The sequence below is a fragment of the Xiphophorus hellerii genome, chromosome 1 (genome assembly GCF_003331165.1).
Source record: "Xiphophorus hellerii strain 12219 chromosome 1, Xiphophorus_hellerii-4.1, whole genome shotgun sequence".
NCBI classification, from domain to species: domain Eukaryota; kingdom Metazoa; phylum Chordata; class Actinopteri; order Cyprinodontiformes; family Poeciliidae; genus Xiphophorus; species Xiphophorus hellerii.
The window spans coordinates 30,810,176-30,871,123 of record NC_045672.1 but is presented as its reverse complement, the minus strand read 5'-3'; the positions used below and the strand labels follow the sequence as shown (position 1 = coordinate 30,871,123).

General features: G+C 37.0%; 3 protein-coding genes across 6 annotated transcripts; 1 reads left to right on the top strand and 2 right to left on the bottom strand.

The window, feature by feature from the left end:
- Positions 1 to 1,405: 1,405 nt before the first annotated feature.
- LOC116718343 (cryptochrome-1-like) lies at positions 1,406 to 38,159 on the bottom strand. Of its 3 annotated transcripts, none has more exons than XM_032560189.1 (15): positions 38,005 to 38,159; positions 34,864 to 35,027; positions 26,932 to 27,040; positions 26,279 to 26,421; positions 25,238 to 25,422; positions 23,618 to 23,706; positions 22,740 to 22,880; positions 21,417 to 21,729; positions 20,401 to 20,551; positions 16,104 to 16,306; positions 14,806 to 14,910; positions 14,560 to 14,718; positions 13,167 to 13,250; positions 12,689 to 12,816; positions 1,406 to 6,572 (listed from the first exon to the last, which is right to left on the bottom strand). In XM_032560189.1, the coding sequence occupies exons 2-15, from the start codon at positions 35,019 to 35,021 to the stop codon at positions 6,564 to 6,566; spliced, it is 1,977 nt and encodes a 658-aa protein (XP_032416080.1). In that variant the 5' UTR covers positions 35,022 to 35,027; positions 38,005 to 38,159; the 3' UTR covers positions 1,406 to 6,563. The 3 variants fall into 3 exon arrangements, with proteins under 3 accessions (XP_032416080.1, XP_032416090.1, XP_032416101.1); XM_032560199.1 differs by having other exon boundaries at positions 13,167 to 13,247; XM_032560210.1 differs by lacking the exons at positions 1,406 to 6,572; positions 12,689 to 12,816; positions 13,167 to 13,250 and having other exon boundaries at positions 14,618 to 14,718; positions 20,401 to 20,553; positions 21,418 to 21,729.
- A 3,323-nt stretch (positions 38,160 to 41,482) lies between these two features.
- On the bottom strand, positions 41,483 to 48,457 carry LOC116719453 (ras-related protein Rab-7L1). Of its 2 annotated transcripts, XM_032561970.1 has the most exons (6): positions 47,244 to 48,457; positions 46,194 to 46,265; positions 45,921 to 46,102; positions 44,288 to 44,409; positions 43,440 to 43,576; positions 41,483 to 42,971 (listed from the first exon to the last, which is right to left on the bottom strand). In XM_032561970.1, exons 1-5 carry the CDS (start codon positions 47,359 to 47,361, stop codon positions 43,450 to 43,452), a joined length of 621 nt encoding a protein of 206 aa, XP_032417861.1. In that variant the 5' UTR covers positions 47,362 to 48,457; the 3' UTR covers positions 41,483 to 42,971; positions 43,440 to 43,449. The 2 variants fall into 2 exon arrangements, with proteins under 2 accessions (XP_032417861.1, XP_032417868.1); XM_032561977.1 differs by lacking the exon at positions 41,483 to 42,971 and having other exon boundaries at positions 43,070 to 43,576.
- A 2,375-nt stretch (positions 48,458 to 50,832) lies between these two features.
- On the top strand, positions 50,833 to 56,982 carry tmem81 (transmembrane protein 81). The gene is made up of 5 exons (XM_032562127.1): positions 50,833 to 51,262; positions 52,124 to 52,287; positions 52,521 to 52,636; positions 53,411 to 53,604; positions 56,826 to 56,982. The coding sequence occupies exons 1-5, from the start codon at positions 51,056 to 51,058 to the stop codon at positions 56,955 to 56,957; spliced, it is 813 nt and encodes a 270-aa protein (XP_032418018.1). The 5' UTR covers positions 50,833 to 51,055; the 3' UTR covers positions 56,958 to 56,982.
- The last annotated feature ends 3,966 nt before the right edge of the window (positions 56,983 to 60,948 follow it).

The following is a 60,948-nucleotide window of genomic DNA, read 5'->3' as shown; positions in this document are numbered from 1 at the left end:
TCTTTACAGCCCCGGTTGCTGCGGTGGGTTGGTTGTGTGTCCTGGTAGGTGCTAGGTGGTTCTGCTGGTTGGTTGCTTGGCCTGTACAGTGGGAGATGGTGCGACTGAGTTTGGTGTCCTTCGTTTCACCATGTACCTCTTTGGCTCCTGTTTCTGTGCTCAAACAACAACGTATCTCATTGCGAGGGGAGAAAATGTCAGGCTGGGCTTCTGTGGCGCATTTAAAGGAACATTATAATGTAAAATCAACTTTTTGAACTTTCCATTATGCTCACGTTATTCCCTTCAAAAACGTACCTGGAGTGTTGCCTTGAGAAATCCTTTAATCTCCATGGTAACCATTCAGCTCTACTTAATGGTTGGGTGGACCTAGCCCCGCCTTCGAGGATGCAGCTCCTCCTCACAGCTTCCACCTCACATAGCAGCCTTCCACAGCAACTTCCCCACTCAGCTCCTTCAGACTAGCCAGCAGCAAATAGCAAACACCTGGCGGAACTGCTCACCTGGGCTCATTATTGGAGCTACGTCTCAGTGAAACGCCGGTACAAATTTTGTTAAAGTGTTAATAAATAGAGAAGCCATGTGATGACTTTCTGAAGGTGGAGTTTCTTAAAGAGACAGAGGCCCCATTTCAAAGCATTCAATTACAAAGTCAATTTTATTTTAAGTTGTATAACAGTTACTTGATTCTGTTATAAAATGGCACTATGTGGCTGGAAAACAGATAATACGAGAAGTTTAGTTAATTCCTTATTTTTATGTAAATAGAGCCACAACAGTCTTGTTTTTAAGCAACTTGAGAAGAATAGAAAGGTACAAATTGAATATTTTTGTCTTAAAAGATTCTTTTGTTTTTAGACAGTTATTCAAACATATGTGACGTTTCGATTTTGTACTTCTGTCTTCATCGGAAGTGTCACAGCTGTGGTATTTATTTTTTTATTATTAAGATAGTATGAGAAATATCTTCCCTTTATTTTAATTTTCATTATTACTGCTGTTTAATCTAAACTGTAGAGAAAAGATTTAAGATTTCAGCTCATCAATATGTTATGATTTAATTGTTTTGTCTTTGGGTTTGTAATGAAAATGGAAAATCTTTTTAATAATGACATACATCTTTCCTGCTTGCTGCTACTTTTTAGATTTGTGCCTCATATTGTAAACACCAAAATAGTTAACTTTTATTTTTTTTGCAATATTAAATTTTTTGAGTTGTAATTGTATTTAAAAACGCAGCAGGTTCCACCGAAACCTGGAACTCAGTTTGAGGCACGTTCAAGTTAAGTTTGGTTGGTTTATCTATGATGAACTCTGTAGGAAAGTAACAAGGTTCCAGTTTCAGTAAAATCAGATGAGATTTCCTGCATCGATGCAAATAAAACACAAAACATGGAGGACAGAGTCAAGTTGTAGCAGTTTTAATTCCCCATTTGAACTCGATCAAGCACAAGAAAAGCCTTTCACTATACAAGGAGAAACAGAGAAAACATAGTACGTACAGAAATGACAGATGGTGTATTTTTCACCTTCCTGTCACAGAAGGGAACAAAAAGACAATAATAATAATAATAATAATAATAATAATAATAATGGGAAATAAAATCAGGAATAAAAACTTGGTTCAACTTGCTTTCACTATTGTGATAAAAACTACAAAAACCTAATAATGTTTCAATCTTTTTGAGGACATACAGAATTCTAATACAGAAACTCTACATCTTAATATCACCCCCACCCATCCACCCACCCATCCACCCGCCCGCCCCCTCTACGTTACTCCTGAAGCCGTGGGCAGCCTGACCACAGATGAACAAATATCAAGAACTGTACATGAGTCACCAGAGCTTTCTTAGGACAGCAGAAACGCCAAAGTCATCATGAAGACTGACTACAGTAAAACGCTTCACTTCACCCATCAATGAAGCGTTTAAGTTATTTTGCAGTGATCTGGTTTTTTTAGGATTCTTGGAATGCGCAAACGTTGGCCAGGAGAGCACGGATTATTTGAATAGAGCCAATCCAAAGTAACTTGACTCTTGCTTTTATTTGTCCCACATTTTATGTAAAACAAAACCGGTACTGGTCTCAGGTTGGGACTTGATCTGTTTTCTCCTGCCTAAACATGACAAAAATGTAACTTTCTGCATTTATTTTTATACTTTGGATTTGTGTGCGGGAAGCATCCTATGGGGGATGTCATCATCACTGTAATCTAAGATGCTCATGGAAATGTGTACGGGTTGAAAAATGTCGTAGGGAGCATTGCCTATTTATCAGAATAATGGGGGTTGATGTAGTAGAGTTGTCATCAGAGTTAGTAACTTAATATGCATTTCGAATATTGCTGCACGCAAACCGAACACGTTCTCCAGACGCTTGTGTTCTCTACTCAGCTTCATCTTCCCACTGAGATTTAATTCTTAAATCCTTTGTGTTTTGTTTATAAATTACAGTGAATAGATATGGATTTCTATAATTCGGAGAGGTATCTTTTACAGAGAGTGGGTTTGGTACATTTTCTGGTTTAACTGGTTCAACTCAACAGACGTAAATAAATGCAAAAGCCGGCGGACGAATACAAAACCTGAATAAGACCAGCTGCATCTTTCTAATGTTTAACAACAATTTTCTGCCTTTATCTACGTTTTAAATGAACAGTTTTGTACAATTCTGGACAATTCTTGGTTCCACAATGTGACAAGAAGCCATGTGTTCATATGTGGTTTAACTTCTTCTCTGGTGGTAGAAATCCTTCAGACAGGATTTGATTTATTCTAAGGAATGTCGGTTTCTGCTTTTCTGACAGAATTAAGCTCATTTAAACACAATCACTTATTTTATTTTAGCTCAACTTACTGCTTTAATCGTTTTGTTCATTGACTTTTTAGTTTTATATGAAATCTTTAAAAAAAAGTAGCAATTTTTGCAAAGACACTGCTCGTCTTCTAAGCCCTCAGATTAACTGATTAATTTCAAAAGTCTAATCTTCTGAAGTTGTTATTTTTAAACAAATTGAGACTTTGGAGGGAGAAACAGAAAGGTGAAAATGCTACTGACTCAATGAAAATTATTATTATTTTTTACATATTTGGTCGTGTAAGTTTAAATAAAAATCTTTGAAACACTAAATCACCGATACTGTAACAATATTACATTAAGGTGGAAAAACCACAGAGACGTTGGGTTTGTGAATAATAATTTAGGAACATTTAAGTTAAATATGTATATGGTCAAACAGCACTCCCCCCGGCAGATTAACTGATTAACTGGGACAGCAAAGATTAAAGCTAATTAATATTTACAGCTGAGTCCGAACACTTTTCTTCAAAACAAACAAAAAATCAAAAGGGGGAGATGTTGTGAGTCATTTTTATGCCATTAGTGGGCGTCCACACCACAAACAGTAAGAATAAAAGAAAAAAAATCTGCAATGTGGTACAATCAAGGTACAGGGCGATAACATTCAAGTGGTTCCTACTGAACCACACGAACCAGAGAAAGGGTTTTATTTAAACAGCTATACAGTCTAAAGTACAATAAACCCTAATCTAACCCTACAATGGGCCTAAAATAGTTTCACATCAAAAAGAAAAGTGATGTAAATACAGAAAAGGTCTATTTTGATTGAAATTTGACTTTAATCTGCAGTTTTAAGCGGTTTTTTTGACTCATAGAAACTCCAGAGTTGCAGGTCGTCTGACCTCAGTTTTATGTCTGTTTGTCGACTTCAGATGATGCAAACATTTTCACTGTGTCACCGGTAAAATCCCACGAATCAGTGCAAGGAAACAGAGAATTCACAAGGTACCTGACTGCGACTTTATGTATTCCTAATATTATGATTATCACATTTGCAGATGATACTGTTATTTTTTTTGCAAGAGTCCAGAAAGCAGGTGGAAAAATAATAAATCAGTGAATTCAAAACAGAATTAATGTGTTTGAATAGGAGGAGAGACAGAAAATGGAAGAGTTTAAGAACTTTGTTAAAGAATTTCAGACATGATGGATGGCAGAGATATCTGCATAAATAAGTTTGACAGCCATTATGTATTTTGCTCACTAGAGTGATTTCAGGTGGTAAAAGTGTTCTACTACGTTATTGGTAAGCTCATGTAAATCACTGTAAATATACAAAAAAATAGATGAGGCATCCAATTGCGTTTCTATATCTTTTTATAAATAAGATGATTATGAAGTTTGCAGATAATATTGTAATTTTTAGGGCAGAGTCCAGAAAAGGAATGAAAGTCTTTCATTGATGTGACTAAGCAGATGGGGTGAACCATTCAAGGTAAAGGGAAGAATGAGAGACGAGGCGGCCCGAGTTTCAGAAGTGATTCAGGACAGAGATATCTGCAGGAATGTAAATTGAAAGTTTGCAGAAGGTTCTGATGTATTTTGTTGAGTGTTGGGCGAGATTTCAGATAAAATGGTTTTGAACACCACTGGTAACCTCACGTAAGCAAGTGTAAACAAACTAAAACAGACAAGGACTTGGATTTTTATATATTCATAGTATGACAATTGTGATGTTTGCCGATGATATTGTGATTTTTTTGGGAGAGTTCAGAAAATAGGAGGAAGAAGAATGAAAGTCAGTGGCACTAGGACAAAATTCATGAGCTTGAGTGGGAGGAAGGAGAGGGACAAAAAACGGATGAGTTTAAGGAGATTGGGTCAGGGAGAGTGGAGTGGATGGAGAAAAGTTTCAGAGGTGATCTAAGAGATATCTGCAGGAAAAAAGTAAAGTTTCCAGCTGCTATGATGTGTTTTGTTCACTGTGACGTCACATGATAAAAATTATCTTTTCTATGTCACGAATAAGCTTACGTAAACCAGCGTACGTAAACCAAAAATAGATAAGGTAAAGGGCTGGGAGATGTCTACTGCAAAATATGTTACATTTTTCAGATTTTTCTAATAACGATTATGACGTTAGCTGAAAATATTGACATTTTTTTTCTGGAAGAGTCCAGCAAGCAGGTGGAAGAAGACTGGAAGTCAGCAATAACAGGACAAATGTTGATGAGTTTAAACAGACTGCTGAGGCATTCAAAGCTGGTGAATGGTGAGTGTGGGTGGGGGAGGTGGAGGGAAAAGAGTTTCAGAGGTGATGTAGGAGACAGCTGCAGGAGAAAAAGAAAAAGTTTACATCTGCTTTGATGAGAGATTTGGAGAAAGTGGCAAAGGGAGACATGAAGAGAGATGGTGTGAGGATAATAGTGGCATTGTGAAAGGAAAAGTAAAAGATTGATTACAGGTATAATTAAATTGGCTGCTAGGTATTTCATTTGAATAGCTTTTTAAACTGCTTTGAAATAATCTGTTATCACTGTTTTTCACTGAACTAAACCCATATTTACAAATCTTTTTATAGTTATTGTTTGTGATGTGGGTGACTCACAATGACATCTATGAGAATAAATAAAAAAGCAAAAGTAAAGGAACCCTAAAAGATTTTTCATGGAAAATTTCACATCTTTAAAACGTTTTTCTTTTCTTTTTCTTTTTACAGCATAAACAACCAAGTTAAAAGCAGTCTTCAAAGTAATCTGTAGTAACACACTGTAAAAACAATCCAAGATGAAGAATGGAGCTGGTCTGAGGTGCTTCGTTACACATTGTGTAATTAGATTCCTGTGCTTTGTGCCTTAAAACCTCCAAACAAAAATAAACCTTCAGTCACCAGCTGCCATCAAATAATCTCTTACACCAAGCAGGCAGCGGCAGACTAAAGAAAAAACAAAACAAAACAAAAAAACGACCAGCTGGACCTCAAATGAATGCAAACTAACAACAGGTGAACTGAGAAAGTACTTGGATTATTTCTATAAAGTCCCTGAAAGTACCTGCCTGGTTGTCGCTGTCAAAACTTATACTTTTATTGATTTAAGAAAAAACCCCTCAGAATTCTGTATATTTCAATGAAAACTGTCCTTCATTTTTAGATGTCCACATTTTTATTAAATAAAATAAAACAAATTTTGCTCCGGTGCATAAAACAAATATTAAAACTGCATTATTTTGCTGTGAAGATGTAAAACTGATGGGTGGGATTTAGTGTCTTAGGTAGTTTTACTGTAAGAGGGAGAAAAAATAAATCCATTATCACAATTATAGCTGCAATTCAGTACCTGTACAGTTTATATTGGCTGGTGGCAGCAGTTTTAAGACAATTAAGTGCTTTTTTGTTATTTTTCTTGTTAATTAAACTTATTTTTTTGCAAACATTTTAACCAAGATGTAGGTTTGAGGCATTTTGCACATTCTTCTCATGCTATCCCACCTGAAAGAACCAATTTCTTAAAAAAAAAAGAAAAAAAAAAAAAAGAAATTGTCATTGGATTAAAAAAATCATCCCATTTTCACCTTTGTGTTTATACCTCTGGGAGCTTTGAAAAACAAAAAAAAAAAGACACACAGTTGTGGTGCGTTGAGATCGACAGGCAGGTCGTCGTGTCCGGATGGAGCTCAGGAGGCGACGTTGAGCTTTTCCTCAAACATCCGACAGGATGGTGATGCTAACGTGTTTTCAAGTCGTCTCGTCTCCACCAGGCCTAAGATGTCTGCAGGAAAGACCAGAGACGACATGGAAATATTAAAATCTGCTTTAAAGACAGAAAAAAAATAAAAAAAATTTAGTTCTTGGGTTATATTCAAGAAGGAAAACTATAAATAACGCTGTTTACTTAATAAATAAAAACTCACATGAAGAGGAATTCCAGTTCAGCCTTTTAATAAAGCTTTGATTAACTGAAGTTTGCTGATGTTTACTTGTATGCAAACTCCTGACGCAGCTTTTCAGAAATGATAATGTTTGGACTTTTGGTCCAGTTTGGCTTCAGATGTACCAAACTTTCAGAAAACAATCACTCAAATATTTTGTTACTGAGGCAACCATCTCTCTCATTCAGAGAAAGACGCTGATTCATTACTTCCACACCAAATTAATAATCAGCTTGAAAGCCCATCAGTTTTTCAAAAATTAACTTGTAACCTGATCCAAATGTAGTATCCTGAAAAAATGGGGTGGTGCCCAGTGGACAAGCCAACACTGGTTACCATGGTGAGTGCTGAAAGGAGAACCCGGGACAAATTGGACTGCAGTAAAATAGATGACATCCGGTTTACGAAGAAAGTTGTGGAGGCGTTCCTGCAGATAATGCCACTGTAATCTAAGCTAGGAAGGTTGTGCTTTGAGTGAAAGGTGGTTTGTAATGATAGAGATGTGAGCGCCTTTGGATTTAAAAGAAAGTGAAGCTTGGAGAAGGCAGCAGTTTAAGTTGGACTAGATGTGAACAAAATGGTGTCATCAGCATATATATAGATAATAGAACTGCTAGCATAGCAATAGGATTGGATCTAATTAAGACCGGAAAAGATTGAACATGGCCAAAGACGTACGTTTTTTTAAAAGTCCTTCCACTGGCTCCCTGGAGCTCTGAGAGTAGACTTTAAAATACTTCTGTAAGTTTATAAATCACTGCCTAGCACCAAAACACATTAAAGATCTGTTGCATCAACCTTCCAGACCTCTCTGGTACTGGTTCTGGTTCAGAACCAAACAAGGAGAAAAAGCACTCAGCTTTTATGCACCACAAATCTGGAACAAACTTCCAGAAAACTGCATAACAGCTGGAACACTGAGTTCCTTTGGAACAGAAAGGTATAAATGTTCATGTATCCCCGTTAGTGTTGGTCTCAAAGCCTAAACAATCTGTGGTGGTAAATAACGGTTCTGTTTGCTATATGGATGCTGTGGTATATTTTCATTATTGTTTTTTTCTTTATGTTATTCATTTATCTGCAAACTGTCCAGTTGTCTGGAAAGCAAATTGCCCCTCTGGGGGACAAAGCTATCAAGGCTAAAACTCCACCAGTTTAGAGTTGCTTTTGATTAATCATTACTGAAACATTAATCAATATATTTGGATATATTTTGCGTTTGACAAAATGTAATGTTTATTGATTGCTTTATAATTGGTGACCGACTTGTTGCTGAAATGTTCTATACAAATAAACTTGATTTCACTTAAACCATGTGAGGCGTTTCTCCAAAAAGATCATTGGTAAGTCTACTGATTAGGATGCTAATCAATCACAAATCCACACTATTTCTCTTTGTTTCAGTGTCAAATATGATTCATTTAACACTGAAAATGCTGCTGCAATACAAGCAAGACAGACTCTACAGTCAGACTGCAAAAGAGGAAGAGTGTTGTTGGTCTTTAGATAGCAGGTTAGCTGCTTATTAACCAGAGGCATGACTGGAGAAACTTAGCCTGGCATATCTCAGCTCTGAATCTGTATCTATAGTAAAATATTTACTATACTGTGGTAATTTACAGGTTTCTAGAGCTAGATTAAACAGATATGGAATACATTTGGACCCAAATTATTCAGCTTTACACTCCAAAAACACAAAACCTTACCAATTAATTTTGGTCTAGCTCCTAGTTCAACATCTTAGTACATTTAGAAATAAGATAAAGCTAACTCAAAAGTAACTTTTCAACAAGAAATATGAGCTTGTTTTATGCCAATAATGTTTAAATATTGATGAAAAAGTATCAGTTCCAATGGCACATTATTTCACTTACAACAAGAGATTTTTTCCCATATTATAATAAAATAATCTGCCAATAGAACTAGAACTTTTTCATCAATATTAACGTAAAAGAAGCACCTATATTTTGCTGAAAAGTAAATTTTAAGTTAGTTTTGTCTTATTTCAATTGTATTAAGATATTTGACTAGAAACCAGAACAAAAATACTTGGTGATATTTTGTGCTTTTGCAGTTTGATTGAAAGTAATCCTTTAATTTAATGTTTCTGACTGGGTGTAATATCAATGCTTTAAATGCGGCTAAAACTGTCATTTAAATCTGATAGAGAATCTGTGGGTGCTTAAAGATTAGGGTGATGGCAAGGAGGCATTCCTTTTTCAAACGTTTGGTGTTCAACTCAAGAGATAAAAACATAAAAGAAACTTTTTATATCTACAATGCCAAAAAAAGCTTCTAGCACTGATTATAGAGAAGACTATAAGTATTTTTGGACATCCGTTTTAGCTCAAATGTAAATACAAACTGATACTTTTTCCAAACCAGACATTACGTAATCTTCATGGTTTTACCATCTTTCATTTCCGAAATGTCTGGTGACTTTTTTCCTGCACTCCCACTCCCATGGCTTTTGCCCATTATGCGAACCATTGTTTTCCATATTTAAGCTCCTGTATACAAACATCTGCTTTGTATTTTTTATTGTGAGCAGCTTCATGACAGGTCTGACATTTGCATAGATGACTACCCTGCGCTGTCAACAGACTGCAAATAATGGAATATATTTGCTTTGAAGTGGGAGAGGAAAGTTCACATCATACAAACAGTCACTATTTATTGTGTCTTTGCCTCACTGATGGTTATCCAAAGGATAAAATAAACATTAATAGCCACAGGGCCTTTTCCAAAGGTTGTGTTTAACGCTGACATATAGAGCAAATTGATAACATTTATAATTTATTAAATATATTCAGATATTTAGTAAACAGATCTAAGGTGAAGAAGTGTCATCAATTTCTTATTTTTGTTGGAGAAAAATGTTCAGAAATGAGTAAATGTGTTTAGGACTAAATTATAATTCAGACAAACAATATTTATGGAAAATTTACTGAAAATATTATTAAAAAAGGCTGTAAATGATCATGTCAGTTTAAAAAAAGAAAACATAACATAGGTTTCATTGTGTTTTTCTAAAATGTGCCCTAAAATATTTAGAAGTTTTGATTTTTTTTTTAGGTAAAATTGTGATTAAACTCTTTGCATTCAGTTTTACCATAGAAATAGTTAAAACTCGGTTCATAGAAATTGCTATTTTCCTGCAAATAAGGCAAGGATTTCAAAACTTACCAGGAAGTTGTTCAAATTTTTGAATATTTTTCCAAATTTATTGTGTAAAAAAAATCCAAAAGAAACATAAAAAATGACTTCAAACCATCAAATATACTTTACTGGTTGCATTGAAAGTTAAAAAAAGATTTAAAAAATTTATTGGAGAGCATTTCCAAACCCTTCAGTTAGCATTTAGATGTGCAGCTATTTTTCACTGTCTTGAATTATAATTCAAAAGCAAACTAAAGTTGACAGTTTGTAACTCTGTTATAAACCAGATTTGTGTTTTTCTAATATATATACACACACAGGACAACTACAATGTATATTCTATGTAACCATAGAAGCTAAATGAAATTGCCACATGGGCTGCATGTGCCTCAGCAAATCAGCCATAAATGTAAATAAAACTTGAAGAAAAGTAGTTTTGATTTTTATGAGTCAGGAAATGTCTTCAGGCAAAGAGTTTCCTTCTGAACCTGATCAAAAATGTACAGTCAGAGCAAGAACTAAAAACATTAAAATGATGCAAAAAAACAAGGCTGGGTCAGGACAAAAGTTCATCTTTCTGCTCCACACAGAAAGGCAGGATAAAATCTTTAACTGCAGCAAAGAGCGACATTTGGCATCATTGTATTCCCATAAGAACTTATTTTAAAGCTTTTGCACAATTACTCAGTTTCTGAACAACTTAAAAGTTGATCTCGTATTTCCTATTGGAATTCAGGCTCTCAACAAGGGCTGAAATGATTAATCAATTCATTTGTATTAATTGATTATTAAAAAATAATCATCAGCTAATTTAGTGATTGATTTATTGTTAACAGACTCAAAAATGCAATTTACTGAAAGAACAACACACTCGAAGCAGTAATTAATATATAAATACACACCGAAGTTTTACCTTCACTTAGTTCAAATTCTGTAAAATAATCTCCTATGATTCTGATTCAATCATTTATATAATGATTTATATAATTCTTATTATAATATTAGCTGTACACTATTTATGTTAAAGGCCTGAGCTTTTCAGATGTTGGTGTTATAATTATTTTTTAACTGCAGATGCATTCTTTGCTACAAATGATTAATTGTTCACTAAATGCTGTTGTGGCATTCAAGGGATTAAAATGCTTATTTTCTTACTTAAACAAATTGGATTATTAGTGCGCTTGCATCTTTTAATGTATTACTAACATTGTATAAAAAGGCACAAGAGGTTAAATAAAAATCCTGGAGAAATTTTTAAATGTGACTAATCGATTACTCATCAAAATGATCAATTACTAAAATAACTTAGTTGCAGCCGTACTCGCAACCTTTGAGAGGAAAATCTGATTACATAAAAAGGAGACCTGAACCTGAAGCAGTTTAGCAGTAAATTACAAAACCAACCACAAGCACATAAATTATAAACGACTGTCAAGTTAATTACATCCAGAAAACATTCATTCCGAGACGCACAGATCGGTTTTTCCCTGGTAGAAACTGGTTTCTGTTTACGTCACACCAGCCCATTTATTTTTAGTTTTCTCCTGACATGCCTTGAAGTGACATTTCTATAAATAAATTTAACTGAACTGAATTATTTTGTGTCAATAACACATAATGAGAAAAAATGAGCCGCAGGTTCCTTGATAAAAACAAAACAAAAAGTCTGGCAGGAAACAATGAAGTGAGAATTAATTCCAGTTTGTTCTTTGCTAAAAGTGAGTCACACGCATTGAAGACGTTTGATGCAACGCAAACCTTTACCCGACAGAAAAGTCCTGATAAAGAAAAATACATAAAATACACGATTAAATAGTCTAATCAATAATCACCTGTCATTGAAGTAAGAATCAGCTTAATTCAGGGGTGTACAAACTTTTTGTCATGTGGACCAAAATCTCTGAGTCAAAAGTAGCCAAAAAAAAAAAGAAAAAAAAACCTTAAAGTAGCCTAATTTTTTTTCAAAATGGATTTTTATTGTAGTTCCAAAACTTGCGAGGGATTTTTATGATTGTGTGTTAAGGCCATTGTAGATAAAAAAAATAATAAAAAAATACAACTCTACCAAATAACAAATAAATAGATAAATAAATACACTTAAAAAATCTCAGAAATGTTCCTGAAAAACATTTTAAAATTTTTTATTTTTTGGAATTTTTCTGAGTTTCAAAAGTGAAATATTTTCAACATTTGAAACTCAAGAAATGCACAAATTTTTGTAGAAAATTTCTGGGATTAATCTCAATTTCTTTGGTTTAAATTTGCTACTGTTTTTTTTTTTTTTAAATCTACAATGGCCCTAATACGCCGTCGTAGATTTTGCACGGTTGCTGTATTAAAAGAAAAGCATCTAGTTTTCAGTTTCTTCTGAGGTCAATTGAACACATTTATTTTCAGTGATAAAAACAGGATTTGGGTCACTTTCTTCCAAAACCCTTCCTACATTTAGCCAAGTTTACTAAATTAAATAAAAGCTGATTTGGGTGCAAAAGTCTCTGATTAAACATGATGATTTTACCTTTTGCTAAAGCTCAGTTATAAAAAGATAAACACTTGGTGCTGTACTTTACATTTTATTTTGTAAGAAAATTATACATTAAAAGTCTCCATCTGCATCAACGGGCCAAATTTGGATCATTTTTTAATTGCACTTTGGATACCCCTGACTGACTTTTATTAAATGACTTTAAGACTTTCTAAGGCCTTAATTTGAGATACATTAATTTAAGCCTGCATATGTTTCTTGTGTTTGGAAGGAAAAAGAAGTGCCGAGTTCTTTAGCACTTTGAGGGCTGACCTCTGCACTCTGTCTCTGCATTTTGTTCACAGAGCAGGACGCCAGCTCCTCTTCCCCTGACGCTTCCCGTTCCGACTCGCGCTCTCGCTTTCCTGTGATGCCGCTGCCCCTGGTGTGCAGGAGGAGGCCTGAAAGTCGCCGAGGGCAAGCAGAAAAACGGACATGAGAGGAATGACCTGGAGTAAACTGAGACAGGAGTTTCAGGAGCTCCATGTTTCAAATACTTTCAGCAGTTGATCAGTGAGTCACTAGGTTCTATGGAGGACTTTTACTGACCCACTCATTCAAATTTGGTGTGTTGAAGCATGAACGCACAGAAAACACGCAGGAACAAGCTGCTACTGTAAATGTGTTGCCCCCTTGTGGCAGAGATGAGTACTTACATTAGAATAATAATGTGTTTTTCTAATTGATATATAATTATTACACGAATGCTTTATGAGTCTAAAAGAGAAACGTATCTGCTCACAGCTCTCACCTGGGTGTTGAGGCACAGCAAACTCATGATAGAGTCGGCTGCTGGTGATGTTCTGGCTGGCGTCTGGCACTGAGTGGTATCCTGCTGGAGACACAACACAGATTGTGCTTAATTATGACATTCACAACATGAAGTTCATTCATTTTTATGTATAAATTCAGAAATAATCTAGATTAGGACATAAAAGTAACTTGAAAGTGAAAACAATCATCAAAATCCAGGTTTGTGTAATGAAAAGACATTTTTCCCCCATAAATGTGACTTCTGCACAAATTAACAGAAAAACCCAACAAATCTGTCAGGAGGCAAAATATCTGTTATTTATCTGCATAAATAACAGATATTCTTGAAAAGGTTTGCACCTGAAACCTTTAAACACTTTATGATTCAATTTCAGAATACTTTTTTCCTGGGTAGAAGTAGAGCTGCACCGATCCGATATTAATATCCGAATCGGTCCCAATTCTGGAATAAATTCTAGATTGGGTATCGTGATAATGTGGCAAATCCCTAAGGGCAGATCTATTCAGTCTAATTCTATGCTTTGTTATTTAACTTACATTATATTTAGAATTCCTGATTTGCTTAATTTGGCCAAGTATTTCTTGAAAGAGAGTTTTAATCTCAGTGAATCTGGTTAAATAAAGGCTAAATAGAAACAATTTCACTTTCTGAACCATTTTAAGGAAAGTTTGTTGCAGTTTGTACTTTACGTGTTTGACCAAAGTATCCAGCCTTTTGTTTTTGTCAGTTTCAGATTCTTTATAATTTATTTTACATGGGCTGTTATACTCCTAAATGCACTGACTGAACATATTAAAGTTGTTTTTACACGTTTGACCTTGTGAAGCTGTTGGTGTATTTAAATGTTCTGTACTGCTGTAGTTTTCAAATTTATAATTTAGTGTCTGTGTTTGAACAGTAGCAAGTATACTTCAGTTATTTAGATCCACCAGACTGTAAGTTTCTCTGATTTAGTAACTTCCTCTGGTGAAATCTTGTTTTCATGATTTGGACTCACATCAATGCTGACGAATATAATCTCCTCCTTATCTTTAAGGAGGTTTTGGATCAAAACTGAATAGTTTTTGGAACTGGTCATAATTTCCTTCACCTTGACTGAAATCTCAGTCTATCTGAAGAGACATAGGGCATAATGCTGCCACCTCCATGCCTCACAGTGGGTATTGTGTAGCATTATTTTTAACCAGACAAACCTTCTGGAACTGTGGCTAAAATGTTGGTTTTTATCAGAATTTAACACATTTTTTTCTGTTGTGGAAAATTTTCGGCAGGCCGTCGTGTTTTTGCCACCTTTGTTCCTTCATTCAGACAAATAAAGGATAAAAATGTGATATTTAACAGGAAACATTCCTATCAGAAGTGTTCTTACCATGTTGCTGCTGATGTTGGTTCTGTGGCAGTGTGTGAAGTCGCTGCTGTTGCTGTTGTCCAACGTTGCTGGGTCTCGTCTGTTCTTCGTTATCAAAGTTAAATAAAATGCTCCCGCTGCCGTTGCCTGTGGCCACCGAGCTTCCTGACACTCCAGGCACTGAAATAAGAGAAAAGTGTCTTCAAACGGATCCTAATCAATAATAAAAACTCTGCACAGGTTATATTTTGTTCCTTGATTTCTTACAATGTGAATTGTTGTTGTTGGTCCCTGACTGCTGCTCTCCAGGGGAGTAGGCCATCATTCCTCCGTTCCCGTTCCCGTTTGTGGAGGGGACAGAAGCTAACAGACCTGGAAAACACAAACACACACTCCTGATCATATTGAATATTTTAGAAATATTTTTAAAAGTTTTGTTTTCTTTGGAGAATATCTGTGTGTGTGCAATTATTGAGCAACTATTAATGCATGAAAATTATAACACAACTACATAAAAAACAAAAATATTGCCATTTTTGTCCTTTTTTATATTAAACTGAGACGAACTAACATCAAAATTTACTAGTAATATTTGATTTAACATTTTTCATGATAAATGCCTTCACATTTCTCCATATACCAGAACATCGTGGAATTTGTTGTGTGTGATACTTTTGTACCATGGCTGTATGTAATGGTTAGCGTTAGCTTCCGCTAATTACTTTTATGTGTTTAATATTAGAGGAGCCAAGATTCTTGTTGCATCTTGAGAAATCTAAAAATGATCAGTAAATATGATTTGTATGGGTTCACTTAAGTATGATTAGACACTACAAGGATTCCTCTGGGCACTTTCAATGCAAAAATAAATGTTCCTCGACAACCATGACGGCGGCCATCTTTAATTTTTCTGATTCCCTCCCACCCCCTTAAAATTTGTACCAAATTAAGTTCTTGTATCCGCCTGTGAAGGATATTGTGCGATTTGTTGTGTGTGACACTTTAAGATTGCTGTACATAATGGTTAGCGTTAGCTTCCGCTAACTTTTTTAGCAGAGCTAAGAGTCTTGCTGCTTTTTGGCTAGCTGTGCCCATCACTGGCAACAGCTACTGCCAGCCAATTTTAGAGCAAACATATATTCTCCATTACAACCATGGTGGCCATTTTGAAAAAAAGTCTACCAGAAAAAGAAAACAAGATAAAAAAAAATATGGGGTTCAAAATATGTAGGATTTGACACCAAACACATTCATATAAATGATGATTTTAGTTCAGAAATGGATTTTACATGACAACCATGGTGGTGGTCTTTGAAAATGATCAGTAAATAGGTTGAATTAAATACAATACTTCACTAAAAGTGTAAATCTGCAATAAATGTGGCCGCCATCTTGAATTTTTTAGGGCCCCCCCTCCCCCAATAATCTGTACAAATCTAGGTTCTTGTAGCTGCATGTGAAATATATTGTGCCATTTGTTGTGCGTGATACTTTTTTGATTTATTTTTATACGATGACTGTACTTAAAATCCTTAAATAGCAACAATTTGACTTCATTTCCTCACCCAGGCCTCTGTATCGGCTCAGCTGCTGGTAGATCTGCTTCATCCTCTCGATGTTGAGCCGGCTGGCCTCCGCGTGGTGCACCATGGGTTTCGGGTAATGGACTCCGATGATACACTTGGCTGCCGCCTGAACGGACTCTGGGGCGTTCCAGGGGTCGTAGATGTACTTGGCGGGAAAACCTCGGAGAACAGGTAAGTATCGCCTGGAAGCACAAGACGACATTAGATGCTCTTGCTTTTGCCAAATGGGAAGTATCTTACTTATCTTACTTAATAGTTAACAAAAATGTGTTTTAATTTAAGTTTTATAGCTGTAATAATGTATGAACACAGTTTTCTATTCATCTGTGTTAAGAAAAATTTGTGTTTTATTTTGCCGCCCATCATTGTGTTCTAATTAATCGGAGCAGGCAGGCCATCATGCTTACAGGCTCTATGGAAAATAGCTGCTACAAAATGAGAGGTACAACCACAACATGCTACGGTACAAGAGAGCTCAAGCAGAAAATCTTTTTTCTTCCATTCTGAAACTCATTTTTGAGCATTTCTGGCACTGAAGTGAGATACGATGACAGTGCAGAGTGAGAACTGAAGCTCCAAACCTGATGGAAAACGAGGGGCTGTGGTCCTGAACACATTTACTGCAAGTTACCGTGACAACAGCCACACCACTGACAATAGGAAAAGTATAATCCTCCAAGAGATGAAACCAAAAAAATCAACTTCTCACAATAGCGTTGAGTCACTGAGCTGCCAGGAGTCGCTCAGTGTGACAAAGAGAGGCCACCTACCTACTGGACTCGGTCCAACCTTACCTATTCCCAGGAGGGGAGACTGACAGGACAGAAGGAGGGGGGGCGAGTGGAACTGTGCAGAGAGGGGTGGGGGCTGGTGTGGTCCGGCCCAGTGGGCCGACACGCACGCACGTGACGGACGACGCTCCGCTCGCTACGGAGATCGCACCATCACTCGAGAGAGAGAGAGAGAGACCACTGCCGATTGAGTAGAAGATGCTAGGAGACGTCTACTGTAACACGCGGTTAGAAAGCAGAGAGCATTGACCCCACCCACCCCCCACCCCGACCAGAGCAGGTGTATGCTGGGAAAATTCTGCCATCAAAAAAAAAAAAAAAAGAGAAAAAAAGAAAAAAAAGAAAACTGTTTTCTCGCTGAAAAAAAAGTTTGCTTGATTCCTTTGGCGTTTAAACTCAGATCTATCCATCTGCCATGTTTAAATGTTTCTGATGAATGTTCTTTAGAGGTGCACTGATTGCAGTTTTCTGGCCGATCGCCGATTACCAATCTTTAAAAAGGCTCAGACCAGATTTATTTTGTCTGAAGTGGCGCTAAATGTAGCAAGAAAAATGGCTGAGTTGGTAACAGTGACTCTTGTTAACAGCAAACGTGCGGATGTCACCTGGTGGGCGGGGCTAACAGTCAAACCTCTCTAACAGGAGAGAAGAAGACAGCAGCTGATTTTCAGACCTTTGCTGAGGTAAATAAGATCGGCTTCACATGTAAGTAAGCATCGGCCCATCACCAAACTCCCCAAATTGAGGAAATCGGCTCCGATGAATCGGCCGGCTGATAAAAATCGGTGCATCCCTAATATTCTTTTTTTAAAAAACATCTAAAACTCTGCCAGTCGTTAAAGGAAATATGCTCCAAACTCGTTGTCGATGACAGAAGTTTCCCATTATACCTCGCAGCTCCAGGCCCCCACCCTCCTTCCCTCCAACCTTCATCTCCCATGATCAGACAGTGGTGGACTGAGAAAAGAGCTCACACATGCTCCCCATCCCCCAGACTGTGGTGGTTAACTTTTAAGTGGTCAGCAGGCCCATAGCCCCCCTGCTGACTGTCTCCTCCACAGCGCCACACTCTGGGCCGGCCCACTAGGGAGCCCCCTCATTTCACCAAAAAGGACCACAACCCTTTTGTCAGGAAGATCCGCGACCTGCTAGTAGCGAGCGGTCCTGGAAGGGACCAGCGGGTGGTGTTGGGGGCGGAGCCTACACTTCCTACACACTTTGTTTTTTTAGGAAGGCAGCACACTGTGATACAAAGCTCTAAGACATTTACTTCTGCTGTTTTAGCTGAAATACTTTTTTTTTTAAATCCAATAATTAGCTTAAGTTATTTTTATCAGACTGCAAAATATAATCAAAACGACAGGAAGAGAACAGAGAAACACAGTGGCTGTTGGGTAGAAACTATTTACATTTGCTTGAGTAACCTTTTTTTAAAATTACTTTTAAGAGTATTTTTATTATGCTGTATTTTTACTTGAGTGATTTCATTGTACTTCAGTAAAACTTCTGTTGTTTTTTTTTACCACTGAACATATTTTAATCAAAAAAATCACCAATAACAGACACACACCTGCAGTATTTTTTTAAAGTTTTTTTATTGAAAGAAACTGATTTGGAAACATTTTCTTTTGCCTGATTTTGTTATTTTTTGTTATTTATGTGAATTACTGTCATTTCCTTCATTACAATGCCAAAATATCAACTTAACTTAATATTTTGGTCCACCTGAAATGTTAAATGATTGATCATTTGATCAAACATTTTTTTACTCTTACTTGAGTAATTTCTTTGCTACTTTTTGCTTTTACTTTAGTAACAACATGTTGAAGTAGTTTTACTCTGCACAGCGGTGGGAACGCTTACGCTAATATGCTAATAGCCGAGCTAATTATTTGTTTAGCACTTTAGCATTTTTGCAAACTGAAAACGTTTGGCTCACCCAGCATCTCCTAATTTTCAGGCAGTTAATGTTTGTTTTCCTGGTGTTTTTAGGATATAAGTGAATAAGCCGCGAGACTAAAAAGAAAAATTCGTCTTATTATTACATATAAATGTAACGACTATCACAGGTTCAACCAATTTAAGTTACTATTTAAGGTGCTTAATGTTTGCTTTTCTTGTGGTTTTGGATATAAAAGAGGAATTTTTTGCATGTATTGCATTGAAAACAATTCTAGTACTTGAAATATTATTAATTTTTATTTCATTTTTGTGGTACCACAGTGTGAATTAGCTAGATGACCTAACCCATGTCTGTTTTCAGCACAAAGCCAGCCGCTGCTCCAGGCCCACCGGAACCAACAAGGCTGCATTCACCTAAGCAGAGCATCACTGAACATTTCACAAAGGGCTGGACGAGGGGCTTTGCCCAGCGCCTGGACAATGGACCGGCTCGCGTGGCACCGCGCAGGTAACGAGTACCAGCGCCACACTGCGCTGGCAGAGCTACAGCTGGTCCAACGCCTCTCCTCGCTACCCTCCGGGAAATGCTTCACAGAGCTCTACCTAACGAACGCAGGCAAGGCGATTGCATTTCCCTACCAAGCGGTCAGAGTCCCTTTTGACGAAATGAGACGCTACTGAGTCACAAACCTGCCCAGAGGGCGCCGCTGGGGCGTGAGCAAGTCCCGTCCCTCAGGGTTGCACAGGTAGAATCAGAACAAAACGGCCACCGATTTCTCAGCTGGATTTCCAACTTCTACCCCGGGCGGTCTGGAGCCGGGCGGCCCAGACTGCACCTGGGTGGAAGGAGGGGGCTGGAGAACGGCCAATCAACTTAAAAGCAATCAGCTACAATCTACACAGGGGAGAGGGACAGCTGAACTTTTCCTCCAATCCCCCCATAAAAAAACAGATGAGCCAAAAACACAAACACAAAGCTACATCCAGAAAAAAAGAGAGGAAATAATCTACGTCTCTGCAGCGAGTCATCTGCTAGCAACAGGTATAAACCTACTGATGTATGCGTGTTCACAATCACCAACACTCACAAACAATTAAAAATTACACTGAGAGAACTGAGGTTGTTAGAAAAGACATGCCTGACATCCCAAAGGCTACAGTACTGAAGTTGGAACAGACGGAAAGATGGAATGATGGCAAAACAAGAAAATAGCAAAAAGTTTAAGGAGTCTTATTCTACCTCATCACTTACCCAGAGATCTGGAGGCCCCGCATTTATCCCCCCCATCTCTCTCTCTTGTTATGTGCTTTAGTTTGGCCTGTGCAGCTGAATAGTTGCCTGATCTGAGCCTCATTTTATGAACTAAAGATAAAAAAGCAAGTCTAGAAAACTTTCCAAACATTTAGAGAAATAAATCTATTAATATGAGCTACTTCCTGGATCAAGTTTTAGGTCTTATTGCTTTCAGTAACCTAATAATATCTGGTTTATGGAGAGAGAGGGATGGAGGGAAGAAGGGCAGCATTCAGGCGGCTGGAATCAGTTGTTGGCACCAATGGGCGATAACAGGAAAGGTACCCACCTGATGAAGTCCCCGTTGGGGTCGGTGCGCCGGCCGAAGCCCACAGGGCAGTAGCAGTGGAAAAACTGCTGAAAGAATGAACTGCAGGACAGCCACATCCAGCTGCCCGCATTCACACTCCAGTCTGCGTCCAGAAGCAGCTCCTCGAAAAACCTGAAGCAGCAAAATGTTTTTTACTATCATTTCTGAGTTTATCTCAGGAACTACAAGGTTCATTTGAATGGTTCTGGTATCAAAACAAAGGAAGAACTCCAGAGAATCTAAAAACTCTAAAAATCTAAAAACTGACTTCTAAAAACTAATTTCATGCAAAAACAATGAAGCGTAGAAGTTTTGATGAGGGAAATGAAAAGTAAACAGTAGCAAGGTCGACAGAAATGGATGTTTTAATATAGATCATTCTCACATCTTTGTATGGTTTCAATTTTTGTGGAAAACATTATTAAAGATCTAAGTGACAAAAAATGCTGTGAAGGCAGGAGTAAATTTATTCTGGTTCAACGAGTTTTTCATGTCATTAGGTGATTATTATGTTTTAAGAATAGCAGAGTTTGGGTTTTAAGTATCTTATCTACCTCAGCAAATGTCTAAAAATCAGCTGCTAAACTTTTCTGCTTTGCCATTAGAGAGGTCTGACTGACCTGCAGACCCATCAGGTCACATCTGCAGTTATTAAACCCCCCCTTCTGCTAACTCAGCAACTTTCTTGCTATGTTTAGCAACATTTCAGACAAAAAAATTGGTCTCTTTTAAAATCGGAATCGGCACATCAGGCTTTTTAAAGATTGCAATCGGCGATCGGTCAGTAAACTGCAATCAGTGCACCTCTATCTGTTATGCTGATATGCAAAATTCATATAGTATTTCATATGTTTGGATTGATTTTGTTTTCCTGGTACCTTGGGTTTCAGGAGTTAAGGTCAATGTTTGCTACATTTTTTATTTTAAGGGCTGAAGTTCTTCCTTCTTGATCCAAATAGTTCAGTAAAAATGGAGTGGGCATTTTGCATTCCTCACCTTCATCCCTTCCTCCCAGCTGATCCACAGGTCTCCTCTGGTGAGGAAGCAGGCCACGGCGTGCCGGGCCAGGTGATGGATCCAGCCCTCCTGCCTCAGCTGAGTCATGATGGCGTCTATCCAGGGGAAACCGGTCTTGGCCTCGGCCCACTTGGCAAGCGCCTCGGGGTTCTTGTCCCACGGGATGCGGACGCAGATGGGGTTTCCCTCCATCTTGTCGAAGCGCGGGTTGTTGGTAGCTGCAGTGTAGAAGAACTCGCGCCACAGTAGCTGTCCGTACAGCGAGAGCGGAGGAGAGCTGTTCTTTTTTACCTGGAGCCGTTTAAACACAGAGATGGAAAAAACAGGTTATTAATGCTACTTTGTTTCCTGCAGTTTTACCTTAATTTTGGGTCCATTTAAACCAGCTAAGAACAATTTCGGGTGGCCATTGATTACTGCCTAAAATTTGTTCCTTAGCTCAGGCTGTCGATGGCAATACACATTAAAAAATAAGGACATTTTCCCTAATTTAATTTAATTTGATTTATTAGTAACATGGATGAAAAACATTCAGTGGCTCTAACTAAAATCCACACAAGGGCCGTTCAATAAACTTGGCAAAATAAAGCAAGAGTGAAAAAATCCTGCTCTTGTTGCTAAAAACACACCAAAAAAACAAAATCTAGGAAGAAATTCACGCAAAATCAAGAAATTTCTTTTTGTTTTTAGCACTAATGCATCATTGTGAGTGAGTTTACTGCTAATTTTCTGCAAAATAGTCAAAAAAATTGGGCTTAAGTGATTCTAACTCCCACCTGCAGGTGGCAGTATTTCTTATTGCTGCTCATCCTTAATTAAAATAAAGTTATAGTCCGTGATTCATCCAGCACACTAACAAAATGTCACATTTATTATAATTTTTCCTCTTTCTACACAAAATGTTTTTATTTATTCTGTTTTTATAAATATTGTACATAACGTATATAAACGTTTTGTGAGCATATTTGCTGTTATTGCCTGTCACTTTGCTGCTGTTGCAAAGAAATTTCCCCATTGTGGGACAATAAATGATAATTGTGTTCTGTTCTATTCTGTTCTTAAGAACAATTATTACAAAACTCAATGCAAATAAAGAATTTGTTATTCTGAATGCATAAGAATCACAAAAACAATTGTGAAACCCTGGAGGGACTGATCAATTTGACAAGATGTTCAATATTATTTAATTTTAAGACGAACGTATCGACTGCTGACAGCTGCTTGTTAATATTTTAACGGTTTATCAACGTATTTAGGATAAATCGGTCGTTATGGAGCGTGCTGTGAGTTTGGGGGCCAACCTTGCGGTAGAGGTCGGTGAGTTTGAAGTAGAAGAGGCGGCAGGAGAGGCAGCCGAAGCGCAGGTAGGGGCTGAGGCCGGTGGGGCTGGCCAGCAACGAGTTGGCGTTCATCCGGGGACGCTCGAAGTTAGCCACCCACGCCTGGGCAGAGAGACGAGATGAACAGAAATAAAGATGTGATCAGACAGGTTTGGTCAACTTCTGACAAAATCTCTTAAAAGATTGTTTCTAAAATTGAGAAATTTCTGTTTAGTGTTTGATTAAATCCGTGAAAACATCTAACTTCTTAGCAGATAAAGCAGAAGTTACGGTTATTCCTACAATAATGTTAGGGCCATTGTAGACAGAAAAAAGGAGTGCATTCTCAGTAATTTTGAGATTAATCTCAAAAACTTTCAAGATGAGTTCTGAGTTCAAAAAGTAGAAAAAAAACCCAGAAATATTTTGATTAATATCAAAAGAAATTCTAGAAAATTTTTCAAATTAATCTAAAAATGTCTTAGTTTTTTTTCTCCCACATTTTTGGGTGGAAATTTACACCATTGAATATGCCTGATAGATTATTATGTCTATGAAATAAAGAAAAAAGTTTAACCTTTTCATGAGTAAAAAACACCTCACAATGTCGAAAAAAAAAAAACCAAAACAAAAATGCAAAAGAAACAAAAAAACAGGACAAAACCAATACAGAAATAGACAAGTAGTAGAAATGATTGTTTGATGAAAAGTTTACTGTCAGAAACCAATTTATATATTTAAGTATTTTCATCAACTGGAGTGAGGATGTCACGTTGTCTTGATTCAAATTTAAGCTAAATAAATGAGGGATAAGTAATCACAAAGGTTCTGTAATGTTAACATGAGGGTGTAATACTGACTTTTCTCTCCAGGTGGCGTTCTATCCTAGTCAGAGCTTCAGTCTCTCCTCCAGGCCACACAGCTGAAGGGAGGCCCTCAGTGTCGAAACCTGAAAAATATTCATTTAAATCACCTTAATCAGAACATCCAGCATTCAAATATCAGAAAAAAGAATTTAGTTTTGTTAAATAAACAAAATTACATTAAATTAAACACAACTGATCATTTAAATGACAGTTGTGCTTTTTGAAGACTTTATTTTGTGAGTGGTTTGACATTTAAACTGGATCCATTATTAAACAAAATTAGTTTTACTCCCTGATCTCAGGATGTGTGGAGACCAAAACGTTAAACCAAAATGATTAAAGAGTTGGACAAAAACCTAAAACTGTACCTTATATTGAGGAAAAATCTGATTTTTAATAAAGTCCAGGTGAGAACACAAACATTTTTCCATAATAAAATTCCTATTTTTCTAACTTTCATTGAAATTGATGGACAAATTCTGTACAAAACACTGAACTACGTCACAATGAATAAAAAACGGACATAAAGTGTCTTCTTTCTGTTAAAGCATCCGGGCGCAGCAAGGCTTGGTCATTTATTGCTGCAACATTACACTCCTAAATGCCGGTGAATCATCGACAGAACAAACTGTGAGAGTTTTGAGCTACATTCTGAGTTAGAAATAAAGCGCAAACGGTTCTGAGCAGCAGATGGCGCCGTTTCCCACGCAGTGCAGCTGCAGCCAGCAGATGGTGCCAGGATCTGGGATGGGACAGATCCTGGAACTCTGAACGGAAAACTTAACGTCTGGACGGAGTCGGGATAAGCAGGCTAAACGTGGCCTCTGGTTCATTTCAGGGATAAATCACAGCCTGTGAGGTTAAAACCTGCACAGAGACATCGTCCAGCTAAAGCTTAAGTGGCTGGTGGATCAGTTAAAGAGTCGGGTTGAGCAGGTGTAAACTGCAGATGGCTGCAGGTCGGCTAAATATATGAATGAACTGAAGGTCTGTGAATGGAAAGCAGGCATCTGGAAGGTTCCTCTAAGCAGCTGAGCCTAAATAATCCAATAGGAAAAGACTTTAAATAGAGAAACAGGACTGAAGGCGCTTAATGCTTTTATTAAGGAGAGACGTTTTGTTGTTGTTGCATCCAATTTGTCCTTTTAAATGTTTACTAAATAAATATACAGAACACTAGAGAACCAGCAGTGTTCAAACCTTTTGGCCAAAATCATCAAAATGTCTGAAACTACAACAAAATTACACTTTCTACTGCTCAACAATAATTAATAATTCTAATTAAACAAGTAACAAAATGAAGCAAAATCAATGTAGATCCAGAGCTAAAATAGTTTTTAAAAATGTTATTAAAAGAAAGAAATTACTTTTACAAATTCTTTTGGGCTCAGATGAAAAAATAAAAACATTCTGTTGATTCTCAGCAGTAAGAACCAGATTTGGGTCACTCTCTCTTTAAAACTGCTTTCCGTTTCAAGCAAAACTTCATCAATAAAAGCAGATTTGGGTTTCCTGGAATATTTCTCTGTAGAAGTCAGTAAATAAATGTGATTCCTTTTATGGAATTAAAAATTAATGAGGAGAAAGTTATAAATCGATCGTTTGTTTCCTCACCCAGCTCCTCCAGCGACGGGACGCCGTACTTTTCCCCGTGGTCCTCAGAGACGGGCGTGACGCAGCCGCCCATCAGCGCGTCCGACAGCGTCTCCACCGGCTTCTCGGGCGGATCCAGCCGGCTTATCAGCGTCTGGAAACGCTTGTAGGTGAGAGGAGGCTGTCCGCCGTTCAGCTCGATGATCCTTCAGACGGAGAAATGAGGAAAAACACACTGATTTACCTGCTGGTTATGGCACAGAAGTTATAAAACCTGCTTTAAAAAGTTCTGTTCACGTATTCAACTTTATTTATTCAAAAATACCAGTGATTTTATTGCATTTAAAAAACAAAAATAAACATTTTTTTTAATCCATTAAGCAAAAGAAATCAACAGGATTGTGTTCCTGACTCCTCACTGTCAGATGGGAGATATCTGAGGGGTTTCTTGCCCGTTCAGAATGTTTCAAGTTCTACCATTGAGATCAACATCTGGGATTTGACTAGGCCGATGATTTCCCGTTTTTATCTGGTTCTTCTTGGATTTTTTTCAGGATGATTTTGATTTTTTTCCATGTTGCAAAGCAAAGATCTGGTTCAAACTAAGTTTATTTAAGAGATTATTTCACATTTTTCACACAAACTGATTCACGGGTACCAGTAGAACAGCTCATTTCAAAATCTAAAGAGATTTGGGCTTTTCTTAGAAATATTTTAATGATATTTGAGATCACTCAAAATATTTTAATCCCATTTTAAATAGGATTAAAATACGTGCATTTATTCATATTTATGGAGAATTTCTGCACCACAATTTCAGTATTTTAATTTTGCTTGTTTATATTGTTTGACATTTTCCACTATTGTTAAACTCAATATTAAATCTGAATATGTAAAAACTAAAAATAAAACTACAGGCCGTCATCAGATGTCCTATTTTTTTAATATGACTAAATTTGAACACTTGATATTAAGCCACTTCAGGATTTTAATGTTTTATTGCAGATAAATAAATAACCTGAAAGGTTTTATTAGAAACTCATTTTCTGAGCGAGGTCTCACTTGTCCAGGTCGTAGAGTGTGTGTGATATCTTGACGATGACCTCCACCCCCGCCTCCATGGCCAGCTTCTTGATGGCGGCGTCCCGCTCCTTCCCGAACGGCTCTGAGTCGTACTCAAAGGTCAGCCGGGAAATCTTCCACTCCTGAGCCGCAGAGGTCACAAATTACAGAAAATCATGTCAATAAACTCTCTCTGTGTGTGTGCGTGTGTGTGTTAGTCGAACCAAAACCAGAACACAGACTGTGGGTTTTACAAGCAAAAATGTGTTAGAGCAGGGGTGTCCAAAGTGCGGCCCGAGGGCCATAAAAGGCCCTTGGACTGATCCAAATTTGGCCCATTGATGCAAATGGAGTTTTAATTTCTAATTTTCTTACAGTATGAAATGTAAAATGCAACATTAATGTTTGTCTTTTTATAACGGAGCTGAAATCAAGATGAAATCATGTTTATTCAGAGACTTTTACTGAAAAGTCTGAAAATGATGAACCCAAATCAACTTTTTAAAGTTTATTTGGGTGCAAATAGTTTAAAGTCAAAGTTTTTATTTTTTTGACCTGCAACTAATTTTGACTCAACAATTTTGGCCCATGTGACAAAACGTTTGGACACCCTTGTGTTCGCGTTAGTGAAGCGTTTGCCTCTGTGTGCCGACCTTGAAGAGGCGCGGGAAAACGTTTGCTGGTTGACCCCGGATGACAAAAAGGCGGGAGTTGAGTTTTCGGAGACTTGCGTCCAAATCTTCTAAACACTGGAGCAGAAATCTGGAGAGGAAAAACATTTCATTAACAACAGGAAGTACGATCTAGACCTGTGTGAAACATTTAAGTCCCAACTTCACAACTAACAATAAAATTAATAATGAGAACTGTTCATGAGGTTTTTTAAGTAACTGCAATCAGAAACCTTAAAACCAACATTGCAAAAACACCAAATCTTACCAAGTAATTTTGTTAGTACACTTGAAATTAAAGTATTTCTGAATTTGAACTGATGTAAAAAAGTTTTAAAAGTGAAGTATTTTAGCTGATTACCAACTCATTTCATTGTGTAAACGTTGCTGCTCAGAATAGAGGAGCGTCATATCAGTGAAAACACGTCACTGCTGTTTCCATCCTGCAGCGCTGCACGGCGTCAGGGGTCATGATCAGGGGTCATGGTCAGGGGTCATGGTCAGTGGGACAGAGGATGAAGGTTTCCAGGAATCTGACTGGCCCCAACACATTTCTCTGTAGATCCACATCTACTCTAGTTTAAACTAAATTAAACACAAAACGCAAGTAGAGTCAAAAAGATCACGGAAAACTGAACCTTAAAAACTGCAAAAACACAAAATCTTACCAAGCATTTCTCATCTTCTTTCTATATGTTTATTCACTTGAAATAAAACAAAACTGACTTTTAAGAGCTTGTTTTAAGTGAACAATTCCTTAATATTGATGAAATACTAGTTCCACTCTGTTTTCTAAAAAAAGTTGCTTTTTAGTTAGTTTTGTTTTATTAAGTGTACTAATATAGTTACACTGAAAACTAGACAAGAAATACTAGGTATGATTTTATTTTTACAGGTGAGTCTAAGTGGTTGTCCATCTCTACAGCTATTGCACTTGAGTTAGTCCTATATTTATATACAGAGGTGGGTAGAGTATACATTGTACTCACAAGAAGCACTACTTCAACATATCTTTGAAGTAGGAAAGTAGGAAAAGTAAAAAGTAGCCGCCCAAAAAATTACTCAAGTAAGAGTAAAAATGTATTTGGTAAAAAGTCTACTCAAGTACTGATAACTGATCAAATGATTAATTATTAAATATATAAAATTAATATAAGATTAAGTGGAAACTTTTGTATTTTAAAGGACAAAAATCACAATAATTTATAAAAGTAACAAAAAAATAGCACCAGCCGTTTGGACGGACCTGCGTTACAAACAGAACCTGCAGCTGCATGGCGTTCAGCTAACTTCTGCTGCTTCCTGTCCAACTCCTGGCCTAATCACTGAACCTGAGCAGCCGCAGCTCTCAGCTAAAGCTCCGTTTGTTCCCAATCCTCACGCAGACAGACAGAGCTGCGAGACAAAGTAGTGCACACAATAAGGCACGTGCCAGCCTGTTCATGAGCCAGGACCAGGCTGTCGGCTCACCATTTAGGGCAGCAGACAAAGCTTTCAAAAATGGTCATTCAAGTCGAGAATCTACCCTAATAAAACTCATATTATGTATTCATGTACAAGCATTTTAGGTTTGGTAATTTAGACCCAACAGTGTTGTGAAAAAGTAAAACCTTGCTCTGACACTAACCTAGAAACCTTTGCTTTTTAGGGCAGGATACACGCTGTCTGCATCAGTCGATTCAGAGCGATGACGCAAATGGTTTTATGGCTGCACCAAAGCAAACAAGCACGCAAAGAACTACAATACCGAACATGACAAGAGTTCATAAATCACTGCACTACTTTAAAGATCTGCTGCTGTTGCATCAACCTTCCAGACCTCTCAGGTCTTCCGGTTCTGGTCTGATCTGCATCCCCAGAACCAATCATGAGAAGCAGCATTCAGATTCTATGCACCACAAATCTGGAACAAACTTCCAGAAAACTGCAAAACAGTCGTAAACGCCGAGTTCCTTTAAATCAAGACTAAAAACCCAGCTGGTTAAAGTTGGTTTGGAAACATTATAAATGAAACACTGATCAACATATTTGATATGTATGATTTCAAAATATGTTTGTTCAATTATTGACTGTATGGCGTTTTCTTTTTAACTTTATAATTTTCTGTTTTTATTATGTAAAGCACCTTGAACCGCCTTCCTGCTGAACTGTGCTATTACAAATAAACTCGAGTTAATCTTTCTGAAAGTGCCAGAAACAGATCAAGAAATTCTATAATTTTAAATGAAACATAACTCGGGTTTTACAAGTCTGAGTTTAAAAGCACACAATCGAATTAAACGTTAAACACAAGAGGTTAAAAATGGAGCGTAATACTGTATTTAGTCCAGGTTTAAAACCAGTGGCTGAATGTGCCAAAAACAGGCAAACAACAAGAGGCTGAAGGAAGAAGCTAGCAATGTGCTTCAGAGGAAAAGACGACAGTAAAACAATCATTTGCATGTTCAGTTTTTATGACAAACAACTCCAAGTTGCAGAATGTATGAGGAAAGAAAGAAAGAGTTCAACAACAGGAGAGCCTGGCAGTCAAAATAAATTCTCACTCCATTCTGGAGACTCACTCGACCCAATTGAGTTTCCCAAAGTACTACACTCCTGAAAAAAAATAAAATAAAATAAAGAATACCTCTAGAAGACCAAACCCAATTGGTCAATCAAAAACAAAGATAGAAACAGGAGAACAGGACAAAAACAGGAGAGCAGGGAAATGATTAAAAACTGCATTTAAATTCAAAGAGTGTTCAGCAGATCAAAAGTTTTTGATTTCATGTCATTTTCTGTCAAACATTAATTACTTTCATGACCCTCCTGATGAGCTGCACTAGCTAAGTCATTAGCATTTAAACATAACTGGCTTCACCTCTTCAGGACAGTAACTGGGTTTGGCTCTGAGGAAGCGTATATAATGAAAGTTATTAACAATGTCTAATTTCCCCAAAATAAGAACCATTAAAGTGGATTTTGTTAGTAGTTTTGACCCAGACAGAAAAGAAGCGATTTTAAAATTTTGCTTAAAAATAAAACCTTTATTTTAATTTTTACTCTGCTTGAAACAAAGTAAATCAAATCGGTACAAAAAGCAGAACATTACAGATTCTCCTCTTTCTGATGGACTGAATGAACAGGAAGCAGCTTCAGAAAAGTTTTCATCAACGTAAACTCGCACAAATAAACAGTGTTTTAATCATGCCAAACCCATAGGGGGCAGTGTAGCGCACAGCTGAAACCTGTCAGCCAATCAGATTGCTTCAAAGCAACCATGGCTTCCTGTTAGAAGTTAAACATGGAGGCAGAAAGCTAAATTGAAGAGACAAATATATAGGTTCAACTACAGGTCTAAAAACCTGTCTCACTCAATGTTTATGAATTCCTTGTAATGAATGCGTCTTGTTTTCATTTTTTAATGTTTAAATCTGTATTTTATGGACATTTGTTGCTGTTTATACTAATTCTTTTGATTGTAGAACTTTGAGATTTTTGTAAACATCAAATTAAATTTATTATCATTAATAGCTACTTTTAAATAGCTGCAAATACAGTTAATAAAACAAAAGTATGTCAAAGCAAGCATGTGGATATATTGGTGCATTATTTATTGCAGATTGTAATGCACAGGATGCTAAATCTCTATTCAATGTACAAGCAAACATAGTTTACTCAAATCTCCACTTTGGTCGAAGTTTAAATAAATAATAATTTTTTGTGATATTAAACAGAGTTTTTGTGTTGATAAAAGGCCAAACACTTAAAATTTATCCGTTTTATTAGATATCCAACTATTTGTGGACTTGGCCTAACCTGCACTTTGAGTGAATTATGGATAAAAAATAACTAAACATGGTGGAATGTGTCATGTCTTCTTATATCATTGTGAAACCTTAGAAGAGTGTTTACTTTTCTTACTTTGCATCAGGACTATATATAATATCAAAGCCGGATCTCATTCTACAAAAAAAAATATTCTAGGCATTTTTCCTTTTTAAAAATCAGTTCTTGTGAGCCGATATGTATTCATGAATTACAGGGATGCATCTGCACCTGGTTTCTAAGACTATTTGCATGGCTGCATAAACATACGCGGTTAATGCTGACGCTCAGGAGCGTTTAAGCAAGCTTCCCAGTTTAACGGCCTTTCTGTGTTTTTAATGTGTGTGTGCAGTTTTGTTTCCACCTTATATAAACGATATGGCCTACATGTATTGCAGCGGGGACACACACACACACACACACCCACACACACACAGAGCTTCGGCTGCACTATAACACAATCCTTTAGCCTAGTAACCTCATTCACCCCCCCACACACACTGAGAAGGGTAAAGTCAGATTTTAATCAGCTCTCTCACCTGCTGGGTGTTTCAGAGGAGCGACTGAACAGTGACTGAGCGGTAACTGGAAGGTTTTGGTTTCAGGTTTTCTGACAACATGTTCATGTGATTTCAACTATAATCACTTAAATCTTTTATAAAAAAAAACAAACAAAAAAAACATTTAAACTAACAGAAACTAAGAAAAGTTTAGCATAAAGCAACTTTGACTACAGAAAGTTGCAAACGACTAAAGCCTGTTTTAAAATAGTTAACATTAAAATTAAGACATGAAAAAAACATTTATTTAGCAAAAGTAGAAAGAAGTTCAGTGGTTGTGAAAGTAAGGGTCGAGGCCCTATAGTGGGTCGGGAAAAGCCCAGTTTTGGGTCATATTTCAAATAAATAAGAAACAATCTAAAATATATATATATTTGCAATAATTGTAAAGAGATTTAAGCAAAGAAAACCTCATTATAAAAAAGAAAACCTTGTTTTTTTAGAGGCCGTACAATATCAACTGCTGTGGAAATGATCCACCCAACAATACAATGCAATATTTATTGGTAGTTTCATAATTGGTGAGTTTATGACGTTTTTATGATCTACAGCACTTTGACCTGCTTTATTGCTGAAATGTGTTATACAAATAAACTTGACTAAACAAGCTTGGCACAACAGACCAAACTGGTTTGGTAGATTTTTCTTTTTAATAAGCAAAACAATTATCTGAAAAATTTAAATAACACAAAAAAGGGGATAAATTTGTAAAGGAAAGAAACATAAAGGTATTTTATCTAAACTTCTGATTCTGGCTCCCTGGATGAACTGAAACCTGAATGACGAAGACGACCTGTTGCTCTTTAAACTAAGAGCGCAGCCCTGTATTCCTGCTGATGATGAATGGTGACATGTTTTTCTTTGTGTTAGCGTTAATTACAAGCAGCTCACCGAGACGTAGCTGCTTTTATCTGCGTCTCCACCTCAAGCAATACCGGTTGGGTAACGGGCCACACAGGAAGATCTCGCCACAAGTAGGTCATGATCACATAACCGCTTCCTGCGCTGACACACTGGCCTAAATTACCTTCAAAATTTCACCTACATTTCTCCTTTTATTGGGAAAAACTTCTGATTATTTACATTTCAGGTATAGAACTAATAGTCCTTATGTTAGAATAATATATATCACCAGAGAGATAATACAGGGTAAAACCTCCATTTGTCTATTATGACCCTGCAGATCAGTTTCCTGTTATGTGCACGAGTTTTGTTTTTCAGAACAATGCAACATTTGAGAAGCTGCTGGATAAGCATGTGCAGGTATCAGTGGGGTTATCAGGAAAGGCTCCTCCTCCTGATTTCATACGGATGACATAAAAAAAGATGTTTTCATTCAAAACAAAGTGACTAAATAAAACCTGGTCCCATCTTTAACCCTCGAGCTGGAGACAAAGTTAAAGAGCATTGAAATAAAATCACCAGCGCTAATTGGATGACGGTTTGCCAGGTGTGAGGGCAGCTGCACGTTTCAGAGGGTGTACTTACTTTTAAAGCTGCTCTGAGTCTAAAACACGTGTCAGAAAAGATCTGTTCTCTGCTGCCTCCACTGGGACAAAATTAGGGATGCACTGATCCACTTTTTCCACTTCCGATACCGATATCTCAGGTTTAGAATCAGCCGATACCGATCTGATACAGAAAAACAGCTGACCTGGCTGTAAATGCTAATTTGTTTAAACAAATATATTGAAATACTAATGTATTTGACACCACTGCACCAGTACAGCCCTCTTAAATACACAAAATCTCTTAAACATGGAAAAACAACCCAACTTTAATTTGCTCAGTGAGTGTAATCAAGGTGAATAACAAACTGGCAAAAACATGTCAAAATAAACTGCAACAAACCTTCTTTGATATGGTTCAGAAAGTGCAAATAATTACTATAAATATAATGTAAAATAAACAATAAATAATAAAAAGTATGGAATTAGACTGAATAGATCCGCCCTTATGGATCAGAAACACTGTCACTAATACCTGATCTAGAGTTTTTTCAACATAGGGACTGATCCAGATAATAATATTGGATCTTATGCCATCATAAGAGGATAAACATGCTATGCTGCTAATAATATAAAAATGTAAGGTCATATTTAACGTAACTGCTGATTTCTTTATAATTACTGGAGTTGAAACCTAAAATAAATGCATTTGAATCTGAAGTGGTATTGAAATCCGGCGTTTCCTGCAGGAACTGCCGGCGGCACTTGAGCATTTTTAGACTCAGACGAGCGTCGAGTCCAAAGCTCTCTGCATTGATTGCTTCTGTAATGAGCTAAAAACAGACATGAGGAGGGAAACAAACCAAAGCAGGCCAGTGACCACCACCTCAGCACCAACACGCTTCCCCAAACTCAGCCCAAAGAGACGCAGCTTTAAGTTTCAGACAACTGGACCTAGATGGGTTCCCTTCGACCCTGAAAGGTAGAGGCGCTCTCCTCAGGCAGACACTGAGCCTCATGTCTGCTTGCAGACTGACCTGCACCAGGGGGATTATGGGAAAGCAGATTTAAACCAAAGGGCACCTTGTGGCTGTGGAACCACTGAGTGCTCTCCTCCAGCTCACAACTCTTAACTTTGATTATTATTTTGCAATTTTTGCAAATAAAAACTGAATGAAACTAGAAAAATCTGTGTTCTGAAAACATGCTTATATATTCTTTAGCGCCTTAAAAAATCCACCATACCTAAAGCACTAAAAGCAAGTACAGATCTAAAATATTAATTTCAGTAATTTAGGCAAAAATTAAACTTTACAGGTTTGTTTCAGATCTCTGGAAAGAAGTGAAATGAAGCTTTAAAAGCAGAGAAATGCTGACATCATGCTGCAGGTTGCAGAACTGCAGCTGCCTGGAGGAAAGTCCTCCTGTTCATGATTCCCAGATTAAATGATCAGTTCTTGTTTTTACACCCAGTCAGAGCAAAAATCATCTCAAAGTTTAGCTCAGGTTCCAGCTAAAAGAAGCAATAACAACAATAATAATACATGAGACTGAGTGAAGCTACTATCTTTGTTTAATGAACCAAAACAATAAAACTTAGAAAGTGTTAATAATGCTGAAGAAATTATTAACACTTCTGAAGAAAAGTCTCACTGGTGAGATATTTCTGGATCAACCAGGTGATTCCAAAGAGTCAAGAGGGACGGTCGTTTCTCTTGACTGTACAAAACAAAACTGAAATTATTGATTCTAACTTTCCTAACTGCCTGAACTTTGATTTAACTAGACCGATTTCCTCATTTACACCAATCATGTTAGTAATGGAAGGAAAACTTGATCCGTTTTCCTTGGGAGCTAAATATGAAGAAATGATACTTCTGAGAATAATACATTTTAGACTACATTTTAGAAATTCACACATATTTTCCAACAGAACACATCCAGAGTTAATGGTGCTTCACTTCCGTTTCTTAACTTAACATTTAAAAGCACAAATAAAAATATTAGCAGTGAGTGAAACTTGTTAATCGTTCCTTGATTCCACAGTGAGGAGCTACGGAGTGAATAGTTCGGAGCCAAACTCAGACAAATCGTCTTACCTCCACCTGTTGACCCCGACGTTAGACGAGCCTGCGAACCACGGGTCCAGGAAGTAAACGCAGCGCACGGTGCCAGCCCCCCGCACCGCCTCCCGGAGTGCCGGATTGTCGTGGAGGCGCAGTCCCTTACGGAACCAGTGGATGGAATTTGGGGCCATCGTATTCTGCAAAAGGACGAATAGAAAATAGTAAATAATCAAACATCAGGAGCTAAGTGCTTTCAGGGCAAACAATCTGGATTTGAATGCAGCTTTTAACCAGGTCTCATTATTCTGCGTCCAAACTGCAGCATAAACATCAGTTTTCTGGTTCATAAGGTGGTTGTGTGAGAGCTGCAGCTGCACACAAAGCCAAAGACGAGCAGGACAGAAAAGAAGTCGCCTCTGTCCCAGAAAACGTCCAGGACATGTTGAAGTTCTGCAGGAACCGCAGAAAACCTCATCCCATCATCAATTCTCCTTCTGATTGGTTGGGAATTTATCTGAAATTATTCCCTGTATATTACTTGAAAATGATCTCAAAACGACATTATTGTTATCACAATAACGTCTGGCAATTTATCATCCAGCAAAATTATTATGACAGGCTTAGGTACAAAGTAAGATACTAAAATAAGAACTCTAGCTTGGCTGCAGATCCAAAATGTTCCCCTAAAATTTGAGTCATTCTGTTGGCGGAGGACGGCAGGCGTAGGAAAGCCGTTTATTCACTCAGCTGGCTTTGATACAAACACAAAGATGGGTCACCTCCGTCTTTTTTTCAATGCATCTCTGAGCACAGTTTATTTTTCCCGTTTGACCAAAGGGTCCGGCGCCTGAGACTCCAGTGTGGAAACAGGAAGCTGAACTGAACGGCTGAAGGAAGACGAGCAGAGCGAACGGCTGCTAATTAGAAGAGGCTCATCCGCTGCAGAGCAAGCTGCCGCTTGGCCTGCAGCCTCTTTCACGGCTTGTTTTCTGAATGGAAGAATCGGAAAATCACTCCCTGGCCAGCTGGAAGAAGAACCATATGCTCATCGTTCTTTGAGATGTGGGTGTTCTTTTTGCTCTAGCAGGAGCCAAAGAGAACTGCTGCGTTAAATGGATCTACAGAACTAGATTCTCATGTTATGGTTGCAAAAATAACACCATTTTAAGCTATTAACACATTATGATGTCATTTTTTAAAAATAAATATAGTTTAGTTATTTACTGACTGTTTATTTTTTTCACAATGGGAACCATTTTTAAGCTGAACAAAAAAGTTGTGGGTTCAAATCTCAGCCTGCGTAGAGTGTAGATGTTCTCCAGGATGCATGAATGTGTTTTCTCTGGGCGCTCCAGCTTCCTACAACATGACTTTGGGTAATAAAATATTCTAAATTGTCTTTAAGGCTGCATGGTTGTTTGTCCTGTGTCTAAATTAGGTGACCAATCACCAGGAGCCTCATTAATTTTTCTTGTCCCTGATTGGTTGTAACCCGAGCAGATATGGAAAACCATACATGTTAGCTTGTGTGCTAAGATACGTTTTAAAGCACGTTAAGGTGTATTTGGTGTTTAAACTAATTCACACACTCTATGCTTAATGCGTTTAATCCAATAATTAATTCATTATCTTTTTCTATGTAAAAACTGACATCTTGCTTCATGGTTTGTCACTAATGAAACCATGGGCTCACCTTTTCATTTATTATTCATACACCAACAATCATAACTCATAAGCATGTTTTAAGCTTTCCTTCTATCACACATTCAGTCATTTCCAGTGAGTAAGTGATGGAGGATTGATGCGTTGGTATGTTACAAGAGGAAAACATGGAGGATGAGTATTAAAGAGTGTTCTGTGAGGATCCACAAAGCCAGGCGGTGGCAACAGGTGGCTGGATTTCACAGGAATCCTAACGGCATCAACTCAATTCGCTCCAAATTATCCACATTTCTGACAAAAATAAGAAATCCCAAGACACTTCATGAGAGAAAGCAGCCATAAAATGGATGGGAATTAAATTAAATTCACTTTAAATCAACTTGTTCTCCTCACACCAACTCCATTGAATTCAATACAACACAGACACATTCATATACAGATCTAATTTATCAATCCAACTTATTCCAAATCAGTCTAATGCGGCCAAAATCCAATAATAAATCATAGTTTCACACTCAAAATATATCCAATCAGATTTATTTTGGACACAATTCAATGTAATATAACCAGTTCACATCCAATTTCATCCAATTTATTTCAGTGCAACACAATTAGATTCAGATTCAAATCTAATTAAATGCAACTTTGTTCTTTTCAATCCATATTACTCCAATACAGTTTAGATGAATACAGATTCAATGAAATATGTGCAATTTAATCAATTATGTTACAATTTAAAATAAGACAATGGAGCACCTTAACAGCAAACACTTAACTAAATTTAATAAACCTTAACAGATAATATTAACACAAGAATGACTGCAAATATCCTGCAAATTAATAAGTGAAACAACACTATTATCAAAGTTATTAAAAAAAGAAACATTTTGTTTATGCATAACTATTTACTGTTTTTTATACTGGAAACAGGACGCTGATAAAAAGGTGCTGGGTAAGCAATTTTTAAAAATATTCACATTTCATTATCTATTCAATAATAATTGAAAATCTAATTTTGCAATATATATTAGGGATTATTTATATCAAAAGGTATTGCATTAATACCCTATAAAGTATATTAGTTTGGTTAGAATTAATTTAAATGGTTATTATCTTCTGATAAATCCTATAAAAGTCAAAAAGCTGAGATCTGTTCATAAAAACAGACGCTTTCTTTCTAAAGTATTAGGTCAGCGACCGCGACTTCTCCAGATGGAAATTAGGTCACGGCGTCTGTCTGAATGGGGCCTGAAATGCTGCACAACACCTCATATGAACTCAAAAATGTATATTTATATAATGTTAAGCATATACAAATTCTTAATTTCTCATTTTGGCCTCAAGTAGTTGAAGACAGATGTAAATTTAAGCAGGAGGAAGTTTACTTCTCTGATAGGAAATACCAAAACGGGGTCACCGGAGCGGAGTTTATGTAACCTGCGCGGCGCTGTTTCTACCACTTTAGATTGAAATGAAACACACAAGGCGCGAATAAAGCTTGTGCTGGCTTACCGGGAGTGATGTTTATGTCAAGCCCAGAGAAAGAAGCATTTCTTCGGTCCTGGAGGAGTACGGATCAGCGATGGGTATCAGGTACGTGCCAGCAGCCTCTGCCTGAGAATCCCTCGGTGCTCCTCCAGTGCCCTACTACTGTAACGTGTTTCATAACAGATGAAGCTACTGCGCATGTTCGGAGCAATATATACGCCGGCTTTATGTTGCATTCACTGTCCAAGGGTTTTCACGTAAACAAACGTTTTTTCTAATCCTGTCCACTCAACACACCATGTTTAAGAATAAGCTATAGAAAATAAGAACAAATATGAAATCTTATTCATTTAATATTGAATAATTAAGTTTGTGTACATACTTTAGCTTTTATATGCTAAGCAACTTTGTAAAACATGTCATTATTATGTCGGTTAAAGCTGTTATTTTCAGAACAAATATGAAGAAACACTATCATGAATACTAATTGAGCAAAATCTTTTTTGTCTGTCCATCTGACCGTCTGTTTTTTTGTTTATTGAGCATTAATATCTGCGCCTCATTTAAAACATCTAATAATTCCCATGTCACTAAAAGGCAGCACCAAACGTGAACTCAGACCTGTTTCCGAGGCGGACAACCCCATTGGTCGGTATGTTGTCACGTGTGTGATGTCGGTCACGTTTAGGAGGCATGGAATTGCGGAAGTTCCTTCCTGTAGTTGTGAATGGTTGACTCGTTTAATTAGGAATCTTGGTGGCAAATAAATAGATAAATAAAGCAGGTGGATATTCATGTAAATATATCTATAGTGTAGTGCATGCACTGACACTGAAAGAAAAAATATTCCAGAGAACTCTAATAATATAAAAATATATGTACCGTACATTTTACTCAATTTATTTACTTAAGTGTATTTAGCACAAAACGCTTCTTAATACTACGGGTGCCGAATTACAGTGTATGTTGATCAAAAAAATTTAATATTTACGTGGAGATTCTGTGATGAAGCTTACAATACCTTTGAAAATAGAGATGCACAATAATTACAAAACACATAACAGTAAGCAATAATAATAAAAATATAGATAAATAACAACAGTAATGATAATGCAGTGTGAAATACAAAGGTTAATTGGTCTAAATAACCAAACTTAGTAGACGCAATAGTAGTGGAAGTATAACGGTGACATCCCTACTACCATTTATAATAGTAGTAATAATACCAATTAGAATATTTTTTAGGTTCTGTGAAAAAAACAAACTGCATTTAATTTTTTTCTTTGCAGTTGATAATAAAAATAAAAATAAAACTTTGTGGAGACACTTTCCTGAAGTGGGTAAGAGAGTTATTTTTGTAGGGAACATGGACTGAAAGGCCACTCAGAGGCGAAGAAGCCATCACTCCAAAGATGATATTAAAAGGCAGACTAAAATCTGGACTTCCACATGGGAGCCAAGACTCTAATGAAACTACAATAAAGTATTTGGTCATCGTGACCTTCGTTATATTGGAAAAAAAGATAAATCAAAATAAATGAAGAAAGTAATATAAACTATAACTAAAGCTAGGTCTTATTATTTTGTCATTTAGCAAATATCATTAAAAGACAGGAAAAACAAGATGTGTTTGAACAATTTCCAAAAATTGTTCTAACTCTAACAGGGATGTCCAAACCTTTTGTCAAGAGGGCCAAAATAATTTTATCTTTAAAAACATATAGATCCAAAATTTTGTGATTTGTGTTTTATCCACTTACAAACTAAGCGCAAGCCATTCTAATTAAACAAAAACTGGGTCATAGATCCAAAACCTCAAATGGGTTTTCTTGTTAAAAAAGGCCTCCAGATTGCTCAATATTTTGGGCTCGATTTGAAGGAAACAAGGAAGCTTGGAAAAGTTGTTCACTGAGTTGCGTCTAACATTTTTTGTGGATTTTGATTTAAATGAAAAATGATAATGAAATGATAGAAACATATTGACAGTGAGATATGTAGGGGGGGGTTTGCTGTTCACAACTTCTTCTTTTCCATATTTTTTATGGTCTTGCCCACAAAGCTCATTATACATTCCACATGCACAAATGATTGGAAAACTACCTAAAACTGGCTTCTAAAAATAATAATAAGTACAAATAAAAATTATATGACATGTTCTTTTGTTGGTACATTGCAGTAAAAGCCTAATAAGGCCTTTTTAATTAGCTTCTGAAGTGAACGTAGGGCAGCCTGGCCAGTTTATTTCTGTCTGCTGGACCCGGTCCAGTTCTTTTTCCTCTTTGTTTTTGCATTCTGTTTTTTCTCCCTGGTTTTTGCTTTCTGTTTCTGCCAGTCAGCAGATGGTCTGGTGAGGAGCGCTAACACAAACAGTCGCTGCTTACGACACTGTCATCAGATACGGCGTCATCTAATGTGCGCATCCCCGTCAAACTGCGTGAATATTCACCAAAATATGATACAGCATATTAGCTGCGATACTGACAGAGGAAGAGAGATAATAAATCAGCATGTGTACCACAGAAGAAGAAAACAGGAAAAAAGAAAACAGAACTTTATTTACCATCTTTTTTAATCAGAAATCTCAGCCGTATGTTTGTGTATGTGCCTGTCATGAACTCTGGTTCAGTTGGCGGTTTTGTTGTGTTTCTCCTGGTGGGTCATTGGTTGCAGACGGCGAGCGGCCTCCCACTCTGAAGGTGTTCCTGCCGTGCTGACGTCTTGTCTCAGGGTCATGCAGCGTGCTGATGTCAGCGCCTTGAGCTCAACAAATTCTTTTCCAGAAATGCCCTCATATGTTGCTGCATCTAATATTTTCTTCCACCCGCTGTGCTAATAGAATTCGCCAACCAGCATCACCACTGATGGTTTTCAGGATTACATTCATTTATCCTTCAAATCCAATGTTAAACTAATGTTAATAAGTCAAGACAAACTCTTTAATATCAAACAATTTGACTTAAAAATGACCCAAAAATATTTTTATTACAGTTTTTTTTTATCGAATGATCCTCAGGATTTCTCAAAAGAAAATAAAACTCCATGGATTACCTGGAGTTTCCTGGATCACCAGTGAACATGTCAATGCCTCAGAATAGGACAGTCAGTGACTTAATGTAACCTGCTACGTCAGATAGAAAACTTTTCTTTACCTGTTGCCATCATAAACTGAACTCGACTAAATTCGTTTTAATTTTCTGAATCTGAATATTTCTGTAGGATTTGATTGATTAATTAATATATTTCTGTACCTAAATCAAACCCATTTGTCTTGCACAGAGGCCTGCATAGAACATTTTTCCCAATAAGCTCCTTTTTAACCAGCTCAAAAAACTGTTTAAAAAGGAGCTTACTGGGAAATATGTTCTATAAGATTAGTGTTTTAAAGTCCATAAAAAGTGTTTAAATAATTGTACATCTAAAGATGAGAATGTGAAATTTAAATATTATGTAAGGTGGAAATGTAAGTCTTGTTGGTGTTTCGACATTTTGTTGATTATAAGTTGATGAGTATGAAAGGGGCAGGACATTATAAGATCTTGTGTCTTCTACCTGCTCCTTTTCGAACAGGTAATATAAAATTGCATGTCACTTGGGCATAATAACTTGTTTTAACTTTTATTTTCTTTTTCTTCTTTCTTGATTTTACTTTTGTCTGTTTAATAAATAAATAAAAAGTGCCTTGAGAAGATATCTGTTGTGCAAATAAATACATTTAATTTAATATTCTCTATATATATTTGCCTCTGAAGGGCAAATATACAAATTTTATTCCAAATTTTATCAACCATTAACTGCATTTCCATTAAAAATGTGCGCAACACTAAAGTTGATATTGCGCTAAAGTTGAATGAGTTTCCATTAAATAAGAAACAATTAAAATCCCATTATAATAAACTTGTTAATGCAATAAAGCAATAAAAAATATGCTCTGCCATCCTCCTACAATTCCTGTCGTTTTTGTCTTTTCCACCAGTAGTAACATCCGGCTGTTGATCACTTTTTGATACAAAACTATATCAACCTAAAGCAAAAACTTAGAATTTTCTTTTTTTTTACTGTCAACACTGGATGGATCAATCAGGTGTGAGATGGATGATGTAAAGTAGTTCATATTTTCCAAGTCTGTGAAATTGGAAGCTACCAATCACACGACAATCTCAGATTTTATAAGACTGTCTGCAGTTTCTGCCCATTAACATTCAGCCTGAACTGTTCCTCATTCAATCAGTTAATCAATCAAGTTTATTTGTAATGCACATTCCAGCAGCAAAGTAGTTCAAAATGCTTCACGGTATAATAACACAAAAATAAAAACAGCTACGAAAACTATATTTTGTCGAGTGCCATCATCAAAATGATTAATATACACCAAATATGTTGGTCAATAGATAGAGAGATAATATAATATGATAAGATTAAAATGTGAAGATTTAACTTTCAGGTCTGTCTGGGGAACCGTGAGGCGTTCAAGTCAGAGTTAAAACTGATTTGGTTCATTTCAGTGTGACCTGAAATTCATCTTTGGCACTGATTACAATAAATATAATAATCAGTAAATATGTGCACCATTCAGATTATTTATTTTTTTACTTCTAGGAGGTTCTAATCTTAATAAGATTTATAAAATCCTCTTTTTTCCTCTGCGTAATATGCATGAACACTTTCTCTGCAAAATAAAAAAATAAAAATCCAGTATTGCACGTCACGCTTCTCTGAGGCACATGCATATCCATGTGCCTGTGTGATACACACTCTCAAACACCCAGCAACACTCATTACTATTCATACTATTTGCCTTACTGGCAAGCAGAGTGGATCCACACACACGCCTGGTTTTAGCGGGCGGACGTCATGCGTCTGAATGAGTCAGCGTGTCGGAGGAGAAGCACTTTTCATCTGCAGCTCATTCACATCTACAGGCCTTCCCAACGAAATTTATTCACAGCCTCTTCCTCTGCTCCTTTTGCTTCTGCTGTTTGGTCCGTGATAACCTGAAAATATGATTATTTTAATTTATAACAGAGAAAACATTCATTGTTGAACAGGATACATTAAAAACACTCAATTACAATGGTGGTACAAACTACAATTACTTCAATTTGACAAGATGACCTTACTTAAAAAACGTTAAGTCAATTAAATTCAACATTAGTTTTACTTTAATTGAGTGTTACCAAACTTTGACCAAAGGCAAGTTTTATTGACTCATCTTTTTCAGTTAAATGCAATGTTACAAGTGAAAATGTATTTTTTTTTATTATTTTTTGGGTGTGAGTTTTTGTAGAGTGCAGTTTCCAAATACACTTAAAAACATCTCAGCTGCAGAGTTGACGCATACAGTGAATATTTGGCAGGTAATATGTGACCTACGCATGCCTCCAAGGACAATCTACACTTAAAAAATAAATATAGCGCATCAATATGAAGTGCTCTGAATTACAAAAGGGATTCACAACTACCCTTATTGCCTCAGCAGCAACTCTGCCCTGCACCGTTGCTGAGCTGTGACTCCTGCTCTGGGTGAACACTGTCTTCGGTTTTGGGCAGCGGTGGATCCAAACTGGACTGAATGGACAGAATCTCCTTCACCAGACTCCTGAAACACAGCAGAGACGCAAAACAACGACGGGAAGAGAAACGAGCAGGATACAAATAAAAAAGATAAAAGAAGACAGAAAATAACCAAGAAAGAAAACAAGGAAGGAAGGAAGGACACAAAGAAAAAATAAAGGAAGACAGGAGGGAAGGAAACAATGTTGGAAGTGAACAAGGCGAAAAGGAAGGATGGGAGGATGAAAGGGCAGAAGACAGGAAGGAAACAAAGAGGGAGGGATGGAAGGTCACAAAGAATAAAAGAAAATAAAGGAAGACAGGAAGGAAACAAGGTTGGAAGAAAACAAGGAGGGAAGGAAGGATAGAAGGACACAAAGAATAAAAGAAAATAAAGGAAGAGGGAAAGAAAGGGAGCAAGGTTGGAAATAAACAAAGATGGACGGACAAAGAAGGTAAAAAAGAACCCAGTAGATCGGTTAGTCATGCGAAGTATTGGAGATCATTTTGTGAATGAACTGGAATATACTGGATTTAAAACACCCTCATACCTGCTGTTGTTGCTTACATTAGTAAGGGGACAAAGGAAGGAAAACAAATCCTATTTTTATGATTCAAGGTGAACATTTTACATGTAGTTCCATGGATTAGCATCTTAACCCTCAAACATGGCGCCCCACATCAGATTGATGGGATTTAAATGTAATCCTGGTAGTTGCCATGTTGTACCATGTAAGCTCTGGACATGCTATGTTACCTCATTGCCTCGTCGATGTTCTTGTTGTCTTTGACTGAAGTTGCCATCCATGTGAAGAAGCCGTTGGCCTTGCAGAACGTCTCAATGCGGTCTGCTGGGACGGCCCAATGAGACAGGTCGCTCTGTGGGGGAGCAGAGAGAGCAGGAGGGAAAAAAGACATTTAGGAAAATACAGAACGCTCCTGCAGATCAGTACTGTTGAACTTTCTTCTTTTAAAAAACATAAATGTCCTGTCACATAGTCACCACCTCCCATTATAAGCAGGTATAGAAAACAGATGGGTGGATCTTGAATTACCCAAACAGGAAACTTGTAACCTGATTTAATACCAAACACTGAGAAAAAAGTCATGCATATTTTCATAGAATGACTGTAAACATCTGGCTTCAACTGTATGTTCCATTCCTGCACTTTTGCTTATTGTAATAATTTATTTTTCTTTCCTGTCCTTCGTATCTAATCTTCTGCAACTAATTTACTGGAATGTACTTGTAAATGCCCATTCCATTATTTATGCTGTTTGTAGGTTGTTACCCATAGTACCCACGAGGGGCGCTGTAGTTTGGTTCACTTTGAGTTAGTACCTTCATTTAAAGCGAAAAATAAGAGGAAGTGTTGCTAGTTTCCTGTCAGTCAGAACTTTGGGCTGAAATATCCCACGGACAAAGGAAGAGGAGGATATTCTTCATCTTTATTGACTCTGGACTGTAGCGCACATTCTTCAGAATCGGCTAAAGGCTAAAAGCAGCACTACACGGACTTTATCACCATAAACTTTGCAGCCCTTGGGCAGCGGAGCGAGGTACATGTTTAGTACTGCATTAGTTTGTGAAGTTAGCATTACTATGTAATGTATTCATGTTTTGTGTCAAATAAAGGCACTTAAGCAAATGTATTTTCTTTTCTTTTAGTTTTCACTGTGTATTCAGTGCTATTCAACAAACTTGGTTTCGAAAGAAGTAAATACAAATCTACTGCACCCGTCGAAGCTCTCTCTGTTTTCTTGGGTCTGAGGGACTGCTACTGTACTTAATATTGGGATTTGGAACTAGTCTAACTCTGGCCTGCCTAAAACCTCGATCTCGGTTCGGTTTTAGTGAACCAATGCAGGGATGGAAGTGGACCGGAAACTGCTCCCAACGCAGGAAGTTAGCCACAGCGCAAGGCATTCTGGGCCGAAACAGCCAAAAGAAATGCGCGAGTCTTGCACTACAGAGAGAAATAGCTTGTGTTTTTTCTTTACAAGAGACAAAAAAGAAATCCTACCATCGCTAAAATTTAACGATACTCCACTTCTGTTTACATTTTGTGGAGAAGGAAGTTTGCACTGGTCTTCATGTTATTTCCTTCAGTGATTCTTGGTGCAGCGCCCCCACAGGCGAGGAGGTGAATAAGTTTTTCAATTAGTTCGGATCATTGACACTGTACAGCATTAAAGCGAGTCGCATGAGCTGAAAATGTAACAAATGTGGGAATTTTGATCCCTAATCAAATCGAGGTGTGAAAACACACTTACATGTGCACCATCTCAAATTTCTCATGTGGCTTTTTATAAAAAGATGAGGACGATGGTAACTCAGCAGCGCTAAGCTCTCCTAGTGCATCATGTATTGGCTAAATAAACCGACTCACCTTGTTCGCCAGCAGGAGGCATGGGATGGAGCTTCCGTCGGGCAGCATGGCCTTGTTGTCCAGGTCCTGTTTCCACTGGTGACACTTGAAGAAGCTTGATGAGTCTGTGACATCAAACATCACAACGCAGCCCACCGCTCCTTTATAATAAATTCTGGTCATGGAGATGAAACGCTCCTGGCCTGGAAGGGCAGACAACATTCATGCACATTTCAGTGATCAACATATGCGTATGCATAGACCTGTAGTTCACTTTGAACTAATGTTTCATACCTGCAATATCCCAAAGTTGAACTCTGACCTTTTCTTTGTCAGACCAGTGCAGCATCTTAACAGAGAAATCCACTACAGAAGTAAACAAAACTCAAATTAGGAACACAGTTTGAGAACAACTCAGATTCATAAAGCACCATAAACTATTTTATTATGTTTATATTCACCTGGATATTCACATTCAATTCAGAAATACATGATTAATCCCAAAAGGAAATTAAATTAAATTATTCTGCTCTTTAATTCTGAAGAGCTCAACATGAGCGAATGGAAGATGATTGGGGCCACTGGAAAAAATAAATAAATAAATAAAATGAAAAAAAGAATTCTGACTTTTGATCTATTAGATAAAAAAAATAAAATCTGAATTTTATTTCAGAATTCTGTTTTTTTTTCTCTCAAAATTGTAACTTTTTTTATCAGAATTCTGACTTTTGATCTCAAAAGATTGAAGTCATAATTCGGAGGAAAAAAAGTCTGATTTTTTTTTCAGTCGCCGTAATCTTTTTCTGTAGTCCAGAAAGTTTGAATGGTTTGTCTGATAAATTCTGGGTCTTTCCTGAGTTTTCACCTATCAAGATGTGATTGGAAATCGATGCTCCAAACCTTTAAAACCACCTTAAGAGACACATTTTGAAATGGAGTTACAATGGCTCTGTTCCTAACCTAGGCTTAATTGTTCTGCTTTTATTCAGAATCTTGTTCTTTTGATGAAGATCCATATTTCATGGCCGTGGAAAAATAGAAGAACTATCAAGAGCTTTAATTTTTGACTCTCTCTGCCATTTTCCTTGCTTAGACACTGAGTACAAGCAACTAGCAACACACAATCTTTGAAAAAAGAATATCAGAACTAAATCTGTCTTTGTGAAACATCAGTATTTGACAAATAGTTGAAGTCTCCTTTCCAAGACCAAAGACTCAACAAAGTCATTGATCTGACATTCAAATGATTCAGAAGTTACATTTTCAATATTAAGCATTAAACACACAAGTCAGCCCAGATAAAGAGCCTAAAAAACTATAATTGTTAAAACCCAGGTTGCATACCTCCTACAGTCATTTTGTATGTTCTGTTGAACTGTCCATTGACGTAGCGATGCACAAATGAAGACTTGCCAACGTTTCCGTCTCCTATAACCAGTATTTTCAGCAGGTGCTCTTTCATTTTGTTTGCTCAGAAAGTGAACCAGAGGGACTCTTCAGCTGAAAGGTGCCGTAGCCCAAAGTTCAAACAGGAAATGGGATTTGATAAACTCATAAAGAAACACAAACGTGTTGTGCGCTTGTATAAGTTAATAATCTCCAAAGTTCAAAGGAACACAGGAGCGGCAGTAAACACAGTAAGGATGCAAAGAGAAATGAAGATAAGGGCATTTCTTATCTTAACAGCGTACTTTGTGTATGAAATATGCATGAAATTTCAAGTCTTTTTGGCCCTCTTGGTGTTCCATATAAATTACTGTTTGTTCACATAGATGCATGTACTCACACTGGTTTCACTGCTCATTGAGATTGGTGGCACAAAGACATGCAGAATTTGAGAAAAACTGCATGAAAATGAGGGCATTAAAACACCCACATGCCCCATGGGCTCATGGATACCGCCTCCAGTTTGATTTGATTGAGTTGCGACAAAGTGCAAACATTTTTTAGCAAAAAGCACAGCTCTTGTTTTTCAAGCTGGACCACATATAAGGGCACCATTTGGGTCTGGTTGTGTCCTAAAACAGTTATTTATAAGTTCTGTGAAGTACTCCATCTGCTGATGGGAAGAGAACCAAGACACGACGCGCACAAACAGGAAAACCTCTCACAAAGTGAATCAGGAGGATGACTCAGTGGGGGGGCTGGAGCTTGTTTGGAAGCCAAGAACGGCGGCCTATTTGGCAAATCAGCAAACGCAGTATGTGATCAACACCACACGCCTCTCTCTCTCTCTGTGTGTGTAGGAGCAATGCTGCTAATAGTGATAGAGGACAGAGATGGAAGCTGAGATATTCTTGATGTGTTGTAGATTTTCTAAAAAAGCCCTCTTTATTGACGGCAAGCATCGGTTGGTTTTACTTTTTGTTCTGACATGATTCTAAGAAATGTGGAGAAATTAAGAGTTTATCCTGGATTTGAATCTTGTTTCAGCTTTCTGTTTGGAGTTTGCATTTTCATGTGCTGTGTGTTCCTTTCAGGTCACCAGTGATTGTAGGTCAGGGGTCTCAAACTAAAGTCCTCGAGGGCCGCAGTCCTGCAACTTTTAGATGAGCCTCTGCTGCACCACACCTGAACAGAATAATTAGGTCATTAAGGCTCTGGAGAACTGATCTACACCAGGAGGAGGTAATTAAATCATTTCATTCCAGTGTTTTGTACCTGTGGCACATCTAAAAACTGCAGGACTGCGGCCCTCGAGGCCTCCAGTTTGAGACCCCTGTGTAGGTTGATGCAAGCACAGTTGTCCTGTTTGTCCCTGTTGCACTGCGATTAACACATAATAGACACTAGGTGGTGCCAGAGCACCAGCCCTTTTTCCAGGCGCTTCATCACCTGGAAAAAGTTGAAAATTGTACTTTAGAGTCAGATAAATAATTTTGTCCCATACTGCTTGGTTAACAGGAGCCACAGGCTTATTTTAGACACAAATAGTCATTACTTTAAGGTCAAACCAAGTCTTTATAAAGCTTAGAGTGGATTAACGTTCATAAAAAGAATGGCGTGTTCAAAATAACTAATAATTACATGTAATTTAAGCCAAATTCATCAATAAATAGCTAAAATAAAAATTAGATGCAAATACTGAGAATTTTAACAGTTAATTTATTTATTAAATCATCTCTTAATGTGTTTTTAAAAAAGTAAAACACACTGTAATATATATATTTTTTTATTTACTTAAAATCTAGATCCACAGTCTTAAATAAGATTAATGCTCCACATTTATATCCAGTCAAGACAAAGATTTGAGTCCTTTGTTGTGTCTTTGCTTATTTCATGTCATCATTCCTGTTGTTTCTTTGGTTAAATTTAGTAAACCAATACAGAAATTATTCTGTTTCTGTATTTCATAATGTATGATTTTATTTTAAAGCATTTAAGTGAAACAGTCTCGTCGTGTTTTTTGTGCTCGTGTGACATCTAGTGGCCGAACTGCAACGTGACTCCTCTTATGGACGGATTAAAATGTAGTTTTTGTGAAGTAAACAGCAACGGCAAAGCAAAGGCTGTGTTTCCCCTCAACGTACTCAACGTTTGAATGCATATTTAATCCTATTTTTCAATTACATAACAGAATGATGCAACACCAGGGCAGCATTCACATTCTGGACTTGCCGTTTCCATGGCAAAACATGAAGTTGAAAAAAATGCAACTTTGAATTTATAATCATAGTGTCTTTATTTCTTTTTGGCTTCATGGTGACGGTAAGTGCATTTTAACTTCGTTGGCAGCTTCAGTTAGACTTTGACAAACGAAGTCAAAAGAACTTTTCCTCATATTTTTATTTTCAGTTATTGAAATACATGTATTCATGCACCTTTTACTGCCAGTTGCCTTACAAAAATTTTTTTATGAAAAATTCTCCGTTTCGGACGAGTTAGTTACCAAAATCATTAATGTCAAGTTTATTTGTAGCACTTCTAAAAACAGATAGAAACTGCACCAAAGTTAATTCTGGAGATACATATAAACTATGAAACCTATAAAAAGCCAGAATAATGACAGACATTTTTCAATAAAGTTTTTATTACTTTCTTCAAATGTAAAAGTTTACGAATAAGAGAGGCTACATTCAGATTGCAGCCGGAAGATAATTTTTTTTGTGAAATCTGATTTTTATTTTTTTGCGTGGTCCAAATATATGCGACTGCAAACGGCCTGAAAGTGTCCCGCATGCGCAGTTGAAGGCGCAATAACGCCACTCATACAGAGCGTGCTCACTGTTTAGCTTAGCGCCATAAAGAAGAAGAAGAAGAAGAAGAAGTGCTCAATGTTTGCGGAAGTGAAGGTGGAGCATATTTTATAATTCTGAAGGCAGCGCATTAACAAGTTAATCCTCATTATGTCCGCCATGGTTCTTTTTCCTTCTTGCGGCTATAAGGATGCGGAATAGTGACGTCTGTCGAGTATCAATGACGTTCAGATCGGATGAATGAGACCTGACTGTACAGACTCAGGTCACATTTGAAAAGATCAGGCACATATCTGATATCAAGTAGTCTGGGTCCCATTCGAACAAATCTGATCTGTGTTGTTCAGACTGTCATGAAAAGATCAGACACAGGTCGCATTAAGCGGGAAAAAATAGAATTTAGGTCACTTCAGGCTGCAGTGTGAACATAAACATAGTCACATAGTCATAAATTAGCCACAATATATATCGTTATAGACATGTGACCAATATCAATAGATAATAGGACTGGTATAATATTCAGTGATCTCACTGAACTCCCTTCCAGAACTGCACAGCGTTCTGGGGGATGTAGGCAGAGGAAAGGCTGTAGCCATTAACTAACTCGCTCTTTTGGTTACCTAGCAACAACTAGTTGAGAAACTAACGCAGCAACAGTTTCAGGTTTCAACACCACTAATCATAACTGCTTAAAAATAATAAAAAAAACAACAGCGTGAAGTGAAATCTGTGAATAAAACAGGAAAGGTCACGACACCAGTTTGGTCGTATTTCACATTTAAAACAAAACATTAATTGAATATTATATATATAGACTGATTTTAAAAACTTTCAGCCATATAACCCTAATGTCAAGAAGCCATTTGCAAATCAGCCTAAAGTGAAAAACAATTTGACATTATGTTGCATTATTCAGAATCATCTCCCATTGTTTTCATTTTTTAAAGATCAAGGATCAGAATGCATGTTAGCACCGTTACGCTTCACTTCCTGCTCTTCTTGCACCTTCTTCTTCCTGTTGACATGGAGGAAGAGGAGGATAAAGTCCCTCTGGAGGTCATCACTGAGAGCTCTCCCTGCAGCATGACCTGTGGACTGGGGGTCAAAACACAAACTCTGTGCTTGCTAAAGGACGGCAAGGCAGCGATGGAAAACACAGAAGGAAAGGTATCAGTGAAATGAATCAGAAATCAGTTTTGTTCTGTTTAGGACTAAAACATTGATAGTTTACACATGGTTTTATGTTGAATAATGCAACATAATATCAAACATAATATCAAATTGGATTAATACTGAGTGTCTGGAATCAGTTGGACTTTGATTAGCAATTTAAACACTCACATATTTTGGTATAACTGCCATCAAAGCTCCGCCAAGAAAAACAAAGAGCTGTTAAAGAATAATTTTATAGTTCTGCTTTCATTAACTTTGTTGGTATGTGTGTTCTTGGACTAAGAGCAAATTCTCATTTTCAACAACAATAACCTGCTTAAAAACATTAAAACATCATACAATGGAATGTCATACAGCAAAAACAAAACAAAATAATCACAAAACAGAGAAAATAAAATAAAAATACAACCATATTCATATTGGCTAATGTACTAAAATACATCTGATAAGTCAATACTTTAGTCTAACTTAGAAGTCCTATGTTTACGCCTTCCCACCTTTCTATCATTATACATATAATACGCCAATCTTTTTGCCATTTGCAAACAGTCTGTGCATGCACATGCATGGCTAGTGTAGAATGTAAATGTTGCGTAACTCAGAAATTTTGAGATTAATCTCAGAAATTTTCTTGAAAAACATCAGAAAAATTCTGAACCAGTAAAGTAAAAAAAATTTAAACTTTTGGAGATTTTCTTTGTTTCCAAAGTAAAATAATTTTTTATGCCTTTGGATTTCCGAGGTTTTTCTAGAAAATCTCTGAGATTAATCTAAAAATTTTAAGGTTTTTTTCTTGCAACTTTGGAGCTTGGAAATTTGCAGATCTTTTCTAAAGAATTTCTGAACTCCTATCAGGAGGGCAGTAAGTCCAGCATATCAAAGACATGTAGGAGCCAACAAGTGCAGTGTGTGGAGTCGTGGCAGTGTGGACTGAAGACCATGACTGTGACCTCCGGTCAGCGAGTGGAGATCGACTGTTTGGGAGAAGTCATGGCGGCAATGGGAGCGTTCTCCTGGAGGTAAAGACTGCGTCTTCATCAGCAATTCACTTTCAGCTCAAAAGGAAAAGCTCAGACCAATGTTGTGATTATTTATCTGAAGTTAATATTAGTATTATTCATTTGTAATTTGCAAATTGTTGCAAATTGCAAGTTTTCTGTTATTCTGCAAAAGGTTTTAAACAGGAAAGGTGAGGTGTGATTGGGTTTCTGAGTGACTGTGGATCTCAGCGTGATGTTTTGGTGTCCCTCAGGGTTTCGTGGCGTTACGCTCGAGGAGTAATCAGCTCAGACGATTCTCTGTTTGATCGCTGGAAGGCCCCTGATCTGCATCGAGTGGTTCTGGACCCCGTCAGAGAGAAGGATGCAGGTAAACACACCTGGGATGGTTTTCTCGAGGTAACAACTTCATTTCATGTTATACTGAGATGACAAATTCATTTTCCACTTGTTTTCTTGAGAAAACAATTTAAATTCCCATTTTCTTGCAATAACAAATTAATTTTCCAATGGTTTTCATGAGATAATGACTTAAATTCCTTTTTTCATGAGATGATAAATTAATTTCCCAATGGTATTTTTAGATTATGATATAAATTCCTTTCTATATTGAGATAACAAATTAATTTCCCAACAGTTTTTTTTTAAAGACTTAAATTTCAATTTTGTTGAAAAAACGAATGAATTTCCCAGTGTTGTTTTTTTTTTTAAACATAATTACTTCAATTCATTACTTCAAGAAATGAGATATTCACGTTTTCTTGAGATAACAAATAAATTTTCCAATGGCTTTCTCAGGATAGCGACTTAAATTTCCCTTTTCAAATATACTTTCCCCCTATGGTTTTCTTCAGATAAGTTAATTTCCCAATAATTTTGTCAAGTCAATCTCGAGACACCAAAATGGCACGCATTAGGATAGATTCAGCTTTAAAACACACCAATCATCTTGGTGTGTGTTATCTTGAAAAAAAAAAAAAAAAAACATCAGGAAATTAACTCATCTCAAGAAAACCTTCGGGAAAAAGTAAATGCGGAAAACGTCCACTCTCAACTTTTGTATCTTTGCACAGAACGACCAACAACGAATTTACAGTCTTGTGATAAACAATAATAAAGCAAATCATGTCCCAATTGTTTCCAGGTACGTATCGCTGTGACGTTCAGGACACCAACTATCGCAGAAGGAAGACAGCTTACTGGGGCGTCCGTGTTTTACCGGCGGGGGTCGTCAACCTGGACTACCAAAGCTCTCTGTCGCAGTGGGACGTGTCTGGAAGACGGGCCGACGGCAGCGGTGTGCTGCAGCTGGCCGCCGGGAGAGTTCTCCTCTACGCTGTACGGTTTGCTTTAACTTTGGTTTTCTTTTGTCATTAACTTGCTAAAACGTCACAAACCCTGATGATTGAATTATTACCGTAGACGAAAGCAAAGGCTATTTATTTCACCATCTTTTTTCTTAAAATTGTTAGCTATTCATGTAACCGGGCACTTATAAAAATGCTTCTGTCTCCTGTCTAGAAAAGCACAATGGAGGAGTATTAGGTCAGACTAAGACATATTTTTAAATTACAAGAATAAATTCACAGCATTATGATACTATGACAATAACGTCATAAGATTTGGTGTATAAAGAAACATTTCCATAAAAGTACTTAAAAAAATTAATTTTATTGAGAGCAAAGATATGTAGTACAAAATTACGTGATTCTTTCTTCAAAATACATAAGATGGACAAAAATAAGAAGATAGTTTGGTATTTTAAGGACGAAAATGGCAATAATTCATACAAGTAACAAAAAAATAGCAAAAAGGCAAATGAAAATTTTTCCAAATTAGTTTCTTTCAATAAAAAAACTTATGAAACTTTAGCAGAAACTGCAGGTGTATGTCTGTGTCTGGTGAACTTTTGGTTCAGAAATTTTACTCAAGTAAGAGTAGTGACACTTCATAATAAAATTACTAAAAATAAGTAAAAAGTACAGTGTAGTAAAAATACTCCTAAAAGTCAATTTAAAAAAAAAAGTTACTTTAGGAAATGTAACTAGTTACTACCAAACTTTGCATTTCTTGCTTTTCAAGAAATTTGAAGAAAGTAAGAGTAAAAAAGTATTTGGTAAAAGGTTTACTCAAGTACTGAGTAACTGATCAAATTATCAATTGTTTAATATTTAAAAATTACATCATCTGATGTGAAAAATTATAAAGCTTGGTGGAAATTTTGGTATTTTAAGAACCAAAATGACAATAATTCAGATAAGTAATAAAAAAAATAACAAAATCTGGCAAATTTTTTTTTTTTTTTTTTACAAATTAGTTCATTTCCATAAAAAAACTGAAGAAACTTCAGCGAAAACTGCAGGTGTGTGTCTGTGTCTGGTAAATTTTTGGTTAAAACATTTTCCATTCAGTGGGTAAAGTATCCAGAAATTTTACTCAAGTAAAAGTAAAAAGTATAGTATAGTAAAAATACTTCTAGAAGTACGTTTATTCAAAAAAGTTACTCAGGTAAATGTAACTAGTTACTATCCAAATCAGGACATGAGGGTCAGGTCGTTCCACTCACTTTGTGCCGTTTTACCTGCCTGCCTCCTGAGATGTCAGCATTTCAGAGAATCGCTGCTCCTCCCACTGAAATGAGACCAATCGGTTTCTTACACCGAGACTTTTCCAGAATGAAATGCAGCATGGAGGCCAGCAGCTCGACAAAACTCTGCAGCATAAGAGAGACGTGATTTCCTTTGTTCACCCTGAGCATGACCAATGACCCATCATGTGTCCTGCCTGCATGGCTGCGGGGCAGAGCAACCATTTTTCTAAATAGGGCCGGGTGTTTAGACAGAGGTTGCAGAGGGATTACAGCAGCTGTCAGGAGACTTTATTGATGCTCACATCTAATGAAACAAGAAGCAAAGCACAACCTGGACCTGTCTGGTAGAAACACTGTCATTAATCTTGTACAGCCTTTAATTTAAAAAAATCCCCCAAAATTTCTATAAACACATTAAACTGAATCATTTCTAAATATATAATTAGGTTTTTTCTCTTTTTGTACAGGAGTAGTTATTCATCCATAATTTGTCTGTCATTTTAGAGCACAAATATGACTTGAAACTGGAACATTTTGCTTTATCATTGAAATGGGAAAAACAAGAAACATGTTGCATCATTCATGTAGGGCAAATGTGTGTCGCACTGCAAAAACACAAAATCCTACCAAGTAATTTTAGTCTAGTTTCCAGTGCAAATATGTTATTACACTTAAAATAAGACAAACTAACTTAAAAGTAACTTTTAAGCAAGTTATAGAGGCTACTTTTAAGTAAATAATTCCTTAATATTGATGAAAACTTTCTTAGTCTATTGGCAGATACATTAATTTATAACATGGTAAAAATGTCTTGTAAATTAATTAATCTGCCAATGGAACAAGAATGTTTTCATCAATATTAAGGAATTATTTACTTAAAATAACCCTCTATCACTTGCTGAACAGTTACTTTTAAGTTAGGTTTGCCTTATTTCCAGTTTGCTAAGATATTTGCACTAGAAACTAGACCAAAATGATCTGGTATGATTTTGTGTTTTTACAGTGCGACGTTCAAAATGAAACAAGCAAACAAACAAAATCTGTTTACCTCAATTTGCTATAATTGGCAATCAGGGCAATAAAGATGTCAAACATTTGGAACTGTGATAGAAATTTAATTTTGCTCTCAGACAAAGCAGTGAGAATGGTAAAAGAACTCCACCGCTGAATAGAATCAAAATCTCTAAAGTATCAAGACAATGTAACATGAAGTTTGAAAAGTATTTCAAAATAAAGACCTTATTGGGTCTTTCAGCAGGACTGGTTCATCAGAAGCAAAATCAAGCTTCAGTGTTGATCTGATTGACCAGACTTTAGTCTGTGAGGTGATCTGTGGAGAAGAGAACAATGTACTCCAATTAAATTATTTTGTATATGTGTAGTCTTAGTACTTCTGCAGTAAAACATGAATTATATTCAATAAGTGTGAAGGAAGAAGACTAAGTATTGTCCTATTGACACATTGAGTTGTAAATGATAGTAATAGCAACAATGATGTTTAAGGAAAAGTACATTTCCTCAGTGAATATCTGAATTTCTCTGTGTCTGATTATACAACTGTCAGAAAATCTGAATTTATTTAAGGTTTATTTCCTTTAACATCTTTAAAATGATTTCCAGCAACTCTGGAAGACGCTCTAGCTCTATTTTTTTCAGATGCATTGAAGACAATTTAGACTAAACTTTGACCCTTGGCCAGGATGCGGCACAAATGACCACAGAGAGGGAGACATGCAGACCTGAATGAGCAGATCTGGACTGACTGCTGTAGAATCCAAATATAGTTAAGATATCTACAGTTTGGTTTAGAGAGTGAAGAAGAGATAAAAATGGATTTAAAGATAGAGAGCTCAACCTCTTAAAGTAGTGAGGGAGAGTTTCACCTTTTAAGGTGGTTAGTATGGAAATACGTCTTGATTGTTATGTTATTGATTCAACAGGCTTTGTTTTGTGTGTCTAAAAAACGCAGGTGGTGATTTGTTTCATCTTGACAGGCTTCTGGATTGGACTAATATTCCTCTACAAGACAGTACGCTGCAGACGGCAGAAAAATGAAAGAAAGACAGAGATGATGCAGTTGGAAAAATATATTTTAAAATAAATAAAGTTTTTCAAAGCGAACTCAATTCTATGTATGGATAGACAGCACAGTTTTATTATATCAGGTACAATGTTAAAAAGGTTGCTGGTGTACAAGTGTATAATCATTATGGCCATATTCTGCTCCACCAGATGGCAGCGTTGGCTAACAGGAAAGTTCTGAGTCAAGCGCGACAACACAGATCAATTATCACCTCCCACATCATGACCGTAGGGCACAGCGTGATCCAGCTGCCACAAAGGAACCAAGTTCTTAAAGAGGAGAAAACACAAAAGCACAACATGTGGCTCCTTAATGGACTTATGCAACACAGCAGGCAGACCAGGAATAGATGCTCCACATGTTTAAGACTTGTTTAAAAAAAGTCGTTGACTAAAACTCTTGAAGAAGCCACATGCAGTAGAAACGTTTCATGACTTTATGTATTAAATAGATGTGAAATTAATCCCAGAAAAAGAGCAAGAGACCTTGTGAAGATGCTGATTGGAGTTTCATTATCCTCAGTGAAAGAGCTGAAAGGCCAAACAGAGAGGAGGAAGTTCCAAAAACAACATAAAGCCAGAGTACGGTTTTCTGAATTATTGTAATGAAACTAAAACTGACATGGTTGAGCATCATCACATCTGGAAGAAAAAGGGATCTGTACCAAAAGTACATGTACGCCCAGAAGCGCAAAAATATCTGGACTCATAAAACCATGTGCGATTTTTTGTTTACAAATCACAGCTGCACCTCAACGTTTAATAAAAGCTGCACTTCATGTTCTACGTGACCACATTCAACCATAAATGGTTAATGCAAGAAACATAATGCTAAGCTAATATTTAGCCAGTGAGCTGAAAGTTTGAGCAAATATTGTAATCTGACCTATAAATACTTTATTAGCAAGCTAAATATTTAGCTTCAAACTGATATGAAAAATGTAACAATATGACAACCATTTTCTTTTCTTATTACAGGCTAAATAACCCAAATTATTGCTGTTAATTTTTGACTGTATAATTATACAACTGGCACCCAAGATTCTTCCATCATGTTGGGCTTTTTTATACATCACAACCTTTGTGTGGAAAGGTTTTGTGTGTACACCGCATTTATAAATGAGGCCTCAGATATTGCCACCAAGGCTTTGGGGAGTTGCTTAGCTTAGCAACCATTGAACTGATGACATCACATGCATTGTGGGAAACAGCTGAGGGTGGAATGTGAGCAGTTGCCAAAATTACACCGGTGAACTCTCTTGGTAAATAATGCGTACGGAAACTGACTGCCAGGAGTTTAATATCTGGGCTGCAGAGACGACACTTCCCAGTAACGCGTCCTGGATGACACCATCTGTTGTTGACAAGCACTGCTAATCCACTTCCTTTTCTTTTCTCACTCTTGAAATCTCTGTCAGGAAGCCTGGCAGAGAGAGAAGCAGATATGATCCGGCAGCCATGTCTCAGTAAAACACATAATACTTCATTTAAAAACTCTGGCTGAGTCCTTCAAAGAGCTTGGAGTTCATCCAGCCTGTTAGCCAGCGATCTCCCATTGCTCATTATGATTGTTGGAAGACGTAGTCTGAACTTCCTCTTTCTTTCTCTCCTCTACAATCACTACGCCTCCTTTTCAACTCATCTGGGTTTTGTGTCTTCAGTTGAGTTATTATTTCAGTTTTTCTGATGGTAATCAGCTGCTCCTGGTTGTAAACGACCTTGTTGCTATGGTTATGAGTCACAACAAATGCCCTAAAGCAAAGAAAGTATCAGCTATAATCCTTCCAGCTGCACAGCATCCTAAAGTAGAGAAGACAATGGTGCAAAAAACCACAAATTTTCTGCCTGAAATGGAGGAAGTAAAGTTTATAGAAAGGCAACAGAGCGACTCCAACATGCTGCCACCTTGAGAGGAGCAAATCTGGAACTTTTTCATTCATTAAAATGACAAAGAGGCAACAGGCCGCCATACCCAGACAAGGTGAAAGTCAACGTCATCCCAGCGGTTCCAGACCTAAACAGGGAGGGACATTAAGAGCCAATTATGGTGACATAGTCATTGGTTTGAGTTATTTTGGGAGGAGAAACTCTAGGGAAATAACAGCAATGCAATTATGAATATATGCTCATCATAATTCATTTATTTTCTTGTGGAAGTTGCCAAGCTCATCCCTGAACAACGCCGTTTCCCTTTGTGTGTTTAGTTAAAAACGCCACTTAAGCAGATGTAATCGCTTTCCAGGGCAGTTTAATCATCGTTTCACTGCAGCATTAAAACACACATGGAAATGTTGCTTTTTGAAAGCATTTTGGAAAATACAGTGGAGATCATAAGTTAGACATTCAGTAAGCACTGGATAAGCTCTTGGGAAATGAGAGCATCAATTATTATTGTTCATGTGGAAATTAAAATGAATACGAGGCTGAGAGCATTCAGTGGCTGTCTATTCACGTTAATCCTGTCATATTCTCCATGTATTTTACTTTTCATTATATTAATATTTATCCAGATGTGATTTAAAGTTTTATTAAGTTTTAATGTAAGTACCTGCCACGTCATCACCTTAAGAAGGCTTCTGACAAACTGAAACAGTTTGAGTTAGAATCTCTTCTTGGATGTGTTCAGCTTTAAAGGTGACTCTTGTTTTTGTGAATAACTCATTAGTCACTGCAAAGACATTTAAAATGTTGACAGTGATGACTAAAATTTCCACTGCCAGACTTTTTAAAAACCATTTTCAACGCCCAGATCACCAGATGGCAGAAAAACGGAGAACTCTGCAATCTCACACTTTGCAAACCTTTGAGCCGTCTCTTCCTTGATGTCGTTAAAGTGTAACACGCCACCTGTGGCTAATTCTGTTTACATGGTTTCCTCTCAGCAGCCATATTTTAGGACAATTGGAGGCATATATTGTGAAAACTAACAGATGAAATAACAAAACAAGTTTTATCTGCTTCACTTTTTAAACTTAATCTATTTTAGTTCAGACCCATGGAAGCAGAAGCTTGAATGGATGACATCTGACCGGTCAAGGTTTTATAACTGACTGAGCGGTGAATTCAGCTCGCTAATAGATTTCCCTGAAGCCCAACCTCCAGGCAGAAGTTTCTGAGATTAAAGTGGAGACCATATTTGAACATTTCCAAAATGGGCACGGCCAAGAGACACAAAGGGGTGTGGTCAAGTGTGGGGATGGGTGGAGGGAGTTAAGTGGGGCTGTTGCAAACTTAGCAACTTTTTGTCAAATAAGCAACCAGCAATGAATTAAATTTTTATGAATTATTGTAGACTTTCTTGGCGACATGTAAAAGCATTCCTGACCCGCCACCAGGGGGCGTGTGTCTGAGTGAGATAGTTTTATCTCCAAACATGGCGCTGAGCGATGTAGACAATAACCAAGCTGTACAGTGTTTCCCAACCCTGGTCCTCAAGGCACCCTGTCCTACATGTTTTAGAGGTTTCCCTGCTTTAATGTGCCTGATTCAACTGATTGCAGTTCAACAAACACCTGTTAATCTGTCATCAATTGAAATCAGCTGGACTGAAGCAAGGAAATACCTAAAACATGCAGGGCAGTGTGCCGTGAGGACCAGGGTTGAGAAACACTACTGTAGCATTAGCTGTGTTTCCGTTACAAATGTTCAACTGTTCAGCCCAAAGAGGGCAGCACTGAGTTTTAGGCCAAAATTTGCAGAATTAAACAGTTTTACTAAAAATGTTACACAGAAACAAAGATAGTACCCGTAAGCACCAAATTTTAATCAACTTTTATTTTTTTATAAAAAGTTTTTTTCTTGATTTGGTATGATTGGTACTCTTTAGGCTCAAGTACATTTGGTTCATGTTGCAGAATAATCTGCAACAAAGCCTGAAGAATATTTTGGAGTTACCTTGTCAAAGCCTGGATGTAAATTTGATTGGGATTCTGGGAGATGGCTTTAAATAGGCCATTAATGTTTAACATCAATCCATAAAGAAGAGTAGGCCAACATTCCTCCACACTAAT

Bases quoted from the DNA above. Each gene is read 5' to 3' on its own strand.
- LOC116718343 (XM_032560189.1), bottom strand. From the start codon at position 35,021: ATGGCCCCAAATTCCATCCACTGGTTCCGTAAGGGACTGCGCCTCCAC. The intron at 21,730-22,739 runs GTTGGCCCCCAA...AAACGGCTCCAG, and splicing joins TCACCGACCTCTACCGCAAG to GTAAAAAAGAACAGCTCTCC. The intron at 16,307-20,400 runs GTGGGTACCTTT...TTGTGCTTCCAG, and splicing joins CCCAACGGGGACTTCATCAG to GCGATACTTACCTGTTCTCC.
- tmem81 (XM_032562127.1), top strand. From the start codon at position 51,056: ATGCATGTTAGCACCGTTACGCTTCACTTCCTGCTCTTCTTGCACCTT. The intron at 52,637-53,410 runs GTAAACACACCT...AATTGTTTCCAG, and splicing joins CGTCAGAGAGAAGGATGCAG to GTACGTATCGCTGTGACGTT. The intron at 53,605-56,825 runs GTACGGTTTGCT...TAAAAAACGCAG, and splicing joins GGAGAGTTCTCCTCTACGCT to GTGGTGATTTGTTTCATCTT.
- LOC116719453 (XM_032561970.1), bottom strand. From the start codon at position 47,361: ATGAAAGAGCACCTGCTGAAAATACTGGTTATAGGAGACGGAAACGTT. The intron at 46,266-47,243 runs GTATGCAACCTG...TTACTTCTGTAG, and splicing joins ATACAAAATGACTGTAGGAG to TGGATTTCTCTGTTAAGATG. The intron at 43,577-44,287 runs GTAACATAGCAT...GCTGTGTTTCAG, and splicing joins AACATCGACGAGGCAATGAG to GAGTCTGGTGAAGGAGATTC.